We start from the raw sequence: 72,089 nt of genomic DNA on the forward strand, positions 1-72,089 counted from the left end.
GTTTCATTGAAACATCAAAACCAATCTAGTAGCATTGTGCCAGTGACAAATACCAATCGTCATCTGGAAAATTCCGTGCGGCCCACGTTCCGATAAAATTGCATAACCTTCAAATATGCACTGCAGTGTCATGATTGTTTCCATGTTTCTCCAAAGATTTATTGAACGTGTTGCTCAAAATCGCATCTCCGAGAACTGAACTCGAAGAGGGCCTGACTGAGTACCATGTTCAAGAAAACCTGTGGAAAGCATGAGAATATCAAATCTTCTGAAATTTCAGGAGAAAATTCTTTCAAGTTGGAGTAAATTAATGATAAGAGGGGAAGAGATGTAATATGTGAGGTTGGCCCAAGCAAGAAACAACTCACGTATTTCCTCCCCATTGTTTTATGGACCTGGTTCTATGTGGCCAAGCCTGCATATGTAAAAATCCATGCCTTTTAATAAATCTATTTTTGAGATGAATTTCAAGACTTAATTTTTTAGGACATGCAATATCTAACATGGAGATCATGAATATGAAATAATAAATAAAATTGAAAAAGTAAAAATAATAGTCCTAGTAAGAAAACATTTGGACCGTTAGTTTCCATTGTTTTTAGATTGAACACCTACTTGCATCCATCTTGAAGAAGGATGCTTTACACTTTTTGGACCGTATATGTAGAAATGCAGTCTACCCAAATAAAACAATTTTCCATGTTTTATTTTATTTACTTTTTGAATGTTGTTTTATTTGTTGGGATTGTGCAACGATGATTTATCTTTATTAGAAGGAGGTCACATTCACTCATAGCCCTCAGATGCTAAATTGGATGTATTAAGTTGCGTCACAAAATTCAAGAACTTTCTTTTTGAACTTTGAGTCTAGCCAACAATTCACTCAAAACTATTTTTGATTTGAAATCTAATGGACAATAATGATTATGATTTATTTGTACTAAAAATAAATTGAGTCTCTTTTTATCCTTGGCCCTATTTCTTCTTTTTGTTATCTTTTAGGCAAAAAAAAATTATACAAGGCATCAACCTTGAGCAATAAAATAACCTGCACCTTAGAAATCTACAATAAAATGCTTAAGAATTTAAATGATTATATTGACTTTGAGATATAAGGATATAAAAATAAAAAAATTATAGTTTTAAAACTAATGCATCTTATAATATATTATTTAGGCATTTTATTTTCAAGACATTCAAGTGTTTGTAGATGTGTTCAATTGGTACCATCTTTATAACTTTAAATTTTAGATTAAGGGTAAAAATAGATTTATAGGTCATCTTAGATACTTATGACACCAAAAGTGATAAAGTTTGAAGATGCATCTTAATTTGATTTTTTTTTGAAGGTTAAAGAATGCACTCGTTAGATAATATTATTAGGGTGGTCAACCTCCCTAAAATAATTAAGTTAGACCTGAAAGACGACTTGACCCCTTCCCTACATGTACAGTCGGGAGGTACGATCTTGAATCATTGGAGCTTGGATGAACTTGCAGAGATTCTGGCTTTTTCATCTTTGATTTTGGGTTTTTTACATGGTTTGAAATGCATCTAGATGCATCTCTGGTTTTGGGGTTTTAAATGGTTTAAAATGCAAAATAGATTCATCTCTGGTTTTGGGATTTTTACATGGTTTAAAATAGAAAGAAGTGTCTTCCTGAAACTTGGAACTTCGCTCTCTTCGCACCACGCCGCTCAGCCAGACCCCTCTCTGCTCCCTAGCGTTTGCTCATCTCGTTTATTTGTCACCAGTTTATTTCAGCAGCTGCGGCGAAAAAGGTTTGAACCTCCCCTTTTCTCTGCGTAACGCCCCCCTCTCTCTCTAAGGGCTTTTACCCTTTCCTATAGAAAATGTGGATGCCCGCATTCACCGTTTTCAATTCAAGGGATTGCTTGTAACTCGGTTCTGTAATTTTTCTGAATTGATTTAAAATAAAGGCTGATTGATCGTTAGGGTGTGGGGGTAATTTGGTTGGGTTTAATGGAATGTGGTGGTGTTGGTGAAGAAGAAGAAAAAAAGAGTATTGTTGCAGGGGATGCAACTTTTCTCTCTCTTCTCCGATGGCAGCCTCACCACCAAAATGCCGTTTGTCTCTCTTCTCCCATCAACTATCTCCAAGGTGAATCCTTTCTCCTTTCTTTTCTTTTTTTCATTCTTCTCTCTCATATCTCTCTAGATTCCTTTCAGCGATCATTTCTCTCTCTCTCTCTTCGTTTCCCTCACCTGCAACTGCCCCTCTTTCTCTCTATAGGTTTAGATCTGCGGGGAATGTGCAAGGCAGAGGGGACGGGCCGCACCCGCACGCACGAGTGCCCTCACGCACGGAGAGCCCGCATCACGAGACCGCACGAACAAGAGCCCGCACGTACGGAGATCCCGCACCAGTGCCCACACATACAGAGAGCCCGTACAAGTGCCCTCACGCACGGTGAGCCCGCACGAGTGCCCTCACGCACGGAGAGATCGCACAAGTACCCGCACGCACAGAGAGCACGCACGAGTGCCCGCATGCACGGAGAGCTCGTACCACGAACCCGCACGTACGGAGAGCTCGCACGAGTGCCCTCACGCATGGAGAGCTCGCTCGAGTGCCCTCACACATGGAGAGCCCACATGAGTGCCATCACCAACGGAGAGCCCGCACAAGTGCCCTCACGCGCCTAGAGCCCGCAAGAGTGCCCTCACGCACCTAGAGCCCGCACGAGTGCCCTCATGCTCGTAGAGCCCGCACGAGTGCCCTCACGCACCTAGAGCCCGCACGAGTGACCTCACGCATGTAGAGCCCGCACGAGTGCCCTCACGCATGTAGAGCCTGCACAAGTGCCCTCACGCACATAGAGTCCGCACGAGTGCCCTCACGCACATAGAGCCCGCATGAGTGCCCTCACGCATGTAGAGCCCGCACGATTGCTCTCACGAACAATAGAGCCCACACGAGTGCCCTCATGAATTGGGAGCCCGCACGAGTGCCCTCACGAACGGGGAGCCCGCACGAGTGCCCTCACGCATGTAGGGCCCACACAAGTGCCCTCACGAATGGGGAGCCCGCACTAGTGCCCTCACGCATGTAGCGCCTACACGAGTGCCCTCACGAATGGGGAGCTCGCACGAGTGCCCTCATGAACGGGGAGCCCGCACGAGTGCCCTCACCCATGTAGAGCCCGCACGAGTGCCCTCACGCTCATAGAGCCTGCACGAGTACCCTCACGAACGGGAAGCCCGCACGAGTGCCCTCACACATGTCGCGCCTGCACGAGTGCCCTCACGCTCGTAGAGCCCGCACAAGTGCCCTCACGAATGGGGAGCCCGCACGAGTGGCCTCACCAACGGGGAGCCCGCACGAGTGCCCTCATGCTCGTAGAGCCTGCACGAGTGCCCTCACGAAGGGGGAGCCCGCACGAGTGCCCTCATGCTCGTAGAGCCCGCACGAGTGCCCTCACGAAGGGGGAGCCCGCACGAGTACCCTCACAAAGGGGGGAGCCCGCACGAGTGCCCTCACCAACTGGGAGCCCGCACGAGTGCTCTCACGTGCGTTGAGCCCGCACAAGTGCCCTCACGAAGGGGGAGCCCGCACGAGTGCGCTCACGAAGGGGAAGCCCGCACGAGTGCCCTCACGAACGGGGAGCTTGCACGAGTGCCCTCACGAATGGGGAGCCCGCACCAGTGCCCTCACGAACGGGGAGCCTGTACGAGTGCCCTCACGAAAGGAGAGCCCGCACGAGTGCCCTCACGCACGGAGAGCCCGCACGAGTGCCCTCACGCACATAGATCCCGCACGAGTGCCCTCATGCACGTTGAGCCCCGCACGAGTGCCCTCAAGAACGGAGAGCCCGCACGAATTCCCTCATGCACGCTGAGCCCGCACGAGTGCCCTCACGAACGTTGAGCCCGCACGAGTGCCCTCATGCACGCTGAGCCTACACGAGTGCCCTCACGCACGGAGAGCCTGCACGAGTACCCTCACGTTTGTAGAGCCAGCACGAGTGCTCTCATGAATTGGGAGCCCGCACAAGTGCCCTTCGAACGGGGAGCCCGCATGAGTGCCCTCACGCATGTAGATCCCTCACGAGTGCCCTCACGCATGTAGAGCCCTCACGAGTGCCCTCACGAACGGGAAGCCTGCACGAGTGCCTCACGCATGTCGCGCCTGCACGAGTGCCCTCACGCTCGTAGAGCCCGCACGAGTGCCCTCACGAACGGGGAGCCCGCACGAACGGGGAGCCCGCACGAGTGCCCTCACGAAGGGAGAGAGGGCACACACGAGTGCCCTCACGCAGGGAGAGAGGGCACGCACAAGTGCCCTCACGTAGGGAGAGATGGACCGCACGAGTAACCGCATGCAGGGAGAGAGGGCCCGCACGAGTAGCTGCACGTAGGGAGGGCCCGCACGAATACTGCATGCAGGGAGAGCCTGCACGAGTACCACACGCGGGGAGAACCAGCACGAGAAGTGCGTATGCAAGGAGAGCCCGCACGAGTAGCCGCGCATGTAGGGAGTGCCCGCACGAGTAGCTGCATATGCAGGGAGAGCCCGCACGCAAAGGAGAGCATGCAGGAGTGGCTGCACGCACAGAGGGCTCGCGGGAGTGTATGCTCGTACAGAGAGCTCGCACGAAGGGAGAGACCGCACAGAGAGCCCGCACGAAGGGAGAGCCCGCACGAGTGCCTGCACGTACGGAGAGACCGCACGAGTGCCCGCACGCATTGAGCGCCCGTTCGAGTGCCCGCACGCACGGAGAGCCCGTTCGAGTGCCCGCACGTATAGAGAGCCCGCACAACTGCCTGCACGTTCGGAGAAGCGCGTTCGCTAAGAGTAAGCACGCACGCGCGATGAGCCATTGGTGATAGATTTGGTTTTTTTCGTTCAGATAATTTAATAAGTTTATTTTAAAGGCAAGAAAGAAAAAGTAAAAGCGGACCAATGAATCGTCGGCCTGGATCTTCGTGCGATACCTTCGATGGAAAGTCTGAATTGAACCACGTGGAATACCACTCCTTGTGAGTGAGATGCTTTTTACCCAACTCTACTTTACTTTCCTTGTTCCCAATGGACCACATGTTTTGTATGCGTTGAAAATAAATTATCATCATTTCTTTAAGGAAAATGTTTATATAAGGATGCTACCTTACCTTATAATGCACAACTACGGATGCTCTTCAAAAATACATCGACATGCATGAATATGAAAAATAAAAAGATTTTAAGTCTCAAAAATATTTTCTGCACCATCTATTTTCAAAATTTTCATATGTTTGTAAATCTATTTGATTTTAACCATTTTTAAAATTTAAAATTTTATAATTGGATATAAAATGAAGAAGTAGATTTTAATATAATCCTAATAACATTTTACATCAAAATTATATACCATGATAAAATTTAAACGGCCCGTATGCCAACTACACCCTTTCTTTAAAGGAAAAAGTTTATATAAAGTTGTTAAAGTAAAAGTTTATATAAGGTTGCAATCTACCTTGCACCTCAAATATTCATCCAAAAAGATAGTTTTAATGTTGAAATACCCTTTGAATGATCATGAAAGATAAAAGATTTTAAGTCTCAAAAATAGTGCATTTTACAACATATTATCTACACCATCCATTTTCAAGATTTTCATATGTTTATAGATCTACTTGATTTTAACCATTTGTGAAATTGAAATGTTATAATTAGATAAAAATATAGATTTTGAGATAATCGTAACAACATTTTACATCAAAAGTATATACCATGATAAAATTTGAAGGTGAACCCTTCTTTAAAATGCTCTCCAATGGATCATAAGCTCTGGAACCTAGAGGCCAACCTCTAAGAAAAAAGAAAAATTCAAATTTTTGGAGGTCTGAGTGTTGCAGAACTCAAAGTCATCTATGATTCATAGGTAGATCTCAAAATTTCAAATAAAGAAAAATCAGGATCATTTTCCCTCAAGGGACTTAAATGTATAATATGAGGATCCTTACACGCTCATGTGGCAAAACAACTATATCCTAGAATACAGTGGCCCCATTTTGTTCTCTGAACATTCTTTTAGCCCAGCTTCAGGACTTCACCACCTCTGTTACCCGTGATCCACCAGCTCTCTGTTTTGTATGTATTTATTGACTTGAAAAAATCCATTAATATAATCAGATATTAGCAATTCAAAAATGAAATCTATATATAATAGTAAACAAAGCAACAGTCTCATTCAGATTTGAGAAAAAGTCCCTCACTTGGACCGTACCTTCCACCTTCCCCTTCATTCTGATAAAATTTCCTTCACCTTCTTCGCCTTTAGACATGGAGCTCAATAATATGGTTGTTTCCATGTTTCTCCACAGTTTTCTTGAGCCTGTTACTCAACATCACATCTCCGAGAACTAAGTCGAAGAGGACCTGTCTGAATTCCATGTTCAAGAAAGCCTGTGGAAAGCATGAAAACATCAAATCTTCATCAATCTTCTCAACTTTTGAGATAGAATTCTTTCAACAAGGATTAAAAGAATAAAAAGAAAAGGGGATTTAGAAAGGCTGGATTGAGGCCCTTTTATACAGGTTTTGGGGTTGAAATAGCTAACCCCATTCTCACACGCATGACCCGGACTTCTCAACCATTCTGGGGCAGTTTGTAAACTAAAATCACAATCTTTAAGGAGGGATGTCCATTTGGAGTGATTTCCCTTTTCAGTTATGGTGATTAGGGTTTGTTAACCTTAGCCAATGTATCAAACTATTAAACCACTATACTGCACAGGAAAAAGTTCATAGGAGGTGTCAATCTTATATTGTGCAAGTAACCTATACCTAAAAAATCAATTAAAAAAAATGTTTTCATGTTGGAAAATTCTCAAATTGATCTTTTTGACCTCAAGATATATGGACATTAAAAAAAAAAGATTTCAAACCCTTGAAATAGCGTATCTTGTAACAAGTTATCTCAATTGTCCATTTTTTCAAGATTTTCAAACATTTATAGATGTCCTTCATTTGCAATACTGTTAAAATTTCAAATTTTATAATTAGGGTGAAATTAGATTTTTCGGTTGTTGTAAAGTTTTCTACATCGAAACTACATCTTGGGGCAAAGTTTAGAGGTGTTCTTCACTTCTATAGTATAAGGTAGGCACCTTAGATAAACCTCACCCACAAAAAAAATACTATAGTTTTCCCCCCACCTTTTTATTTATTTATTTTATTAACAAAATATCGTACCATGAGAATATGTCCCGCTAGCCAAAGTTTCCATTCATATGATTATCCCAAAAATAAGGTAGAAGTTAAGAAATGAAAGTGGATGTATCAAAAGAAAACATAGAATTATAAGGAATAAAATAATTGTCCCGTTACCTAGTTTTTCATTCATATCATTTTCTTTCCGTTTTTATTTGACCATTATTTCATTCATGAAATCACGCATAAGATAAAGAGAGCGAATTGCTAATGGTAGGTCATCCTCTTCCCACAAACTATTTCACATTATATGAAGTTATTGTTTTCCTCTCTCTCATTCATTAATATGAAGGAGGGTGGGTTTCAATTCACTATAAAGGAAAGCAAACTTGTAGGCCGCTAAACCACCTTGTATCATATGCAAATTAAATTGAACCAACTATGTCTCCAATCCAATCGCTCAAAAGAAAAGTAAAAGAAAGTCTCAATGAAGCATGGTTTTGGGAAAACAAACTCATACCTTTCAATAAAATGTAAAGTTGTACAATTTTAAGGGTATATTTATATAGATGAAGTTTTTGTAAGGTCTAGGTTTTATGTAAACAAAATCAATCCTCACATCAAATCCTCGTCCGGAAAGTACAACAAAAATCTCTATGATGGCTCTAAAATCAATTTCTAACAATGATAATGAAATTCAAAACTCAAAAAATACCATCGATCTTGTGGATCCATAAATAATTTTAGCGCAAAATGGATGGTCTAGATAATTGATTACAATATATACTATTTATAGAGCTCGAAATCCTATTTTTTTCCAAATCATAATGTTCAAGCCAAGATGACCAATGTAAAGGTTTTCTAATGCTTGAATTTCAATTTTTGATAAGTTATGAGCGAGGCTTTACTTATTTTGATAGGGCTGCAGCCCTATCAAACCATTTTCCATTGATAAATTTGAGTTTAGTGTAGGGGCATAGACAAGTTGCATCGGCCCTCATCAGGACTTGACCCAAAACATACATTGTTTTTTTTTTTTTTGACAAATGTTATCAATTAGTATTAATGACTAAAAAAAATCAGTTACATCACACACTCGTTACATCATTCAAAATAGAAAAGGAGACCCAAAACATACATGGGGGACCAGACAGATGACCTACAACCAACCCATGTAATAAAAATATTATATATCGAATAAAATATATATTGGAAATGCGTAATTATGTATATGGGAAGTTAACATAGAGATCCACTTTATTTTTTCAATTAATTTTTTTTTTATACTTTGCGCTTGTTGGATTTTTGTTTTCCCCGGATTGTCTTTTGTTTGTACTTGGTGTACTAAACCGATTTTTTTTTTTTTTTTTTTTCAATGTTAGAATGGGTTTTCCGAGTCCAAATAGTTGAGTTAAAGCTCAAATGATGATGATTATGAGAGTTGAAAATCTAAGGCAAAATGTGCAGAAACCATTATTGCAGAGAAAACGATGAATTTAGTATCTAAAACTGCAAAACCCATCTTTCCAATATAAATTAGACTGGTTTGGCACCTATAGTGTCGAACCCAAATCTCACAAAAAAATTCAACTCTTGTGGGTTGTGCTCCAAAGGACCACCACAGTTTAAATGGTAATTCAATTCAATGGACAACAATCCCATAAATTGAAAGACCATTTAAGCATTAGTGGTCCATTTCACACTTTAAAACTTCTTACGCACCAATGTGCATTTTTAGATCCTGAGGAGGGAAACCTAAGATGCATGACATGCACCCATGGCATAGTTTGTTGCCCGTAATAATCGTGAGCCAAACTCTGGTTCATTGCAATCTTTAGGAAAGTAAAACGAAAAGTAGGAATTTTGAGTAGAAAAGGTTTGAGATTCGATCAGAACTCCCCGAACCAACCTGACTAGGTCTAAGTTAGACTTGTTTGGTTCAAGTCACTTGGACATGGACCCAACCTATAGTGTCACGTATGGTTCGAGTCTAGAAAAAAAAAGAATATTTTTTTGTTTTTTATATTTTATAATATAATATATATATATATATATATATATATATATATATATCATAGAACTGTATACTATGAGATTATTTATCTTTATTACAAAGGGGTAATAATTACTCTTAATCGTCTGTTGTCAAATTGCAATGCTTGGGTGTGTTTTGAAATTCGATAATACTTTTACAAAGTTCTTTTTGGATAATTTAAAAGTGGTATGTTAGTGGGGATTTGGGTCCTTACCTTTTGAGAGATTGAAGTAAGAGACCTCACCATGAAGTTCGGCAATGTTACCGTCAAGGCCTCAGGCCATTCTCAACTTTTACAAAGTTTGCGTCTAATCAATTTGAGGAAGAGGAGGAAAATAATCGTCAATATTTGCTTGTTGTGTAAAAATGACGAGGAGACTGGAGATCATTTGTTCATTCATTGCCAGTTTACTTCGACGTTGTGGATCTGAGCCTTTCACATTATTGGTTTTCAAATGCCTTTACCGGCACATCATTTTGATCTGATAGATCAACTCTCGGATCCTTCTTTGCCTAAAAAGGGGAGACATTGTGATTGTAGAGTAAACATAGAAAGCTTGCCCTTCTAAATATGGCTTCAAAATCCTGGTTGAAAAACACCATAATACGTCTCTCTCATGCTTTCTCTCTCACTAGTGAGATTACGTGTTGCAAATAAAAACGAAATAAGCCCCTATACAAATAATTGCATAATACGTGATGGAAAGTGCATAGATATGCAATAACCGCTCACATACACAATTATATACATACGCAACATGATAATACATTGATTCCTCACATTAATCCAATTCATAGCATGCAAAAGACCATTAATCCCTAACATTATTGCATACGATTATCGATAAAAAGAAAAAAAAATCAGATTCTCTCACTATAATGCTCTTGATTCCATAGTTCATAATAGTGGGCGGATGCCCACCTATAAAATAACAAAAGAGAAAAACAAAGAAAAGATAGAGAGAGACCCATCGTGTGCCTTTGGAGTTGGGATCCTCAACTAAATTGAAGCAGTTAAAGCAACTTTGTTAAGTGAAAAACGTGAAACAAATCGTAAAACTAACAATATTTCCCATCTAGAATTTCTTTCTTTAAAAATAGAGAAAAGGATAATGGAGTGAGTAAAAGAAATCTTTGAGATATTTTTGGCTATGAGATATAGTTTTTTTTAAGGATAACAAACCCACGTTCCCTCTCTCTCTAACTCACCTATAATTTCCAAAATTTTTTAAGGATAACAAACCCACGTTCCCTCTCTCCCTAACTCATCTATAATTTCAAAAAATAGACAAAAAAGAAAGTGTAAAACATCCATCTCAAAGATATATGAGAGTAGGTGTTCAATCTAAAAACAATGGAAACTAACTCTCCAAATTAAAGCTTAAAATTCATCTCAAAAATAGATTTATTAAGAGGCCCACACACTTCTCCATGTTAGAGATTACATGTTCTTAAAAATTAAGGCTTAAAATTCATCTCAAAAATAGATTTATTAAGAGCCCCACACATTTCTCCATGTTAGAGATTACATGTTCTTAAAAACTAAAGCTTAAAATTCATCTCAAAAATAGATTTATTAAGAGGCCCACACATTTTTACATATGCGGCCTTGGCAAAACCCACGTTCGTTCCAAATACTTATTGGGATGTCTCCTTTTCTTCATGTAAATCTCCAAGAATTACTGAGATTCCTTTTCTTTTATTGAAATCTTCTCTTCTCCTTTGGCTATGGTTGAAGGATTTACTTCTTCATGTAAATCTTCAAGAATAATCGAGTTGAAGGTCTCGAGGACCTCGTGTTCCATTGCTCACTATTTATAAAAATAGGACTTCGAATTCATATTTATCCACAGAGACATTATCTTGAAGAGTATTCAACTTCAAAAGTGCTCTTCTATACACACGAGCATATAAATATGACCTCATATTTATACACAGAGAAAGCATGTAAATATGACTTCATATTTATACACAGAGAGAGCATTATCTTTGAGAGCATATAAACAGGACTTCAAAGTTATACAGAGAGAGAGCATTATCTTAGAGGACATATAAATAGGACTTGCAGAATTGATAGTAAAAGAGAGTATTATCTTAGGGAGTATTCGACTTTGAAAAATAGGACGACTACTTCGTATCTAAATGGACAGTACTTATTTGAAAGGATTTTCTCAATTTAAAAGTTTGTGAATTAGATAATAATTATTAGATTATTATTCTTTAAAAGAAAAAATAAAATTTAATTTTGAGTTTTATGACACTCATATCTATCCTAGACGGTCACTATTCAATCTGGAGGCATAGGGTTTTTGTAGTACATACAAAGTTTATTTCAATTTTTTTTTTGTGAGATTATTCTATGGGTTGTCTAGGTTATATCCCAAAAATATCCTAATGTGTGTTTTGCCTAAAAGGAGTAAATTGCCTAAAGGAGAACGGATTAGGAAAATTGTTCAATGAGTTGGGGGACACATTTCTACAGTTGCGTCCCCTGAGGTATAAAGCATACATTTTAAGGATGGACGCAAACAAGTGGTCCATCATGTTAGTTTAGGAGAATCGATATTTTTTCATTGATATAAAAGAGGATAATTATACATGTCAAATGAGATCCCTTGATTGTAGGGATTTACAATTTGAAATAGAAACCATCTAACAAATAATAAAACCGTCTAACACTCCCCCTCAAGTTGGCGGGTGAATGTCGAGAACACCCAACTTGCGAATCAAAAAATTGAATTGGTCTCAGCCAAGAGCTTTAGTGAATATATCAGCAAGCTGCAGTGCTGTTGGAATGTAGGAGGTCCGAAGAACTCCATTTTGGATATTTTCTCGAATGTAGTGACAATCAATCTCAATGTGTTTTGTCCGTTCATGAAACGCAGGATTGACTGCATTGTATAATGCAACTTGATTGTCACAATAGAGAACGACATGTGGTGATTGAGGAGATCCTAATTCATACTGCAGGGAGTGTAACCAGGTGATCTCACAGCTGGCAGTAGCCATAGCTCGGTATTCAGCCTCGGCGGAAGACCGATTAACGGTATGTTGCTTTTTGGTTTTCTAAGATATAAGAGAATGACCAAGAAAAGCACAATATCCAATGGTAGAGCGGCGGGTATCAGGGCAAGTTGCCCAATCAGAGTCACAAAAAACTCGAAGCTGAAGAGGGTTGTCGGAGGGAAAAAATAAACATTATCCTGGTGCAAGTTTTAGGTATCGAACAAGGCATATGGCTGCTTCATAATGCAGCCGCTGCGGTTGACTCATATACCGACGAAGGATATGAACAACATAAATAATGTCAGGTCTAGCTAGAGTTAGATAAATGAGACGACCCACAAAACGACGGTACATGGTGGGATCAGAAAACAGTATGCCATGAGCATGACGCAGTTTGAGATTTTGCTCCATGGGGAGGTGAATAGGTCGGGCACAAAGGAGACTCATTTCTTCAATGATCTCAAGGGTATATTTGCGTTGGGAGATACATAAACCATGTTTAGACCTTGGCACTTCAAGACCAAGGAAATATTTGAGAGGGCCAAGATCTTTCAGGGGGAAGCGACGATATAAGAAGGATTTGAGACTGTATGGCATGTGAATTGGTGCCCATAACAATGATATATCAACACAAACCAAAATGATCATAGAGCCATAACAACGATTGAGAGTGAACAAAAAATAATCCGCTTTAGATTAGGTAAAGCCAACATCAATAAGGGCTGAGGAGAACTTGGCAAACCACTGACAGGATACCTGCTTGAGGCCATAAAAGGATTTATGTAATCGACAAACCCTTGTCTCCCCCTGTGGAGAAAATCTGGGAGGAAGACTCTTATGTACCTCTTCTTCCAAGTCACCGTGAAGAAATGCATTATGCACATCTAATTGGTGCAGGGGCCAATTACGAACTAAAGCAATGGCTAATAAACAACGAATAGTGATCAATTTTGCAATTGGTGCAAAGGTCTCATGGTAGTCCAGTCTTTCACGTTGGGTGTAACCCTTGGCAACAAGGCGTGCTTTGTAGCGTTCAATGGAACCATCAGATCAGTACTTGACTCTATATACCCACTTACATCAAATTGGAGTTTTCCCAAGAGGTAAAACCGTAAGGGTCCAGGTATGATTCTTCTTAAGTGCTTGAAGCTCACATTGCATTGCCTCTTGCTACTTGATGTTTTGCACAGCCTGATAATATGAGGTAAGCTCCTGAAAAGAAGAGACGGCTAAAACAAAACGTTGATGAGAGGAAGACAAGTGTTGATAAGAAATGATATGGGATAAAGGATGATGTGTACCTTTGGTAGAACCAAATCCAGAAGAAGATGTAGAAGTAGCTCGAAGCTTGGCGTGAGATTAGTGAAAGTCTTTCAAATAGGAAGCGCGTTGAGAACGTCAAATAGGTGGTATAGAGATTGGTGTTGGGACAGGGGTGAGTGGGGGGTCATGAGATTGGTCTCGAAGAAGAGAAATAGGGGAACCAGGTAGGGAAGTGATGCGATCAATAGTGTTTGGGGCATCATGTGAATCAAGGGCTGGGGAGTCATCGGGTATTGGTAATGGTAAAATGACAGAGGAATCGTTAGAAGGGATATTTTGAAAAGGGAAAATGTTCTCATAGAATACTACATCACGAGAAGTAAAAATAGAATTGGTGGAAAGGTCAAGAAGACGATAGCCCTTTTGAGCATGGGGATAACCAAGGAAAACATCTATGTGTGCACGAGGGTCGAATTTATCTCGATTTGAAGTAACAAAGGCAACCAAAAACTCGCAAATGGGAGTAAGATGACTGCTTGTTAAATAAGACTTCAAACGAGGATTTATTCGATAATAAAGGTGTTGGTAACCGATTTATTAAATATGTGGCAGTAAGAATGTAATTTCTCCAAAAGGTAAGAGGAAAATTACTTTGAACGCGCAAAGCACGTGCCATTTCAAGTATGTGGTGATGTTTGCGTTCGGCAACACCGTTTTGTTGCGGTGTGTAAATGCAACTATGTTGATGGGTGACCTTTAAAAAAATGTCGAAGAGAACTAGAAAAGAATTCGGAGCCATTATCTGTCCTTATGTGCTTAATAGTACATTTAAAATGAGTATGTACAAATGAAAAAAATATTTTCATAAGGATGAAGTCTCAAATTTGTTTTTCATAAAAAATACCCACATGGAACGAGAAAAATCATCAACAAGAGTGAAAAAATAACGAGCTTCACAATGGGAAGGAGTGGAATAACCTCCCCAAATATCACAATGAATAAAATCAAAATATGTAGTGGATGAAATAGAACTCGAAATGAAAGGTAATCTTGTTTGTTTAGCTAAGGGTCAAATATCACAATGACTAGGAGAGAAAACAGTGATCCCATCAACAGTCTTAGCTAACACATTCAAACGAGTAAAATTCACATATCATGAGAAAATGTTATTGAACAGGGATAGAATATAGTAAGTTTGTTGATAGAAAGTAAATTGAATCCAAAAGAAGGAACACACAATACTTGATGTAAGTAGAGTGTATGTGTTAAAAAGACAGAACCAAAGTGAGTTTTGAAGCAAATAAGCCATTTGGAAGTTTGACAGGTGCTATGTGAGAAACATGTGTAGATGAATGGAACAAAGATGTGTCAAAAATCATATGATCAGAAGCACCTGTGTCTACAATCCAAGTATGCAGAGGAATGGAAGATGGAGAGGATGTGGAGTTACTTGCAAAGTTGACCATTGGTTTTGCATTACCTTCAGTCAGCATAGAAAGCAAGCGACGATATTGATCCTGTATAAATTGTGGGCTACTTTGACTTGAATTTGCATCAATGGTGTTTTTCGCTTGTATTGTAGGTTTAAAAGATGTCCCTTTGCCCGATTGGTGCAATTGATGGCCCGGTGGATAGCCATGAAGACCATAACATGTGTCAATGGTGTGGCTTACGTAGCCACAAAGATCACATTTGGGCCGCTGTTTGCGATGACCTTTCGTTTTGTCTGTATTGTTAAAAAGACGTTGGGGCTGGCTGTTTGTAGTAGGTGTAGCAAAATTGACTACAAATGCAACTGCATCTTCTGAAGGAGTTGTTTTCGTAGCCATTTGCTACTGCTTTTCTTCCTAAAGAAGAAGAGAATAAGCTCTATTGATATTAGGAAGAGGGTCCATGAAAGGATCTGGCCTCGAATTGGATGATATAAACTCATGGAGTCCCATGAGAAATTGAATTAATCTTAGTCATGCAAGGCCTTAGAAGACCCGCAAGAACAGTGTGGAAGAGGGGTATAAGAAGCAATTTCTTCCCAAAGAGATTTAAGTTTGATGTAATAAGCTAAAATTGTGGAAGAATATTGAGAAATAAGTGCAAAGTCCCATCGTAACTTGAAGAGACGAGGTGCATTGCTTTGATAAAAGCGATCTTTTAGGTCATCCCATATGCCTTGAGCAGTGATTTTATAAGAAATACTATTAGCAATATCTTTATTGACGAAATTTTGGATCCGAGATCAAACCGTGTCATTGCATCTTTTTCATAAAAGATGATTAGAAGAATAGATAGGAGGTATGATTAAAGAACCATCCACAAAGGAGAGCTTATTTTTGGCACTCAAAGCAGTGGTCATAGCTCGACTCCATTGTGGATAATTCTCACCGTCAAGGATGTGAGAGACAATAATATTTTCAGGATTGTCATTGTTGGTCAAATGAAAAGGGCTAGTGAAATCAATAACAAACGAAAAAAAAGTATTACCATTGGTCATAATGTTCCCATCAAGGATGACATTGGTTGTGTCGTTAGAAAGAGGAAGTATTTGGTTGTCCATAGCAATAGCAACGAATAGGGAAATTTGACGGAACTGAGTCAATAGATTACAAGTAGCCGAAATATCAAATGTTTTCTGATGTGACGATGACATCACCAGAATAACAAGTGTTTCCGGTCCTTCTCATAGGACCTTCTTGCTTTTATTATTGGAGACTTCAACTTCTCACATGGAGGCACGTTCACGACAAAAGACAGGCGCAGGAGAATTTAGAGAGAGAAGGAGAGGAAGAGACATGGCACAAAGGCACTCCAAATTTCTATAGAGGCACTCCAAAACTCCAATAAAACCCTACTTTATCTTTTCTCGACGCTGCTCTAAATCTCAGATAGAGGAAGGGTTGAAGAAGATGAACAAGAATAAGAAGCTGATGAAGAAACTCGCCAAAAAATACCACGCCTTTCTTGCATCATAAACAGTCATCAAGCAAAACCCAAAGCTTTTGGGTCTTGATCTCAAGCAGGCAAGGAAGTTTCCCACTCTGACTGGAGGCAAAGGTGAATGAGACAAAAGCCATTGTCAAATTCCAACTTAAGAAGGTTCTCTGCATGGGGTTTGCTGTTGGCAATTGTGTAATGGAGGAGAAGCAGGTGATTGGATTCTCCCAAAAAAACTGTTTTTCCTTATGAAATGGCACAAGATGCAAAACTCAGTTTATAATGTTTCTCTTGCACCAAGCAATACATCTGTTTGAGGAAAAGCTTCGCTCCAGCCCAAATGCACTCTGCATTCTGAAAAGAAGATAGACGCTATAATGTTGGGCGGCTGTTTCTAGAGAGAGAGAGTGGGAGAGAGAGGGGCATGTTTGTCCATCACACACAAGTACGCAGAGAATAAAACAATAGGGAAAGGCAATTATTGATCTCTTTCATAAAGGGAAAGAAAAACAAATATTAGAAGTTGCAGAGTTTAACAAAAAAACAGCGTGGAAGAATGATACAAGAAGATAGAGAACACGCAGAGACGTATCCTTATTTGTTGGCTTCATATATTGTCGTCTATGGAGGATTGGGCATGTACGTGACTTGCAGATGGACGAAGCTCAGGAAAACAAAGGCTAGGGTTAGGTTTTGCAAGATAGGCTTAGAATCGCTCTGATACCATGTTAGTTTAGGAGAATCGATATTTTTTTCATTGATTCAAAAGAAGATAATTATATATGCCAAATGAGATCCCTTGATTATAGGGATTTACAATTTGAAATAGAAACCATCTAACAAATAATAAAACCGTCGGACAAATCTAAAAACAATAACAATTAACGGTTCAAATATGTTTTTTATAAAACTATTATTTTAAAATTTATTTATTTTTCAGAATCATGATCTCCAATCTATATTTTAGATTATATGCTTTTAAAAATCGGTTAACAAATCCATCTCAAAAATCGATTTTAAATAAGGGACTCATTTCTTCATGGATTTAGAAGCCGTTTTCGAGTATAATATACTCCCACGAAAGTAGAAAATATTTTCGCATGATTCTAAATATAGCTTCAAAAACCCTATCAAAAAACACTCCCTAGCGTGAACTAAAATTTCGCCTAGATTTACATGGCATTACAAATTCCGTCCCAATTCTTTATCTGTGGAGTTTGGAGACTCTGAACAAAAGCTCTCTCTCTAGGGATTATGCTTTCTCTCTCTAGGGATTACGTGTGTTGCATATAGAGATGAAACAAGAGACAAATATAAATAATCGCATAAAAATCAGATTATTTTGACAATAGAATGCTCTAATAGTGATTCTCTCACTATAATACTCTCGATTCCATGGTTCATAATAGTGAACGGATGCCCGTCTATAAAAATAACAAAAGAGAGAAACAAAGAAAGAAAGAGAGCGACCCGTCGTGAACCTTTGGAGTTGGGGGTTCCTCAACTAAATTGAAGCTGTTGAAACAATTTTGTTAAATGAAAAACCTGAAACAAATCATAAAACTAACAATAGATCATTGAATCTTACAGTAATTCACAATATCTAAGTAATAAAAAAATATAAAAGGTGGGACAAATAGAAGCCAAGGAGAAGGTGAAGAGGGGGAGAGAAAAAGAAAGATGTAGAGAAAGACACCATGAAGGGGAGAGAAGGGAATATGCTTTTGCTATAAGATATGGATATGCACTAGTTTTGTATAACCTGGAATTTCCTTAAAAATAAAACATGTTTTGTTTCTCGCCCTACCTCACGCCCCTTTGTCAATGGATTATAATCTCATAAATATGGGAGCCATAAGATCCTTAACCTTTTTTTTTTTTTGATTTAATAAATATGGGAGCAAAGATCTTTATCTATCTTCCTCTCTCTTCTTTTAAGCGCACTCTCTCTTCCCTTATGGTTTATTTACTTTTTTATGTTGGATTTAACGCTCATGTTAATAATCTCTTATATTCTCTCTTCCTTTATGGTTTATTTACTTTTTTACGTTGGATTTAACGCTCATGCTAATAATCTCATAAATATAAGAGTAATGAAATCTTTAGTCGGATTTAATGCTCATGCTAATAATCCCATAAATATAAAAGTAATGAGATTTTTATTTATTTTGTTGATATGATAAATATGGGAACAATATAAGATAAGAATCGCCCTCTTCATTAATGTCTCTTTTTCTTTTTGTACCTTTTTTATCTCTATTCTCTATCTCTATACCCTTTTTATCTCTCTTCCCTTAAAAAGGTAGGAATGTGTCCTGCAAGAGAGTATATATATAAGTAATGATCTTATGAGACCTCCCACACCCACGTATGTAAGACTCAAAATGATCACCATTAAATTTGACACAAATATCTAAAAAAGTTATCACATGTAGAACTCCAAATGATCACTATTAAATTTGATACAAATATCTAGAAAGGTTATCCCATGGGTATGAGACTGAACTTTTCTAGAAATCGGTATCAAATTTAATGGTAATCTTTATAAATATAGAAAAATCGTCTCACATGTCGGTTCCCAGTTAAAAAACTACTAAGATTTTAAAAAACGGCTGAAAACTATTAAGATTTCAAAAAACTGCCATCTTTGTCTATATATTCTCTCTCCGTACTCTCTCTTGATATATACCATCTTTTTCTATTGATTCTCTCTCCATGTACTCTCTCGTTCTCTCCACTTTTCTCTCCCTTCAATAATGCTTCCCTATAGTATAATCCCAAATATGGGAGTCCTTATTTATTTATTTTTTGTTGATATGGTAAATTTGGGAGCAATGGTGTCCTTATATTATTTTGGTGATGTAGTAAGTATCTCCCTCTATCTCTTCCCTTATTTATTTAATTTTGAAGTTGAATTTAATACTCATGCTAATAATCCCATAAATATGGGAGGGATGAGATCTTTATCTATTTTTTTTGTATAGTAAATATAAGGGCAAAGTACCATACTGCAAGTATCTCCGTCTTCGTTAATCTCGTTGTCTCGTGTACTCTCTTTCCCTACCCTCGCTATCTCTCTTCCCAAAGTAGGAATATCTCCTACAACTTCTATGGAAAAAGTAGGAATATCTTTCTTCCCTTAAAAGTAAGAATGTATCCACCCCTTAATTCTGATTTTAATAATGTAGTATAGATATTATATATACATATTAACGTGCCTCCTTTCCATTCAGGTCTAAGCGTTATCTTTGATCTACAAAGGGGGTTTCTTCATGGGGAACTCTTATTTCACCCATTTCTATTGGTCTCTCTCCATGTCACCCAATTCAAAACCACATTCTCTCTCTAGCAGGTTCAATCAATCTGAAACCCCCACTTCATGGTCTCTCTCATGATGCCTCGGATCGAGATATGTCTCTGAGTGGGTGTTCAATGGAAGAGATCATGTAAAAAGTTTTTTGTGAAGTACCCAAAACAAGCACATTACATTGAGTAAATTTTGTGGATGACATTCTTTTGGATAGCAAAAAGGTTTATGGATGCAATAAAAGAAAATTGCAAAGTTTTTTCAATTCAATATAAAAGATTTTAAGTTTTCTGATGAGAAAATTTTTAAATTATGCATCCAAACCGGCCCTTAGACAGTTGCACGTCTACCTTGTTATATAAAGATGGCAATTGTTTTACTTTCAATGTGGAACATTGTGACTACGTACAGGTTATATTGTTGAAATTCTTGAGGAGCAATTATGCGCGACCCAACAAAAGATGACATCTTTGATTCATCCCTCAGTCTCAAAGATCACCATTTAAAAAAGGGTTACAATGATGGATTTGAAGATGAAAAAAATCTTAGGAGAGCAAGAAGGACAAAAAGATGTGAGCTTGATGTTAGGGTTTGAAATTGTTGAAGATTTGGCGTCTTACCGGGGATGTGTTAATGTATTTGAAATTGGGGTTTTACCGGGGATGTATTAATATATCCAATTTTGGAAACAGATGAAATTATGGCTTCCCTGAGATTGAAATTTAGATTTATTGCATCAATCAATCCATATAGAGTACGATGGGCGCCCCAAATCATCTTAAGGCAATACCATTGGATTTTGATGCCATTGGTTTCAGGTCATCATCTTGGTGATCAATATTGTCGCATCTGTTTTGGTCTTATATTCTGTTTGAGGGGTTGCTTTGCAGCTTGTATCAGAATTGGTGCATATTATACGTGAAATGTCATTCTTGACTTTTACTTACGATTATTAGTTTTTATTGTCAATAGATCATGCCTGTGAGACAATAGTTGAAGCTTTTCCATTAGGAATTTGATTTTGTTAGGTGGTTATGTGATCTAATTTATAAGGTCATTTTTGCTTTGGTCATTGTATTTTATCAAAAATATTCTCAATAAAACAAAATGATAAAAAAGCCTCTAAAAGTTTCATGGGTATTTTGATCATTGTATTTTTATCGACTTTTAATGTTTTCTTAAGTGCAGCCCATTGAGATGATCGCACGTATCAAATTTTCATATTTGTATAACTTGTAGAAAAATTTAAAACTAAAATACTATGAGGTGTCGGACCTAAATCAAACAATAAGTGGCTCACTTGAATGGGGGGAAGTACATATTTTCTATACAGTATGGGAAGTATAAAAACCTTTCCCTAAACAAATATTGTAAAGTACCTTGTAGTGCAGAAAGCGCAATTGATGATTCCACTTTAGGTATTCAAACACACCCTTAAATTGTTTCAGCTTACATAATGCGGTAAAATAAAATGGCAAATACTAAGGGTGTGTTTGAATACCTAAAGAAAGTAGAAATTGGACAATACACAACACACAAATCAGGTAAATAATTTGTATTTCAACTAGTACATCCAAATGCGCAGGTATAGTGATATATTTTGGGAAGGTATAAATAAAGCTGTCTACTTTTTACACTAACATAAAGCATGAAAATAATACCATGTGTTTCAGCTAGTACTTCTTTCCATGCATTTTCTTTGGGCTTTCCTGAATGCTCCCAAATAAGTATTTCCTACTCATGCATCAATGTACCTTTCTTATACAACCTACCTTAACATGGCTTAAGTATTTCATACTCCTGCATCAATATACCTTTCTTATACAACCTATCAATGTACCTTTCTTATACAACCTACCTTAATATGGCTTAGGTATTTCATACTCCTGCATCAATATACCTTTCTTATACAACCTACCTTACTTTCCTGCTTCCAGCAAAGGTTTCCCCTTGCAGGCTATGTATGCTTTCAAAATAGGAAATATGCAAGGGCTTCATGTACTTAGCTGGACAGTGAGGGTAACTGAAGGCTGCAGAACAACATCCAAGGTTCAATGCACACCACAAACCTACTTAAAAAGAATACATAAAGCTGAAGAAATTTGCATAGCCATGTAGTGAATACATCATACAATAGTGCATTATTTACTGATATGAACCTAATTGTTTACAAGATATATGATACGGTCATACATTAAGATATTTAAGCACATACATTACGGTCAGCTCTTCCCCCTCCCCCCCCCCCCCCACCCCCAAAAAAAAAAAAAAAAGGTTTATACGATAACAATGTACTATATATGTTTACATATATAATTAAATAATAAACACAATGAATGTCAAGCTGAAACTTAATTTTTAACCAAAAAAAAAAAAAAGTTTGTAAGTAAAAACAAAAAAGCAAAGCAACAGCAGAAGAGGATGGGGAAGAAAGTGAGACAAGAACTAAAAAATAATACATAAAATTGAAGAAATTTGCATATCCCGTAGTGAATACATCATACAATAGTGTATTATTTATGGATATTAAAGCTAATTTTTTACAGGATATATGATACTGTCATACATTAAGATATTTAAGCATATACATTAAGATACTGTCAGCCCTTCTCCCTCCACCTAAAAAAAATGTTTATAGGATAACAATGTACTAAATCATCATCATCATTTTAGCCTTTTACCAATTAATCAGGGTCTCGGCTATAACAATGTACTACATATGTTTGTAAAATTAAATAATAAACAAAATGAATGTCAAGAATTAAAATTAATTTTTAACAAGAAAGAACTGGTTAAAAGTCAAAACAAAAAAGCAAAGCAACAGCAGAAGAGGAAGGGGAAGGAAGTGAAACAAGAATAAAAAATGGCAAATAGGTATCAATGCGTAAAAGCAGATTGACCTTATATTCTTAAAAATATTGAAAAGGGTGTAGGGTAGTTAAATGTTTGAGCAAACCTGCCCTTGTGAGAGCGATCCTTAAAAATGTTTTTGCTAAATGATGTTGTGATAGAGAATATTAAATTGCATTTCCTCTAGTTTCTATAGCCATTTGAAATGAGAGCAGACTCGAGTGAGCTTTTGGCCACGAGACACAGGTCTTAAAGTCTTTGTAAACGGTAGGGTGTGATAAAAAAGTTGATGGTTTAATCATCATCATCAAAGCCTATTCCCAACTAATTGGGTTGGCCACACGAATCTTGGTCCGCCATTGTGCTCTCTATTAAGAGTCATACCGTCGGTAAGGCCATAAGTCCCCATATCTTTTCTTACTACTTTCAGCCATATCCTTTTTGGACCTACTCTTGGCCTTTTTTGAGCCTTCCACTTAAACTAACTCGCACCTCCTAAAGTGCTTTTACTAGGTCTATGCCATAAATGGCCTATCCACCAAGTCTACTTTCTCTCATCTTATCGTCTATTGGTACCACACGTAAATTCTCCCAAATGTATTCAACTTCTTGTCTTGCCACTCATCCATGTCAACATCCTCATCTCTGCTAACTTATTCTATGGGTAATGTTGTTTTTTAACCTCCTAACATTTCGCCCCATAAAGTAAATGTGGTCTCATAGCTGTCTTATAAAACTTGCCATTCAGCTTCATTGGTATTCGGCGATTACGTAAAACTCCAGTTGCACATTTCCATTTATCCCACCCAGCTCTAATTTTATGTGCGACATCTTCCTTAATCTCTCCATTTTCTTAAATTAGCGACCCAAGACGTCGAAAGTACACTCTTTTTTGTTTTTTTTTGGCCATCAATCTTAACTACTTCCTCATCTCTACTCCTATAATTACTAAACTTGCATTCCACCTACTCTGTCTTTGTCTGACTAATTTTAAAACCTTTAGATTCTAGAGCACTCCTTCAAAGTTCTAACTTTGTATTGATGCCGTTTCGGGTCCCAACGATCAAAATAATGTCATCAGCGAGCAACACACACTATGATACCTCGTCTTGTATGGGCTCAATGGTGACCCCTGATGTAGATCTATTGTCGCGAACACTCACTCGTCTTTCCACTAATTGTTCGTACACTAGTTTGTGTTCCCTCGTACATATCTCTCACCAAATCTATATAGTGTCTAAAGACTCCTTTCTTTTCCAACACCCACCAAATGAAATATCTAAATAATCAATCGTAAGCTTATCTATATCAATAAAGACCATATGGAGGTCTTTTCCCTTCACCCTAAACTTCTCAATCAGATGCCTAAATAAGAAAATAACATCAATTGTTGACTTCTTTGGCATAAAAATGAATTGGTTTATTGAGACACTCTTTTCATGCCTTAGTCGTTGCTCAATCACTCTCTCCCTCAGCTTCATAGTGTGTCTCATAAGTTTGATCCCTTGATAGTTCGCACAATTCCGTATGTCTCATTTGTTCTTGTATATACGCACCACAATACTTTTCTTCCATTCGTTTGCCATTTTCTTTGTTTTCAACACCTTGATGAACAACATGGTCGGTCAACTAGTCAGTACCAATCTCCCCCATGCACTTCCAAAGCCCTATCAAAATACTATCAAATTCGAAGGCATTTCGTATTGTCCTCCTTTTCAAAGCTTCTTTTACTTCCAATATCCTAATCCTACGAATGTATCTATGAACTTTGCCCAAATTTATGCCAATGGCTCCTTCTGCCGTAATGTTCCCATTGTGTTCATCATTTAATAATTTTTGAAAATAAACTCTCCGCCTTTCGTTGACCTCTTCAGCCTTCACTAGGCCCCTTTGATCCTCACTCTTAATGCAGCTAATACGGTCTAAATCCCTATACTTTTTCTCTCTCATTTTTTACTAATTTGAAGACATCTTTTTCACCTTTTCTTGTTCCCAGTTTACTATATAGATTATCATAAGTTTAGCTTTACTATTTGTTTAGCATTTTTCTTAGCTTTTTTGTATCTTTCTAAGTTTTGATTATTTCAATTACATTGTCAAGTTTTATAACATGATTGTTTTTCGTTAATGGCCTTTTAATGCTCCACAACCAAGTTTCTTTATCGGAGTTTCTTTTCCCTCTAGATTCTCCTAAAGCTTCTTTTGCCACTTTCTTAATATAGTCAACCATCTCATCCCCATAATATTGACCTGATGTTCAAAGTTCTATTTTCTTTCTTTAACTAATTTATCCCTAAATAAGTCTATAATCCCATTTTTTAAATTCTACGACCTAGTTCTTGGACACCTATTAATTTCACCCTTCTCTTCCATGTCTTTATGCAGACGTCCGTAACCATGAGCCTATGTTCGATAATCACACTCTCTCCTAGGATAACCTTACAATTTTTACATGATGATTGATCTATCTTCTTAACTAGGAGGAAGTCTATCTCTGGCTTTTGTGTGATCCACTTTTATAAGTTATTAAATGTTCATCTTGTTTTTTAAGTAAGTGTTCGCTATTGCTAGGTCGTAGGCCATAGCAAAATCTAGAATAGCCTCACCATCTCATTCCCATATCCCCTATGTACCCCTTCATATCTTCTATTATCCTTCTGTACATGTCTATTTATGTCCCCTCCTAAAAAGTCCTCTCTCCATTTGGTATGTCTTACTCTAGTCCATCCATGCCCTCCCAAAATTGTTTCTTCTAGTCCTACTTGTGGTGCATAAAAACTAATTACGTTAATTATCTCTTCTTCTAATACAAGTTTAATTAATACGAGTCTATCACTTACTTTCTTGACATTAACTGCTTTATCTTCTAAATCTTTGTTTACTATTATGCTTACACCATTTCTATTATTAACTTTTCTTGTGTACCAAAGTTTATACCAACCTATTTACTTAACATTTTCTCTAAGAGAGGTGAGGACCTTAAAATTTCTCTGAACTTGTCCTAGATTTAGGTAAAAGGGGTGGGTTGTGTTATGTAGGAAGCCAACATAAAACTTTGCCAAAATTTCTCATGAATCCGGAATATAAGAATAACAGACTGATGGGTTGATAACTCTTTGAAATGAAAAGTATGCAGTAAGCAGGGGGAACCACTTGCCTTGTAAGGTATGTAATCAAAATAGAAGATACATGATACTAAATACAACTAGCTGAGCAAAGGTGATGAAAAAAAGTGTGGGTTTCCTTTCGTATGAAAGATGCAAAATGAAGCACCGTAACCTTAAATCTCTATTTATGTGCTTCCACACCTGTTTCTCAAATTTGATACTCACTAGATCACCCAAAGCTTATCCTCAACTTCTCTCTGAGATAAGCAGACAAAAATTTCAAAGTTACACCAAAACTCACTCAAACAATGTATGATGGTCTTAAGGAACACATCTACAATGCTTCTCAGAGCCTCAAGTCATAGATATTGGTTCGAGGCACCCATGGAACCAAAAAAATCGAGGGTGAGGCCCGACTTATTGAAACTTTGAAATTAAGGAGGGTATTGTAGCTCAGAATTCACCACAAGTAATAATAGCAAAGGTTTATATCCCACCACTACTTTCACCAGCAATAACAGTGCACAAGGCATCATTAATGGATCTTGTGTGACTGTTATTTTAACTAGTGGTGGCCAAATTATATCATCATCATCATCTGAGCGTTATTCCAACTATTTGGGGTTGGCTATATAACATTGGTTCATGATTCATGAAACGATGTGGCCAACTTTTATCCTTGCTGCCCACCTAACACAACCCTCCTCCTTTCTCTACGGTGGAGTTGCTGCCCAATTATATAAATGCCATAAAGAGAAATGAAAGCCTGCTCTGGTTGGGTCACCAAAAATGGAGCTCCACCCAAAAACCACATTTTAAGAGCAGGGGCACCAAGAACAATTTTAAATTCCCTTAGAATCAGTTGATCTCAAGTTTGATTTAGTTTGGAGCTCCAAAAAGCGCAATCTACTCGATCTATCATCCACTGAAATGGAAGGCCCATAAATGATATTGAAACCACAGTAGATTTGAGGCCTTTGAGGGGCTCAAACTCAAACTCTTCTTTTTATTACTATTATTATTATTATTATTATTATTATTATTATTATTATTTATGCATATGTTTTTGGGGTGTGAGAGAAATGCTCTGAAAAATTTTATGGGCACTTCCTCACCTAAAATGTGGTTTTCAAGGTGGGTGGAGCACCAATTTTGGTGAACTGGCCAGAACACCTACTATTTCTTTTATATATAATATATCAAAACTTCAACACTTATATGCTAGCTATATCAAAAACCGACATGCTATTCGGTATAAGAATGTGCCGAAGGCTCGACAATTGTCAAATGCCATCACAGTAACCCAGGTAAACTGTTGAGTAACAATGATTGACAGTTGTGAATAGATTTATTTATGTACGTGGGTTAACTGCACGAGCAGAACAGAGCTTGGACATGTTTGAGCTCAGTTTGGAAGGGTAGAGGACTACTTTAGCTAGGCTTGACCTTGAACCATCCAGCTTGGGCTTAGCTTAACTAACAGGGGATAGGCTTCAACTAGGCATGGCTTACCTTGGATTGACTCTTTTACTTAAACAAGACCATAAACAAGTGAAGTCAAGCCATAAACAAGCTGGAGACAAGCCCATAAACAAGCAAATGAAGAATAATTAAATTAAATTTGAGCTGGGGTCAATAAAATATAGTGGAGCACTGCTAGCAAAGTCCCATGGCACCAAATTAAATTTGAGCTGAGGTCAATAAAATATAATAATAGAACACTGCTAGAAAAGTCCCATGGTACCAAAATATGCACGTGTTACATGAGCCAAATGACCCTGGTCAACCTAGGAGCAGGATCAATTTGGAGCGTCTTTCAACTTCCAAATCAATCTTTTTTGGGCCATATGATCCCTACAAATGAACCAAAACGATTTGAGAGATTTGGATCAAACAAATTCCCCAAACACTGGATTTTGGAGGTGTGACATTCTAAATTTCCACTTACTACACAACCTATAGAGTAGAAAGACTAGCTACTCCAAAGATGACCACTCAATTGATGAGGCCCAATGGAAACCTCTTAGTCCCTACATGCAAATATACAACTGTATACGAACTTATGCACCGGCACATCCTAATCTGGCAACATGGAACTGAACTACAAATACGTATACTAGTTAATAAGCATTGTGAGAATGTGTTTTGTGCTTTAGTAGGAAGAAGAAGAAGAAGACGAAGAAGATGGAGTTTCCTATGATGAGGCCCAATGGTAAATCATTAGCATGCTTTTCTTCTACAAAATCAATAGCATGCTTTGACTTTCCCCTATTAAAGATATCGATCAATCAACTCACTTCCCAGTACAATAGTCCCAACTAGAAACCAAAAATATACTTTATAAAACATGATACGAGTGTGCAAAGCTGGAGCAGGCTCCAAAAGTCAACTAAGGTTCTATTACTAAGGACCAAAGCAAAATAACATTAGAACTTAGATAACATAATAACCAAACAAAATCAAATTCCTAAAGGAAAAACGAAACTGCTAAAGGAAAAACGTAAACTACTGTCCAATAAGTATGATCTATTGACAATAAAAATTAACAGTCATAAGTAAAAGGCAGGAACTAACAAGGAGATGACACTTCACCTATAAAATCCACCAATTCCTTTACAAGCTGCAAATCAAGACACCAAACAGAATATGGGACCAAAATGGATGCAACAATATTGATTGCCAAGATGATGACCTGAAACCAGTGGCATCAAAATCCAATTGTATTGCCTTCAGATGATTTAGGGTATCCATTATACTCTATATGGACTGACAATGATGATGCAATAATCCTAAATTTCAATCTTAGGGAAGCCATAATTTCATCGATATGTTCATCCTCTGGTTCCAAAATTGGATACTTGTCTAACAATTCCTCCATTTGTTTCATATTTTTGCAAACCCTGGAAGAAAACACGTCAGGATTTATTCTGGTTGCAGCATTCCATACATTAACGCATCCCCAGTAAAACCCTAATTCTTCACCAGTTTCAAACCCTAACTTCAAGCCCACATCTTTCCCTTCTTGCTTTCCTAAGATTTTGCCATCTTCAAATCCCTCATTGTAACCCTCCTTTAAATGGTCATCTTCGAGACTAAGGGATGAATCAAAGATGTCGTCTGTTGCAGGGTCCCCCATAATAGCTACTCGAGAAATTCGACAATATGACCTGTACACAGTCAGAGTGTTCCACATTGAAAGCAAAACAATTGCCATCTTTATACAATCAGAAACCAGACTCAACGTAATAATATCCTATTGAACATACATATTAGTAGCATTCCCAAATGTTGAAACTTATCATAAATAAATTAAACAAATAGGAAGCTTATAAATGTTAACACAATAATACTTAACTTGATGTTACCTGTATTCATTCACTAAACAAAATTGATGTACAGAAATATATTGTTTTCATTTACAAGTATACTTCATGTGGTGCTTGTTTCAATGTTTTAAAAAACAGACCGCCTGGCACCTAGGCGCCCGCCTAGACAAAAAATCAGCACACCTAAACCCAAGCGGCCCTACACTGGCGGATGTAGCTGGGCGGGCGCCCACGCGCTGGCCGCCTACACGGGCCGATGTACCTGGGCCGGCGCCCAGCGCCTTAAGGCCTTTTTCATTTTTTTAAATCGCCCAAAAGGGCAAGGGGGGTCATTTTGACCTCCTAAGTTGTATAAAAACGTTAAGTGGTTTATTTTAACCGCCAAAGTGAAAACAAAAAAAAAAAAATTAATATATGAAAACCCCCGAAGTTTAAAAAACTACAGAGCGCCCGAGTTCTGGGCGCCTGCCTAGGTGCCAGGGAAGCCACCTCGAGGCTGCCTAGCGTTTTTTGAAACCTTGACTTTCTATATCCAATATAATATCATCAACTAACACCTTTTCTTGTGTTTGACATTAATGTTTAGCTTTCACTGTATGAATTCTATAGTTCAGAAGCATCTGATATTATCCAGACCCTTTCTTCACCATGATATGCGCAGAAATCATGGTTTCTAATTCAAATGATGGTTATTTAGCATCAAATATACATCGCATGATTTTCACATAGCAACAAACAATTAACTAATCTCATATAAGTAAACACAAATCACAAAAGAAATGCAACTATGTGTAGCTTAGTGAACCAGAAAGGAAGAATAAAAGGAAGCCTAACTCATCCTCATAAATGCTCATCAGTCATGAACAAAAACAACAAAACTCATGAAACTCTTGTAAAGGAAGATGACTTGCTAAGAATGCAAAAATAACTCTAGGCCAAATGCAATCCACACAATCCACAAGGCCAAATTCTCATTAAACAACACCCAAATCATACAATTAGATGAAGAAACATCAAATTCTTGAAGGAACTGAACAACACAATATCTAATGAAGAAACACTCTCAAATCCACCAAAACAGACCTAAAAACCTCTTAAAAACCACCAATAGAGAGAGAGGGAGAGAGAGAGAGAGAGAGAGAGAGAGAGATGCCCCAATAGTAATGAAAGAAGTACCCGTTAAGTTGAGATAGGGAGAGCAGCGGTAACCAGCTGATGCACAGAAGAGGTAGAGAGTACGCTATAAGAGGCAAATCCTTGACGAGTGAAGCAAAGGATGGCCTTGTCTCACAGCGAGAGAGAGAGAGAGAGAGAGAGAGAGAGAGAGAGAGAGAGAGAGAGAGAGAGAGAGAGAGGGAGGGAAAGGGTGATAAACTTTGCCATACATCCCAAACAGTAATTAACGTAAAATTTATAATAATGCTAAAATATTTCTTACTTATGCATGCGGGAGTATACTATCTATTTGCTCCTTTGGGTATATAATACATGTTATGAATATTAATTAGATTTCAAATTTTGGGATGTAATCACAATAGCATATAAACTAATCTCAATAAAAAAAAAAAATTTGGATTCTAGAAACAAACTTTCTATGCATTAGAGAAAAGGTAACGCCTCAAGATTGAATAGAGACCGCCCAATTTTTGAAGGGCTAGATCTAAGTGTTGCAAAACTCAAAATTCAAATTTTTTCTTTTGAAAATACCCATCTAGTGATTCTTATGTGGTTTTCCAATTTTCAGACTAAAATAATTTCCTAAATAGGCTTTTTATGAAAGGAAGTAGATGCACAGTATGCTCCCGTGGGAGGATAGTATACATATCCTAATTTTGTCACATATAGAAATGACTGGTGTTCTTTGTTGCTACTTCGGTGGTAATACTACAGCCAATAAGGCTGAATTGTCTGCTCTGCTGTATGGTTTAAAGGTGTTAAAAAAGAGATTTTCAGGAGTGTGGTGCGTTGTGGAAGGGGATTCTCTCAATGTGATAAATTGGTGCAAGAGGTTAGGCTTCCTTGGTCACTCGGATCACTTAGGATGGACATCACGGGTTTATTATCTTGCTTGTGGGTTGATTTCTATCATTTTTATAGGTAGGGCAATCATGTAGCTGATTTCTTAACAAAACAGGGAGTGAATGGCTCCCAGAGGGTAGTTAGTGATTCTCTGCCTTGGTAATTGTAATGATTTTTACTATAATCAATAAAAATTATGATTTTGTCCCCAAAAAAAAAGACTGCGACCCGATAAATCATCTAATTGTATAGTGTTACAGAGAGTGGTTCTTTAAGTGGGTACTTAGAAACGACATTGCTGAGAAAGGGAAAGAGCTGACTCTGTATGAGGGATTGGGATATGACATTTTAGATGGAGTTTGAAACTTGGTTTTGATCGACCATGCTCTCTCATGGCGCGTTTAATTTTTGGAAGCGATAGCTTCTAAAACTATCTATTAGACATGTAGCATTTCCTTGTTTGATAAGGAAGTGCTATACAGAAACCCCCAGTATCCTCCTATGTTGAAAATAAGAAAAATATGCAAAAATACCATTTGCTTTTAATACAAGGAGGTCACAATTATTCATACCATCAGTTTTTAAATTGGGTGGTAGGAAATGTGCTATTGACTAGAATACTGTAGAACCCACAATTTCCAGTTATTTGGAAGTCCCCATCAACAAACAGAAACCCTAAGCCTACAAACTGAACCAACAAAGATTTTAACAAATGCTCCAAAAAATCACAGCAGTAATTAAACAAATTAGGCAATAAAATATTACAGTTCCTAATTTGGTCTTGATGCTGGGTGCAATAGAAGTGCTCAAATAAAAGGTATCTCACGTGGTAACCTGAATCTTTTGGAATTTCTTTAAATTTTTGCAGGGGTTCCTAGAAAATATATGAACCAGGAAATTAAAAAAAATAAAGCAGTATAGCATTTTTTAGTGTTTATATCTATCCAATTACGGGTGTTAGCTAAAATTTCCGAAAGTTCAATAACTATTGTATCATCTGTGAAATGGATAACAAATCCTAAATTGAACAATCAAGTAATTGGAAGCTTCTCTGCCTAAAATGTGCACTTTCTGCTTCTATCAAATCCATAGAAAATCTCAACTTGAACGATCAAACTATTGAAATTAGGGCTTTGGAGGCCCATGGAACAAGGTTAGGGTTTGCATATATTTAGAGCAATCAAACCATTTGAAATTAGGGCTTTGGAGGTACGTGAAACAGGGTAAGGATTTGCATATATATTGAGCGCACAGGCACAAAGAGAAAGATTCCCTATTTTCATCACTATTCTTGCATCTAAAAAGGTCAAAAGAAAAGAAAAAGAAATACCTGAATCTCTCAGTTCTCTCTTTCTAGTCTTCTTTGCGGTCTCCTTGAGTTTGATTGATCTCTCTATCTGCTCTGGCCTTGTGACTTCTTGATGGTGCTTTTCAACTCTCCATTTTCTCTCTCTAAGCCGTTTGCTCCTCTTCTCTCTCAAGTCCATTTGTTCTCTTTCCTCCCAGACGATATTTTAAAAGGGAAAGGTTCTGTGCTTCCCCTGAAGTTCTATCCTCCCCCTACCATTCAAGAGAGCCGCTCACCATTTGATCTTAGATCTCACGTGTTAAAGTATTCTATTTTTAATGTTTTTAGACAAAAGTATTTTATTTTTAATTTTTTTAAGACAAATTGTATGAATTTGAAATTGGGTGCTTGCTATCTTCTCATTGAAACGCATTTATAAAAAATATTAAAAATAATTTTTTGATAAAATATAATGATCAAAATACCTCTTAAAACTTTCAAAAGTATTTTGGTCATTTTATTTTATTGAAATATTTTTTTTTATATTTTTTTCGCTAGTGCGAGTTTAATAGAGATATGGACGTCCAAAATTTAGTGTCATAATAGTTTATAGAAAAAAATTAAAAATAAAAAAGTGTAGAGATATGACATTGTGATTGGAACAATCTTAACCCTCCATTCAGAATGGACAGTTGGATAAAGCTTGGATAAAGGGGAGGGTAGAACTTCTGTATTGTAGGGGGAGTATAGAAAGGCTTGCCCTATTTTAAAACTAGAAATGATATTTTTTTAATATATATATATGTATAATATTTAACATGGAGAGTATTAATATGTAAAAATAAATAAATTTTAAAAACTAGAAACGATAATTTTTGGAACAAATATTGAGCCGTTTATTTTACTTTTTCTTTGAAGGACTATTATTTAGATGACCTAGTTTTGGTGGACGGTGTAGATCTCCAAGCCCGCATAATAACAGGTGTGGGCTTGGACGTACCAAACAATTTTCCCTGTTTAAAATACGTTTTATCCAAAGCATAGTTAGCAAGTCTATGTTTAAAGTTCTTCCTTATAATTTTATTTCTTCACTAACTTAATATTATTGAATTTTAGTTTAAATATAAATATAGTAATAGTTCGAGTACATCAAGAATCTTGATTTAATAAAAAATTCTATCAAAAATTTCACGAATGGGTACCCTTAAAAAAAGTATAGGGAAAAATAGAAGCAATATATTTTTTTTAAAAAAAAAATCAAAACAATTGTATATCTAAAAGTAATAAGTGGTATTTGAAGAAGAGTAATCCAATGAATTTTTTTTTTCTTTTTCTTTAAACCCATAACGTCCTTATAAAGGGAAAGAGAGAGAGATATTCAATGATACTAAAAATTTAAGTAGCTAGGAATTCAATACGAGATTCGAATTTGCATAAGAATTTTGTTGCTTTTTTTATGCATAGAGAAGTTTGATTAATTTCATATATATATATATATATATATATATTTCATTGGTTTATGGAACATAACATTTTGGATTGACCACTATTTTATATATTTGAATCTTTATCTTTTCTTTTATTTGCAATCCTATATTTGGGTATTAAGCTTTTAACATAGGTTTTATGTACTAGAGGAAAATACTTAAATAGCCCCTCTCTCTCATTCATATATATATATATATATATATATATATATATATATATATATATATATATATATATATATATATATATATATATATATATATATATATATATATATATATATATATATATATATATATATATTCTCTATATATTTGAACATTTTCTCTCTCTCTCTCATATATTAAATAGTCCCTCTCTTCCTAACTTCCTTTCTCCATGAAAATGACAAATAACCTAGATCAAGTCTTATACTAATGATGAAAATTATTGTTTAAAAAAAGATACGTCTATTGCAGAAGAAAGTTTAGCATGAGAGTTTATTCTAAAAAAAAGTCTATTCAATGGCTTATTTTTTCTTTGCAATTAACCATAGATAGGTCAATGCACATTATCTTTACTAAGGTACCATTTTTATGATCTTACTACCAAGATTATCCTTAAAATGAATTTATTGGAATCTAAAAAGGTATGCGTTTTATTTACACGCAAAATTTTGGTGACAAAGATTGAAGCTTCCTCCTCCTTAGTCTGCATTAAATAAAATCAATGAAAATAAAAAGAGGGTCGGGGTTCAGTCAAATTATGAGTAGGAGTGGCAATGGGTCGGGTCTGGTTAGACCTGGACCTAGACCCAGACCCGAAAGTATTCGGGTCCAACTTTTGGACCCAGACCCGACCCTTCAGGTCACAAAATTGGACCATACCCATATTCGCCAGGTCCCGGGGTCTATCCCGTTGGGTCTCAGGTCCATTACCACCCTTAGTATGAGTTTTTTTTTGTTTTGCCATTTTTTTACAATCATATACCTGTATTATTGGCAACAAGGTCACAATCACCCGCCATTAGATTTCAAGCCATCTAATTTATCATTTAATAGCTAACAAGCCGTTTAATTTGTCATTTAATAGCTAAAGATGACTACGAGACTTATTGTATACGATCTTTAATACATCCAAACTTATAGGAATCGAAATTCAATGGTTCTTAGACTATTTGAAACTTATGACATCCTCTACAACTTATAATTTAATTTGGCCCAGTTTGGATTAATTTTATATGTATTATTTTGTTTGGATTCAAAAGGGTTAGTTTTAACGTTTCTGGCAGGTATATTGGTGTACATGATAGTTTTTTTAATCCAGTAGGCTTGAAGGGGCCTGAGATGACTAAGGTTGGTGTTGTAGAAGATTGACTCCTAAAGTTTCTGTTTAAGCACTGAGGAATTCCTTTATCAAAACATCATCATCATCATCTATGTCTTATTCCAATTGTTTGGGGTCGGTTACATGAATTAGGTTCCTCTATTCTTCTCGACCAAGGATCATAAGTTACCATATCTTTTCTTATGACTTCAATATATGTCCTTTTGGGGCCTTCATCTTGTTTTTTTAGAACTTTCAACCCGAATCAAATCACAACTCCTTTGTATTAGATCTGTGCTGCATATCTGGTGCAAATAATATTAGGGTTATTTTAATTTTTAATTGTTTTTTTGTTCATCTCTTCAGGAATAGAGTGCGCATGGATAATTAAGTGGGCATGAATTTATCAAATTTATCTTGTCCATATTAATCAATTGGATTGGGTTAGTTTAGGAGTATAAATAGATAATGTTAAATTAGGGGAGCTAGTTTAGGAATATAAAATGATAAGGTTATATAAAAAGTAGTGTTTAGGATTTGGATAAAAGGGGATGGTATGTGAAGTTAAGGGAAGAGAGAGAAAATAGGGAAGAAGAGATAAAATAGAAAAAGTGCAGAGAGAGTTTTTCTTGATAATGTTTATCTTATTTTTTAGCATATGGAGGTTTCCCTTCATTATAAAGGAAGTTGATAAGTTAATAAATTTGGTCTCGTGAAGAGATTTTTGGGTGGATTCCCTTGCAGATATTGAGAGAGGGTATATTCTGTCAACCTTGGGGTGAATTCCCGTGCAGACCTTGAGAGAGAGTATATTCTCTCAACCTTTTATTTTTATTTTTTTTTGGTTTTATTTTAGTTAAAACAGAACAAGTTAGATCCAAATAAGTTAATCTACAGAGACCAAAGATCGTTGGGAACAAGCTTGGGATCGTTGGGAATGAGCTATAGAAAAGTTTTCTAACATCCTAGAGGATGTTCGAACTAAAATACGTGAGAAGAAACAAGAGATGCAGCTGTTGGAGAACAATATTTCTCGTGAAGAAGAAATGCAACAGTTGGAGAACAATCTTCCTCATGAAGAAGAAATTAACAAACTAGATCTGCCTTGTTCTATGGAGAAGCCAGATCCACCACGTCCTATTGAACGACCACGAGATTTTGACATTAAAATCTGTCTCCCAAAATTTCATGGTCAAGCGTGCTCATCAATTGAACTTGGTGTTTTTTTGGGGCTATACCTATTTCTGGTTGGGAATAATCAACCCAAGCTTGTATTCAACAATTACTCTTGGAACATAGTTGCAGGCATCAGTCTTGAAGAAAAAGTATCGAGCCTCATGGTGGGACTTCATCACTAACTTTTGAGCTCGAGGTCGAGCTTCTCCCAACCAGAGGAGAATGGTGCAAATAATATTAGGGTTATTTTAATTTTTAATTATTTTTTTGTTTATCTCTTCAGGAATAGGTTGTGCATGGATAATTAGGTGGGCATGAATTTATCGAATTTATCTTGTGCATTTTGATCAATTGGATTGGGTTAGTTTAGGAGTATAAATAGATAATGTTAGATTAGGGAAGCTAGTTTAGGAATGTAAAAGGATAAGGTTAAATAAGAAGTAGTTTTCAGCCTTTGGATAAAAAGGGATGTTACGTGAAGTTAAGGGATGAGAGAGAAAATAGGAAAGAAGAAATAAAATAGGAAAAGTGTAGAGATAGTTTTTCTTGTTACTGTTTATCTTATTTTTTAGTCTATTTAAAGGAAGGTTTCCCTTCATTGTAAAGGAAGTTGATGAGTTAATAAAATTTGGTCTCGTGAAGAAGTTTTTGGGTGGATTCCCTTGGAGACCTTGAGAGAGGGTATATTCTCTCAACTTTGGGGTGAATTCCCTTACAGACCTTGAGAGAGGGTATATTCTCTCAACTATTTATTTTTATTTTTTATGGTATTATTTTTTTACATCAATATGGCCAGCCCATCTAAGTTTACTTTATCTCATCTTATCGCCTTTTCGAAGCCACACATAAGTTCACTTATACGTATTCATTATGAATTCTATCATTTATTGTCTTGGCACTCATTCATATCAACATCGTTGTCTTAGCTACATTCTTCTAATGGATATGTTATTTCTTAACCGCCTACCATTTTGCCCATGAAGCATGGTTGGTTTTAGTGCCATCATATAGAACTTCCCCTTTAGTCTCAATGGTATTCGGTGATCATATAAAACTTTGGATGCACATCTCCACTTCGCCCATTTATTTTTAATTTTATTTGGAACATCTTCCCAATTCTCTCCATTCTCTTAGATTATTGATCCTAGATATTAGAACAATATCTTCTAGGTATTTATTGACCATCAATCTTAACTACTTTCTTGTTTCTATTCCTCTAATTACTAAACTTGCATTCCATATATTCTATCTTAGTTCAGTTAATTTTAAAACTTGTAGATTCTAGAGCATCCCTCAAACTTTTTAACTTTGCGTTAACGCTACCTCTAATTTCATGGGTCAAAAATTTGTTATTCGAAATAACATATACCATAATACCTCATTATGTAGATTCTCGGTTAACTCATCCATAACCAAATCAAAGAGATATGGGCCTATTGTTGACCCTTAGTGTAAGCTCATTGTCACTGAGAACTCACTTGTGTCTCCATTAGTTGTTTGCATACTAATTAGTGCTTATATATCTCTTACTATGCCAATATATCATCTGGTAACTTCTTTCTTTTCCAATACTCTCCAAATTAAATCTCTAAGTACTCTATTATATGCTTTCTCTAAATTGATAAAGACCATATGGAGGCGTTTTTCCTTCGTCTTAAACTTCTCAATTAGTTACCTATGTACGTAAATGGTAAAATTCTAAATTCTCCCATCATGGTTTGTTTATTATTTTTGTATTTTCAAATCATACCAGTTCACATGTGTTAAGAACATACTTTTGACTGCCGTATATAATAATTTTCACCAAAGTATCTACTCTTTACACTTTTTTTTTTTTTACTTCATACCCTGGGTGAGAGTATAAGAAGATTTTGGTTGGGCTAGCAAAATATGGTCCAAATTCAATCCCTACTAATACGTGAATTAAACTTTATAATAGTAGTAGGCATCAGAACTAGCCATACCTTTTGTATGCTTTTGCCTCTTGACATGGAATCACATGTCTTCAACATGTTAACATTTTGAAATAATGTGATTTTATTATGATAGGTCATCATATTTTTTATGTTTTTTTTCTCTTGTGTTATAGCCTTTTAATTCTCTCTCTCCACAAAACTTCCAATTAATTTACAAGGCCAAATTCAAAAACCAAAAACGTTCGGAGAAGTTTGGCTAGTAACCTAAAAGGCTTGATGACTAAATGAGGTACATTGGAGGAGAAATTATGTTGGAGGCATTGGAGGAGATTGAAGAGGTAAATTAATTTAAATGATTTTTCATTAGTACCATACTTATCTTGTATAAGTTTTTATTTTGAATTTGTTGTGTAATTTATTAACCTGTGTAATTTTAATCTTTATTTTCTGTACATTAGAAGAGAATCTAAAGTTAGTTAGGGTCTACATTGAAAGAACCATTTTTTTTTTTTTTTCTTGCATTACGTTATTCGGTGATAATTGGTTTATATGCTATTGCTTAGGTGTGTGGTCATATGTTTGAGCTTTGAAAATTCATATTTTTAGTAATTTTATTGTGGTGGCTTAGCGAAAGGATAATCTTTTAGAGGATAAAATTTGAAAGATGGCATTAATTGTTGTTTCCCAGTACTTATTTGTTAGTTTTTAATTTAAAATTGAAATTAATTTTATATATTCTTTGTATCCCTATTTATTGAATTTTAAATTGAAATTATTATCGTTCTCTATCTCTATTTATTTTTTATTTTTTTGTTTTAAATTGAAATTAACTTTATATCTTCATTTTACCCTATAATGCATTTGATAAATGTGCAAAGTACATACATAAAATGATCTCTTATGGGGGGTTTAAAGATTTTTTAATTGTCAAAGTCACTTTTTAGTTCAACGTTGTCAATTATAACTAGAAATTTCTAGTAAATTGACACATTGTTTTTCTTATTGAATCATTAATAATATGAGATTATAATAATACAATTTCTAAGGTTCACATTGATATTTTCCATTCCAATTTTTTTGGAGCTTTTGGTGAATTTATCTAGTTTTTAGACTTCGGATAGATATTTCCCACTAAGAAAAACTTTTTGGAGAGATCAATCCCATGATGGAATCTCATTTCTATATACTCATATAATGGGTTGTTATAATTATAAAAATACAGGAAAGAGGAAGACCTTGGCTTTCTAATATTCATATGCTATCTTTTTTATTTGTGCCAATTTATATATAGATTTAGGAATCCCACTGACACAGAGATTAAGGAAACATAATCGAACTTGAAAAGTGAGAGGAAAGGAAGGCTTATAAATAAGATTTGAGGCTACCTCCCTCAAAAATATCCTCTCTCTCTAGATATCCTCTCTCAGAGCTAGTCTAAATATCCTCTATCAGAGCTAGTCTAAATAGATATCATTCTTTTTGTTTTAGTTTCTCTCTTTATAATAATTTTCCTAAATTAGATACATGAAACTATCAACTATAAATAAAAATATTTCATAAAATATTTTTAAATAGAAATAATTGTGCATCTCTATTTTATTCTAATGAGTTCATAGTGCTCTCAACCTTGTGCATTCCATGGCACTTGATTCAAGGGTTCAAGGTCTATTGTTTTAGTTATTTGTGTGGCACCTAGTGGCTCTTGCTTAGGATTGTTTTTCTCACTCTGGATTTTATCTCAAGTTATTTTATGAACATTGCTATCCCTTAAATATGATTGTTATTTTCACTTTAGATTATCTTATCTATACCTTTGTTTCGCAAAACTAGGTTATACATTTCTGAGTATACAAATTCAATATACGTAAAACCTGGTTTAGAAAGAACGGTTTTGGTGGGTTCAGAATAAAACCAGTATCCAATCCTCTATCTCACCCATCTAAATGTAAAAACCAAGTTTCCATTCATTTTATTATTTGTTGATTACATATTGGTAACTCTCTATTTAACATTATTTATTAGAACATTTTTTATTTATGTCTCTCTTTAGAATGTTTTCCAATAAATAATTAAAATTTGACCATAAAAATTTTCTACAAAATAACATCTATGGGCAATTTTTGATTTATGTCTCTCTCTAAAATGTTTTCAAACATATTGCCTATTTGAAATGATTTAGATCTTATTTTGTTGAACATTTTTATGGTCAAATGATTTATGTCTCTCTATAGAATGTTTTCAAACATATTGCCTATTTGAATAAAATTGTTTGGGCATTTTTGTCGCAGACATGATTTCTATACGTCAGTCAATTCATGTACTCAAATGTGTTCTCTCTCCAAAATCTACTTTAGAGATAGAATTTGCATTTTAGGGAATGAAAATCTCTACCATAATGTATAGGAATTTGGAAAAAATAAAATAAAAATATTTTTTTTAATACAACTTTGACACTGTGCCCTTTAGGGTGTGTGTTTGATAGGTGCAAGTTTTTGGGAGTGGGAGTTTAATGTCTCATTTCCATGTTTGATATTATTGTGTGGAAGTTATAAAGTGGAAGGACAACATTCCACATGGCTCTTTTTAATCATCAAAATGAGTTCATTTTTGGAAGACCTTCCTTCCACAAAAAATGATGGAAGAGCACTCTTTCATAATTGATAAAAGAGTCCCTCCCACTACCAAAAACTCCATGTGATGCCCTTAAAGTTTTTTGGGATGACCTTCTTTTAACATCCATCAATAAGCGTCAAGGATGCTATTGTAGAGCTGCATCCTTTGGCGCATGTAGTACTTTTTATTATTATTATAATATCATTTTGTTAGTATTAATATAATATTATAATATTTCTAAATGTTATAATAAAATACATAATATTTCAATATTAACATAATATTTCAATATAACATAATATCACATTATATTAAGATAATAACTTCATATTGTATTAACAATATAATGATATTATATATTATTATTATTCTAATAATAGGGTGTGGTTTGTATAAGGTATCCTCCTTATGTTGTAGAAGTTAGATGCATCTCTAAATTTTGTCTAGAGATGTACTTTTGGCGTCCGAAAAGTTATAATAAAAATATTTTTTATCTCTATTTATGAAATTTAAAATTGTTAAAATAATACAAATTGAACACTTTAAAATATTAAAAATAGATGGTCCATATAATTTATCATAAGATATACTATTTTTAAAACTTTAATTTTTTTGTCTTCATATCCATTCGAGATGATCAAATTGTAGGGTTTTCCAGCATCGTCACTCTCTCTTTTAAAAGATTTTTGAGGTGCGCCTACGATTGTAAACGTTGACACTTTATATACACAACAGTAATAATAATATGACTATTATAGCTATAGAATAATATCATTATATTATAATACTTATAACATCATAATGCTACGAGAAAGGAGAAGATGAGTGGGAAAGAAGGCCGGCGTGAACCCAAATGCAAACAACTGGTTTTACCAAAAGCTGGATCATCCTCATTCCAATTATTATTTTTTTGAATAAGCAAAGGCTAGATATAAGAGGTTAAGGATTTTGATTTTTTTGATAAACACATAATAAATATTTGCCGAAAAGGTCCGAAAGGACCAACAAAGCTCTTACATCAACAGTGCTCTTTGTTCGTACCAAGGGTTCATAGTGTTTATTTCCTCCTCATTTTGGCCTCTTTTAATAATCTTAGTAACTTCATGCACGCCATGCAACATGCTGCACCAATTGTTCGTATGGATTGGAAATATGTTTTACTTTACATTTTAATATAATTTTTTAAAGGAATGTATACAATGAGACCATTCACCATTGATATAATGAAGTTACAATTATTTATAACCATCCGATGTGAAATTTGATATATTTGATGTTTAACAAAGTTCAAAAAAAATTCTTTTGAAGTTTGTACATAGTCAATAGAATAAATGCAATCATCCAATTTCAATTTCAATGGGCAAAATTAATTGTGACTACCTTATACAAAAAGTAAACGGTCTCAATATAAATTTTTCTATTTTTAAATAGTGTTTTGTGTATTTTTTTTCTAATTAAATTTGACAAGTCTGATCTGAATGATTTAAAAAGTACCCAATAAAATATTATTACATGACAGTACCATTGATAAAAGTAAAGGGTACAACAAGTAGATTTCATTTTTTGTCATGATGTTCCGGTAGCACAAAAGTTTATTACTTATTTATTATCGAAAATTAAGAATAACCCCGTGTCTGATGCACCGGCAGTGTGACAATGAACCACTGCATATGTTGGAAAATGTTGAATAGGTCCTGCATGTGTCAATACTTCGGAAAATGCTGAATAGGTGCTGCCTATGTCGGAAAATGTTGAAGAGGTGGCAGACTACTTTACTTTGAATAAAAAAAATGAGTGACGCACAAAATAGGTGAAGCAATGTCACAATTTTTTTAATAGGTGGAAAATGGTGAAGAGAAAAATGAGTGAAACAATGTCACAATTTTTTTAATAAGCGGAAAATAGTAATGAGATGGTAGAGCGACTACTCTACGAATACTACAAACAATCATTTTTTAGAGTATACTAAAGAGATAGCTCTATGTCCCAACATTGTACCAGTGTACTCTATGCTGTATCATCAGCATTTTATATATCATCATCAGCATTTTATATATCTTTTTAGTAGAGTGTATTTTATATATCTTTTTAGTAGAGCGTCAATTTTGCAACGTTGCTGAGTTGATCCAAGAACACTCCCTCATGCACCTAATGGAAGGGGCAACCAACAAAATTTCAAACTTTGCAATGAAAGGCGCAACCAGATTTTGAACTTGATTATGTATTTATTTTCTTCATTTTTGGTTTAGTGGGAAAATTTTAAATATATTTGTAATTCTAATTTCACCATCTTGCATATTAATAAGTCCCTTTTCGTATTTAGTCGAAAATATATATTTAACAACCATTAATAAAATAAAATATTGTGTATCTTTTAATACTAACTAAAATTCGGTTAGTTATACTTCAACCCAAATACTAACCTCTTCTGGTTGCTATACTTCTAACCCATTAGAAAAACTCACCTAAATATAGATAAAATGGGGTTTCTCTGATAAAGGATCTGACATATTAAGACATAGCAAAATCCCACCAAAATATAAATAAGGTGGGGTTTTCCCAGAAGAATCTCACCAATCAAGAGATTTTCACATACTCGTTTGAGCATCAATCATTTTCGTTATCATCTTCCATCCATTATTCTCCCCCATAGAGAAACCAAGTAACATCTCCAAGCATGCGTTTTCTATTTGGTTCCTACATGGGTTTATCAATATAATCCCTTCCTATACGGGTTTATCAATATAATCCCTAATGGATTTCTGTGACATTATGGGAAATTGAAACAAATTTCTATTTGGTTCCTACATGGTTTTTATAAAACATGTTTATCAATATAATCCCAAATGGATTTCTGCCACATTATGGGGAATTTTCATTGAAACAAATGGTGGAATATATATTTAAATGTTCCATACCTCAAATTTTCATTGAAATGGTGGAATATTTATTGAAATGATCACTATACCTCAAATTAATGGGTTAGTTAAATTGACATTTTCTTAATAAAGCTGTAAAATTATACAACTCCTTACATTTAAGTGCCTTCCCAATAATTTTATAAAATATTCCTAAATTGCTTTTGCTTTGAGTTCATAACTCAAAGAAGAGGACGTTTTTTGATTATTTAACTCACATATAGCACGTGCTTCCTCTGGGTTTCAAACCTAGAACACACTTTTTTATTAAAAATCTTGCTTCGGGTTTGAAACCTAGAACAAGGAGAGCATTTGATAATCTGGTTATACTTAAAGCCACTACAGCCAAAAGAAGTAAGTAACTTTGCTTGATTCCTAGTTCATCTTTTTCACTGGAAAACATATTTTGGATTGTGAATCTAGACGAGTAGGGTTATTTAGAGCATTTGGTTTATATAACTTCAACAACTGTATTACAAAAGTACCATCTCCTACTCAAGTTTCATACCCGAGCACACAGGCAATTTGGGCATATTCTAACATAGTTGCCGATATGCCTAGTAGAAATGAGTTTTAACCTCCTCAATTATTCAACCAAATTATTTTTCGAGGTGGTTTGATCATTTCAATGAATCTCCCCTTTTAACAAAGCCAAAAACAAAAATCTTATAGTCGTATATGTAATATTAGGAGGAAAAAGTTTTGGTGAGTTTGTATTAAGTAGATGTTTGGTACACATGAGTAGGTGTGGGAGTTGTTTCATTCCCTTATATGATTAGATATGTGAGTTTTTTTACACTAATTTGTTCCAATGCATTTTTTTTAAACCAATTGGCAGCTAATCATATAAAAGAGTTTTTTCGCATTAAAATATTTTCACAAAAATATTTCAAACGTCCAAATGTGACCTAAGTGTTATCTTGCTCCAAAATCTATCTTTATTAGATTGTGCATTCAAAATTTAGTAGTTGATAATCTCGAGATAGAAAAAGTGAAATTTAAACTTTGAAAAAGATCAGAGAACTAAAATAACCACCCTAAAAACAAAGATTAAAATCATCAATCTTTAAGATTCACAACTTTATTTTTCCTAGAATCATGATCATTGTAGTCAAGATTATTGATCTATTAAATTTCAGATCCAAAGTCGAGATAGTTTGAAAGGAGTCGCATTTGAATAAAATGAGCCTAGTGAAGCACCAAAACTGCAAGTTGAAATTACTCACTAAAAACTAACCCTATAGTACTGGAGAAACGCTTTTACTTTTGCATTAATATGTTGCCTTGCTAGCGGAAACCCATCATACACTCCTCACCATGGGGTTCCGAAAACTATTCATATTTGGGTGCAGTTTGAATACGGATGCATCCGTAGGTGTAGAGGTAAGGTTCACCTTCAAATTTTATCATGGTATGTAATTTTATGTAAAATGTTTTTAGGATTATCTCAAAATCTATTTTTATATCTAATTATAAAATTTTAAAATGGTTAAAATCAAGTAGATCTATAAACATATGAAAATCTTGAAAATGGACGGTGTAGATAATATGTTGTAAAATACACTATTTTTTGAGACTTAAAATCTTTTTATTTTTCATAGTCATACATCTCGATGTCGAGATGATCAATCAAAAGGTTTTTCAACATTAAAACTACCTTTGCCGATGGATTTTTGGGGGGCATCTGTAGTTCTACATTATAAGGGAGCATCCTTATATAAACTTTTTCCTTCGTATTTTAGATGCGAAGGAGTTTACGTATGGAGAAGTGTTTGGTGCATCGAGTCCCACATATTTTATTGTGTGGGACCTAGGGCAGAGAATTTACCTGGTTTGGATCTAAAATTTGAATTTTGGATCCCTGGATCTAAACTGGGTCCAAGATTTGGATTTGATAGGTCGGATCCCGATCTGAAATTTAGATCCAAAGTGTAATTTGGATCGAACCTAGGTACATGTAGATTCGATCTATATCCAACCCAATTATTAATGGAAAAAGTTTATATAAGGTTGCAACCTTAAAATATAGAATTACAGATGCAACTACAAAATCCTTCGAAAAATGATATTTAAAAAAAAAAATAAAATAAAATAAAATAAAAAAAAAAAAAATATATATATATATATATATATATATATATATATATATATATATATATATATATATATATAAAGATGCTAGGGTGAACCCACTAGCTCACAGGAAAAAATGAGCCCAGCAGCCCAGATTGAATCTGGGCCGATCTAACGATCACGGATGCCTTATAGGAGAAAATGAATAGTGATTTCTCCTATGCTCATCACCGTCCAAAGTTCATCACACGGTTACGATTGTCAGGTAGTGTTTCAATTTTTTTATTTTTTTTTATAAATCAAAATGATCTGAAATTTTGAGCCTGTGTACATCTTAGTGAGACGTAGCTAATAAAAATATGAAAAACATATTTCAAAAAATATAAATTAACCAAAATACCCCCGTAAACTTTCAGGGGTATTTTGATCAATTTATATTTTACGAATTATTATTATTTTTATATTTTTATTAGATTATCCTATTTTTTATGAACACACTTTCCAAATTTCAGATTATTCCGGTTTGTAAAAAACAAATGAAAAATGAAACACTACCAAAACAATTGTGACCGTGCGATGAACTTAGACGGTGATGAGCATAAGTGAAGTCAGTATTCGTTTTCGCCTATATGTGTTGCATATTGTTTTCCATATATATATATATATATATATATATATATATATATATATATATATATATATATATATATATATATATATATATATATATATATATATATATATATATATATATATATATATATATATAGCTCACTAGCTCATATGAAAATATCGAGATTAACCCACTAGCTCATATGAACATATGAGTTTATATGAGCCCAATGACTTATATTGAATTTAGGCCAATTGATCGGCACGACTTTATTTCATATTTTAATTTTAATATTTTTTTCTACAAATCCAAATAAATTAAAATTTTATGCTTGTGTTCTTAAAAAATAGGATAATTTAATAAAAATATCAAAAAAATAACTTACAATAAATAAATTATCCAAAATACCCCTAAAAATTTCATGGGTATTTTAGTCAATTTATTTTTCGTGAATCATGTTTTTATATTTTTATTAGATGCGTCTCACTAAGATATATATATACACTCTAAATTTCAGGTCATTTTAATTTGTAGAAGACAAATGAAAAATAAAAAATGAAATACTACTAGACAATCATGACCGTGCGATGAACTTTGGATGGTGATTAGGGTAGGTGAAATCATTGTTCATTTTCACCTATAGGCGTTGGGAAGACTTATATATATATATATATATATATATATATATATATATATATATATATATATATATGGAAAAAGTTTATATAAGGATGCAACCTTATGATATAGAACTACGGATGCACATAAAAAATCTATTGTAAAAGGTAGTTTTTAATGTTGAAAAACCCTTTGATTGATCATCTTAACAATGAGATGTATGACCATGAAAAATAAAAAGATTTTAAGTCTCAGAAATAATGCATTTTACAACACATTATCTATACCGTTCATTTTCAAGATTTTCATATATTTATAGATCTACTTGATTTTAACCAGTTTTGAACTTTAAAATTTTATAGTTGGATATAAAAATAGATTTTGAGATAATCCTAAGAACATTTTACATCAAAATTATATACCATGATAAAAATTGAAGGTATACCTTATCTCTACAGCTACGGATGCATCCGTATCCCCACTGCACCCCATATATATATATATATATATATATATATATATATATATATATATATAATGTAATAAATATTAAATGGGGAATGATTTTATTCAACATTTGTATAATAGTATAATGCAACTATCTTCAAAAACCATATTAGAGACATTTGTTTGACATGGATTTTTAAATGTACACTCTTTTCATTATGAAAAATAATCACTAAAAAAAAAAAAAATGAAAATATGCTATAGAAGGTTTTCATTCTAGCCCAATTAATATAAGCCATCCATTTTATTCAGATGGTTAGATATAGGCTTCAAAATGATTTTTTTATTCCCAAAATTTTTATATAGCGTTATCATCATTAGATTAATGATGCTAAAAAAAAAAGTGATTTCGAATTTGTTAAGGCCTAGATCTTGAAATTCACTAAATGGATGGTCGAGATTCACTGTTGGATGGGTAATAATTTTGACCATATCTAGGGTGCAAATTGATTTTTTTTTTTTTTCATAGGATTGATTATGAGGATGAAGAGAATGTGTGTAAAACATTTGGGGTCATACAAATGCTAAAAATATGGTTTTCTAGATGTGTGGTTGCATTATACTACTATACAATCATTGCCTTTAGATCATTTTCGATATTAAATATAGCATTTAATATATAACTAAAATATTATACAATATATATTATGTGAATATATGTAAATATTATATTATGGAAGCATCTACAAAACACCTATAGGTGAAGTTCTACAATACTTCACCTACACCTCATCACCATCAAAAGTTCATCACACGGTCACAATTGTCCGGCAGTATTTAAATTGTTATAATTATAAGTACGGTAGAACTTCATCTATAGGTGTTTTGTAGTGTTTTCCTTATATTATATATATATAATGTATAATAAACATATATATGTTTATTATATACAAACAAATTACATTATGAAAAAATATATAAATATATATTATAAAAATATAAATTAAACATATAATATGATATAATGTAATTTCCCAGATATTATTTATTATATAATATTATATAACATAGTATAATACAAAATATTATATTTTTATACAAAATATTATTTGTATATTATAATTATTAATTATATATTAAATATATTATTTAATATATAAATAAAATATTATATAATATATATTATATTGTAAATAGTGAATTTTGTTTGTGTGAGTGAAAATAAAAACACGGGAAATGTTTCCCCACATTATTATACTATTTCACGGTAAAACAATTTTACCATGAGATTTATTGGCATATGCATTACGCACCAAACAAGTATATGAAACATAATTTTTTACGTGAAAATCTTTTTCAGAAAACATTTTCACAAGAACCAAACATGCCCTTAGTAAACCAAATAAGTACATTTTCATCAAAAGAAAAAAAAAGAAAAAAAGAAAAAACAATCTATTTTGGGTAGATCAGCGAAAATACAAATGGAAACTTAGATCAACAGCTGATGTTCAAGTGGTGCTATCAACACGACCTCAACCCCATTTCATATCCATATAGATAATTGAGATTGGGAGGATGAATTAGAATGTGAAGTCAAATTAATAGACAGTGAACATTCAGACAAGAGACAAGTTCTCACTATTTACATATTTTATATTAAATAATAAAAAACTATAATTCAGTACCAATGTTTTTGTACACAAAAAAACTAGAAAACTAGATTTAAAAAAATTTTAGTGGTTTTTTTTTAAGACCGAATTCAGGTGATCTGGCCGATTCTCCAATCCGAATTGTCGATATGACAATTAAATCTGGTTTTTCAGATTGACGATCTGGATCACCTACCCAATTTTTAAAACTTGGGAGTATAGCATCCCATCCAATGAGAAATTGTAGCCTAGATGCATGGTATATTGTATAGGGTACCCTTCCCATCTGTGATGGATAATTGAGGGGTCCTAGAGCTCTATAAATGGACATTGGCGACATTCCAGCCGAGATACAGCCATTCTCCTAATTCATCATGACAGTTAGATGAAGGAATAAACACCATCTACCTGCACAAAAAAGTTACCTGCATGGTACACCTTCCATTTGAATATCAAAAATAGAAATCCATAGATAACCCTCACAAAATCAGCCTTAAGTTCAATCAAAGTTGAGTCTTTTTTAGAGTGAAAATCAGATTCTTTAGAACATGGTCTTTGCTAAAATCTCATGGCCATTCCTAGCATTTTTTGAGTCAATGAAATTCCATAGAGATTTTCCAACTTTATGTTGTCCCAGAAACAAGCTTTGGGGCAGCTTTTTAAGGGACCATTTGCCGTTCATGTTGTTCCTTTTAGTGACACTTTAAAACCACTGTAGCAGTCAGGGACATCACTCAATCCTACTATTATCCAAAATGTATATCAGTATCCAAAATGGGGGTAATTTTTTAAAGAACAATTATTTCATGCTGGCTGACCCGCATTTCTACAATATGCGGTCCAAAGGTATAAAACATCCATATTAAAGATGGATCCAAATAGGTGGTCCATCTAAAAACAATTATAACTAATGGTATTTTCTTAATATAATTATTATTTCCAATTTTTAAAATTTAATTATTTTTTCATATTCATGATATCCATGTTAAAGATTATACATTCTCAAAAAATTAGGACCAATTATATTTAAAATGTATATTTATTGCCAACCCTGTATTTGTACATGTGCGGGCATGGCCTCATGGTAACCGTATCCTTTTTTAAATGGATTTCCTTTATCAATTTTTTTTCATATTTCAATAAATTCCAAACGGAGACGCTCCATACTGTATGGGGACAAGGGTTAAGAACTTCAGTCGTCTAAAGCCATAATAGAAACATGAATTAAGCTTAACTTAAAATTTTTCCTCATTTAGGAATTAAACTTAATTGTAATCTAATGTGAGTTGCTTAGTCATTAATATGAGAAATATGAGAATATATAGAATGAATCCATCTCTCTTCACTTAGAAAGAGTTCCATTAATTCACTTTAGAAATATAGTTTTCATAAAGATAGATTACATTTACGTAGACTTCACCACGAGCAATAAATAACTTGATCAACCAAGATGAATGAAATGGCAGCAAAATAGTACTATACAAGATGGCAGCAATTAATAGAAAACCTTTCAAAAATTATAAATAACATTTTTTGACAATTTCAAAATAGTAAATCCTCACTAAAATATGGCAACAATTAATAGAACAATTAAATTAACATACAAGATGGGGAAAAACCTCCAAAGAGTTCAACAGTTCAAAGAAAAGAAACCAAACCAAACAAGAGGCACGTATTTGTTACAACAAAGGTTATTTTATTGAGTAGTTTAGTAGTAGGAATCACACAAACTTGAGATGTAACATTGCAAATGTTAACTATAACCATTCAAGCTCAATTCATTAGAACAAAGGTCGAGACTTACACAAGCGGCACACCCAACTGTTCTATGAACTTAATCATTAGAACAAAAAATACTAAATGATCAATGAGTAACCCCACCATAGTGAGTACCTAAAGTTTCCCTTCCTTGTCATCTTGCAAGTGAATAGGGTTGGTCGATCATTGAAATGCAGTAGACATCATCATCAGTCACCCTTTTGCCTAACTGGCCACTCTTTATATCATATCCTATATGTAAGTCCCAGCTACATGAACTCCTCAAAACTAACTCTTTTGTAACATGCATGCCCAAAAATATTATGTCACCAATCCAAATATCCGATACAATGAAAATCCTTGAACCCCAACCTTAGTTGCTCCAAATTGTTGAAATCCAACTACTTCAAATCGGTTTTCATGACATACACTCACTTATTCTCTAATCCAAATGTATGCTTGTGCTGGCACATCTCTTGTTACTTGTATTAGACAGAGCTCACCATCCCTCTCTTAGATTTATAATAGCAGTCATCCACAAGCCTTAATGGACTATGAATTTTCTTTCTTTTTTTTGGATAGTTCAACATTATGAATTAAAATTGAGATGTTACATTGCTAACAACCCCAATAGGTGACAAGATGAGAAAAAGTAGACTCTGGTGGCTAAGCATGTGAAGCGTAGGCCTAGTATAACACTTGTTAGGAGGTGCAAGTTAGTTCAAATACGCTAAAAAATGAGATGTGTGTTGGTTCAAGTATGCTAAAAGAGAGCCATGGTTAGGCCCAAAAGGGTATTATTGAAAGCTATGGGGACTTTTGGCCTCGCTGAGGGTATACCCTTGATAGATCGGAATGGCAGACTAACCAATCCCAAATAGATCGAAAAGGGCTCTAATGATATAGATGTAACGTTGCTAATATCAACTGTTAACAACTCAAACCTAAGCCCTACTCCTAGTGGAATATGGACCGTTCCGCATTCCTCTATCTCCATGTCAAAACATGCTCGAAAACGTCTTTCTTTCTATCTAAAAGACCTCCATAGCAATTGGTGTTAACGAAAACTGACATCGATAGCACATAGAGTTCAAGTTTTGTTAGATTTCATGGTGACCTCAATCTCTCCATTGATGAATCAAATATGTAATAGGCGCTAGAAAAAGCATCATCCCAATAAATGGAATAACACAGGGACTTTACCAATATCTTGAAGTTCTGCATAATGAGCTCAAAGAAAAATACAAAGTAATGCACTTGAAGTGGTGTACTTTGTGGAATGAAATTCTTACGCATTAGGGAATTTTCACTGGTAAAGCAACAACCATTGTCCAGATCGAGATCTGAAATGCAGCGCACAATGCCACTATTCCCAACAACCCATCTTATATCTTGATCCTTGGACTCTATTTTGTCATAGGAAGAGGGATTGATAATTTCCTGAACATATGCACTAACTATTTGGGGATCATCATCTACATAATGGACAAAGATAAAGAAATACCTCCAAGTCGAGATTGGTAGTTCATAGAAAAGTAGTGAGAGGAGAATAACAATTCCCATGATTTACACACCGCCTTGAATATAAAGATGGACTTTACAAGCCATGCAACAAGGATTTATTCTTCATATCATCTGAAAGGTTGCAAAACTTAGAACTCATTTATCTCTTTATGAAAGAAGGGAGGAGTCCACCTATTCCAAGAGTTTTGAAGAAATTAAGTATGAAGAGAGATAAAGAGTGAAAGGTGAGAGAGAAGAAGTAACGACAAAGAGAGGAGAAGAGACGTGAGGAGAAGAGAGCAATTTGTCAGTGTTTGCTAGGGTTTAGCAGAGATGACTGATCTCCTTCTAGAATTTATAAAGGTGAAATTCTTTCATCGCTCTTTTGTTTGGGCAATTATTCATTCATCCTCCATCCCCACTCCCGCCATAGCAATTGGTCCTAATGCAAACTGACATTGATGGCTCATAGAGTTCAAATTTTGTTAGATTTCATGGTGACCTCCATCTCTCCATTGATGAATCAAATATGTAATATGCGTTAGAAAAAGCATCATCCCAATAAATAGAATAACACAGGGACTTTACCAATATCTTGAAGTTCTGCATAATGGGGTCAAAGAAAAATGTAAAGTAATACACTTGAAGTGGTGTTCATTGTGTAATGAAATTCTTTCACACTAGGGCATTTCCAATGGCAAAGCAACAACCATTATCCATATCTAGATCTGAAATGCAGCACACAATGCCATTATTCTCAGCTACGCATCTTATATCTTGATCCTTGGACTCCATTTTGTCATAGGACGAGGGATTGATAATTCCATGAGCATCTGCACTAACCATTTGGGGATCTTCGTCTACATAATGGACAAAGATAGAGAAATACCTCAAAGTCGAGATTGGTAGTTCATAAAAATGTAGTGAGACGAGAATAACATTTCCTATGATTTATATACAGCCTTGAATATAAAGATGAACGTCACATGCCATGTAACAAGGATCTGTTCTTCATATTATCTGGAAGGTTGCAAAACTTAAAACTCATTTCTTTCTATGAAACAATGGAGGAGTCCACTTGTTCCAAGAGTTTTAAAGAGATTAAGTATGAAGAGAGATAACTACTGGAAGGTGAGAGAGAATGAGTATTGGCAAAGTGAGGAGAAGAGATGTGAGGAGAAGAGAGCGATTTGTCAGTGTTTTCTAGGGTTTAGGAGAGATGATTGATCTGTCTAGAGTTTATAAAGTTTCATCACCTTTTTATTTTGGATTTTATAATAGCAGTCATCCACAAGCCTTAATGGACTATGAATTTTCTTTTCTTTTTTTGAATAGTTCAACTGCAGGAATTAAAATTGAGATGTCACATTGCTAACAACCCCAATAGGTGACAAGATGAGAAAAAGTAGACTTTGGTGGCTGAGCATGTGAAACGTAGGCCCATTATAACACTTGTTAGGATGTGGAAGTTAGTTCAAGTACACTAAAAAATGAGGTGTGAGTTGGTTCAAGTATGCTAAAAGAGGGCCACAGTTAGGCCCAAAAGGGTATTATTGAAAGCTATGGGGACTTATGGCGTCGTTGAGGTGTACCCTTGATAGATCGGAATGGCAGACTAACCAATCCCAAATAGTTGGAAATTGGCTCTAATGATAGGGATGTAACATTGCAAAGATCAACTGGTAACAACTCAAACCCAAGCCCTACTTCTAGTGGAATATGGACCATTCTGCATTCTTCCATCTCCATGTCAAAACATGCTCGAAAACATCTTTTTTTCTATCTAAAAGACCTCCATAGCAATGCCCATGCAAACTGACATCAATATATCATATAGTTCAAGTTTTGTTAGATTTTATGGTGACCTCCATCTCTCCATAGATGAATTAAATATGTAACAGGCGCTAGAAAAACCATCATCCCAATAAATGGAATAACACAAGGACTTTACCAATATCTTGAAGTTCTGAATAATGGGGTAAAAAAAAACTACAAAGTAATGCACTTGAAGTGGTGTTCTTTGTGGAATGAAATTCTTTCGCATTAGGGCATTTCCAATAGCAAAACAACAACTATTGTCCAGATCTAGATTTGAAATGCAACACACAATGCCATTATCCCCAACTACCCAACTTATATCTTGATCCTTGGACTCCATTTTGTCATAGGATGAGGAATTGATAATTTCATGATTATATGCACTAACTATTTGGAATCATCATCTACATAATGGACAAAGATAAAAAAATACCTCAAAGTCGAGATTGGTAATTCATAGAAAAGTAGTGAGAGGAGAATAACATTTCTCATGATTTACATACCGCCTCGAATATAAAGATGGATTTCACAAGCCATGCAACAAAGAGCTGTTCTTCATATCATCTAGAAGGTTGCAAAACTTAGAACTCATTTCTCTCTCTATGAAAGAAGGGAGGAGTCCACTTGTTCAAAGAGTTTTGAAGAGATTAAGTATAAAGATAGTTAAACAGTGGAAGGTGAGAGAGAATGAGTAATGGAAAAGCGAGGACAAGAGAAGTGAAGAAAAGAGAGCAATTTGTTAGTGTTTGCTAGGGTTTAGAAGAGATGACTAATCTCTCTCTAGGGTTTATAAGGGTAAAATTCTTTCATTGTCATTTTTTTGTTAAGTATTCATGCGTCCCCATCCCCACTCCCCCCATAGCAATTGGTGCCAATGCAAACTGACATCGATAGCTTATAGAGTTTAAGTTTTGTTAGATTTCATGGTAACCTCCATCTCTCCATTGATGAATCAAATATGTAACAACGCTAGAAAAAAAATCACCCCAATAAATGGAATAACACAAGGACTTTACCAATATAAGTATTCATTCATCCCCCATCCTTACTCCCCACTCCCCCCAACCCCCCACCTTGAATATAAAGTAGTGAGAACAGAATAACATTTCTCATGATTTACATACCGCCTTGAATATAAAGATGGACTTCACAAGCAGTACAACAAGCATCTGTTCTTCATATCATTTAGAAGGTTGCAAAACTTAGAACTCATTTCTTTCTCTATGAAAGAAGGGAGGAGTCCACTTGTTCTAAGAGTTTTGATGAGATTAAATATGAAGAGAGATAAAGAGTAGGTGAGAGACAAGGAGTAATGGCAAAGTGAGGAAAAGAAAGGTGATGAGAAAAGAACAATTTGTCAGTATTTGCTAGGGTTTAGCAGAGATAACTAATCTCTTTCTAGGGTTATAAAGGTGAAATTCTTCATCACTCGATTTATAAAGGTGAAATTCTTTCTTCGCCTTTTTTTTTGGGTAAGTATTCATTCATCCCCCATCCCCACTCCCCCCCACCTCCCACCTTGAATATAAAGTAGTGAGAAGAGAATAACATTTCCCATAATTTACATACTGCTTTGAATGTAAAGATGGACTTCGCAGGCCATGCAACAAGGATATGTTCTTCATATTATCTGGAAGGTTGCCAAACTTAGAACTCATTTCTCTTTCTAGGAAAGAAAGGAGGAGTCCACTTGTTCCAAGAGTTTTGAAGAGAATAAGCACGCAGAGATATAAAGAGTAGAAGGTGAGAGAGAAGGAGTAATGACAAGCATGGAGAAAGACAGGTGAGGAAAAGAGAGTAATGTGTCAGTGTTATTTAGAGTTTAGCAAAGATGACCGATCTCTCTCTAGGGTTTATAAAGGTGAAATTCTTTCATCACCTTTTTTATTGGGTAAGTATTATTATAGGAAGTTGGGGAAGCGACAAGCATTTCTACATGCCACTTCCTTCTTAAATGGGATGACAACATCTTCCCACTATTGAGACTATGAAGAGGAATCTCATGAGAACTTGTGTAAAGATCAATTCCCAAATTGCATTCAATTGCCAATGTTTCATCTAATACTCCTTCAATATTCAACAGAAGGTGATTTAGTGAAAGACTACAAAAATAATATTCAAGGATTGAAATGTCATTTTTTATCTAAACTCAGTTATGAACAGGCCTCTATATAAAAGTCTTAATTAATGAAGGCTTCCATATGGGATAGGCATCATAAGAGGCCTTCCTTTGAAGTTCTTCCTTCAAGAAATGGAAAGCAGCATCAATTTTATGAAACACGAAATAGACAGGGTAACTCATGTGGTCTACATGCACCCGGTGGTGAGGTGATTAGAGTAAGAGACCATGGTTTATAAGGGTGGAAAGGGAAGGGGGATTGCTGATAGAACGACTATTTAAAAGAGGAGGCTCTAAAATTGTATAGACTCATAACCAAACAATATTAGGGTCTTGTGGAATTAGCAATATGAAGGAGTAGAAAACCTATACTTTTATAGAATCAACAATGTACAAGAACTAGGAAGATAACCTAAAATTTTATATGGTCCTCACAAAATGAAATTAGGTATTTCTTGCAAAATCATCACCATAAAAAATCAAGGATTCCTTGCAGAATCACAAATATAAGATTATGAGGTATTAACACCCCATTGTTAGAGTACACCACCTAAGTTTAAAGAAGTCATTGTTTATTCAAGTTTTGAACTTCATTTGCTAGTCTTGGGCCCAATACATGCATTTATAGCATTTGATATTCCTAACAATGTCTGGAACTCTAAGCAATCATATACTTTCCACCTAAACAATATCATCATATTCGCTTCGGCACGATCTTCATTATAGATACAAAAGGGGAGCACTTCCGTTCTTCAAAAGAATCGAGGGACGTCTTCAAGTGTATTTTAAAACTACAAAAAAGAAGAAGAAATGAAACAGATGCATAACTTGGCATTTTGTAACTTTTTTTTACATAGAGGCATATCTTATAATTTTATGAAAATCATGAGTTGTGGTTTTTAAATTTCATATACTTCATGGTTGCTTATATGTATACAAGGGGTACTTTTGAGAATTTTACTGATGTATTCATTATAGGGTAGCGATGATTCGCTTCGCTTCAATTTAGGACCTAAAGGAGAAGAGTTTGGCCTTTTGGAAGAAGAGAAGAGAATATGGTATCTATCATTGCACCTAAATCATGCTTTAAAAGTTATGGTATTAGGTGACCTTTAATAATTAGTGAACCAGAAATCCTATTACAGAAAAGAAAACTAAGCACTAGAAATCAAACAAGAAAAGTAATAAAAAAAAGAGAAATAAATATGGAATACCCTTTTGGAAGCTAGAGAAAATAAATAATCATACCTAGAACTAGTCAATAAATTCCTTATCAAGGTTCCAACTATGATTTGCTCAAAAGCCTTGACCAAATCTATACAACGTAAAGGCATAGATCTTGCAGGGATCTACGCAACGAATTTTGGAATATGAAAATTTATAACTTCTAACAATCTACAACACATGCTTTTTAACTGGCAAATAAAGAAACCAAACGTAAAACTAGTCACCAAATTCATTATTAGGGTTCTGACCATGATTAGTTCAAAAGCGTTAATTGAGGAGAATCCATATAAAGTACAAGGCATAGATCTTGAGGAAATTTTCAAGACAAAAATCCTTGTGAAAAGTTGTACCTTCTAAAAGTATACTACAACATAAACCTTATAACTACATTTTATTGATGTACATTTTTTTTTTCTTCATTTATGAATTAAACTTAACTGTAAACTAATGTGAGTTACTTCGTTATTAATATTAGAAATGTGAGGATATATTGAATCATTCCCCCTCCACATAGGAAAGGTTCCATTAATTCACTTCAGAAGCATAGTTTCCATAAAGATAGAATACATTTACGTAAACCTCACCATGAGCAATAACAAACTTGATCGACCAACCGTGATGAATCACATATATAGAATTGCATAATCAACATAAACTATAAAATTTAACAAATAACATTTTTTTAATACTTCAAAATAGTCAATCCTCACTAAAATATGGCAGAAATTAATAGAACAATTAAATTAACATGCAAGATGGGCAAAAACCTCCAAAGAATCCAACATTTCAAAGAAAACCAAACCAAACAAAAGGCACGTAGTTGTTATAACAAAAGTTTTTTTTTATTGAGTAGTTCAGCAGTAGGAATCGTACAAACTTGAGATGTAGCGTTGCAAATGTCAACTATTAACCATTCAAGCCCAAGCCCAAATCCAATTCGTTACAACAAAGGTTGAGACTTACACAAGAGACACACCCAATTATTCAATGAACTTAATCACTAGAACGAAAAATATTAAGAGAGTAATGAGTAACCCCACCATAGTGGCTACATAAAGTTTCCCTTCCTTTTCATCATACAATTGAATAGGGTTGGTTGATCATTGAAATGCACCAGCCATCAGCAGAAATGATCCTTTTGCCTAACTGCCCACTCTTTTATCATATTCTATAGATAAGTCCCAGCTACATGAACTCCTCAAAAGTACCTCTTTTGTAACCCAAAAATAGTGTGTCACTAATCCAAAGATCTGATACAATGCTAATCCTCGAACCCCAGTCCTAGTTGCTCCAAATTGTTCAAACGCAACTGTTTCAAATCAACTTTCATCACCTGCACCCACATATTCCCACATATTCTCTAATCCAAATATGTGCTCATGCTTGTGCTTGCGCTTGCACATCTCTTGTTACTTATATCAAACAAGCCCACTATACCTCTCTTGGATTTTGTAAGATGAAAAAAAGTAGACTTAGGTGGCTAGGCATGTGCAGTGTAGACCCAGTACAACATTTATTAGGAGGTGCGAGTTGGTTCAAGTAGGCTAAAAAGGGATCAACGGTAGGCCCAAAACGACATTGTTGGAAGTAGGTAGAAAAGCTATGGGGTCTTATGGCCTTATTGAGGGAATGGTTCTTGATAAAACTGAAAAGCAGACTAATTGACCCCAAGTAGTTGGAAAAATGCTTAAATGATGATGATGTAACATTGTTAACATCAAACAAATCAAGCCTAAGCCCGATTCCTAGTGGAATATGGATTGTTGTGCATTCTTTTCTCCCCATGTCAAAACATGTTAGAAAATACCTTTTTTTTTTTGTCTAAAAAAGCTCCATATCAATTAGTGCCAATGCAACATGTACATAGAAAAGCAGTGAGAGGAGAATAACCTTTCCCTTGATTTAAATACCACCTTCAATCTATAGATGGACTTCACAGGCAGTGTAGCAAGATCCGTTATTCATATCATATCATATGGAAAGTTGCAAAACCTAGAACCCATTTCTCTCTCTCTCTGAAGGGAGGAGTCAAAGAGAGTGGGAGGCAGAGAAGAATGAGCAATGGCAAAGTGAGGAGAAGAGGCAATTTGCCAAGATGTGAAAGACCTAGGGTTTATAGAGATCTCTTAGGGTTTATAAAGATGAAATTTATTCATTGCATTTTTTTTTTTGGTAAGTACCCATTCATCCTTTTTTTTCCTTTTTGGGTAAGTACTCATTCATCCCCTTTTTTTTCTTGGGTAAGAATTTATTCATGCCTTTCTTTTTTTTAAGGTAAGTATTCATTCATTCCTCAAATGCCAACTATTCTCTATGGGAAAAGTTTTTGTAGAGCCTAGGCTCTAAACAATCAAATTAGAGCCTACCTCAAAAATTTCACTAGAAGAAGTTGTTTTGATACCCAAATATCATCAAATTGATCATCTCGACATCAAATTGGATGGACATGAGAAAAACATGAATTTCAAGTTTTGGAAATAGTGCATCTTGTAATGCATTTTTTGACCATCAATTTTAAAAATTTTCAAGTTTTAAGTCTATTACAAAATTTTCAGTAGTGAAACCATATTTCTCGACACTATTTGAAGGTGGGCGCTAATTTGATTGTTTAGAGCCTCGGCTCTATACAAAACGCACCCATTCTCTATATGGTGACACTCTTACCTTGAATAATTGCGGCCATTTATTTATGCAAAAAATTTGCATGGGACAACACGACGTGTACGCGAAGAGCTTATCCACGTGTAAACCTAGGTCATCGGGTTATATGGATGGTTGGCTAAGATGGTCTCACTTATAATATCATGTCAAAATATTTTAATTTTTAATTTTTTGGTGTGATTTGCTTTACTTGTAACATTAAACATTTAAAGTAATGTTTGCGGCCATTTAGGGTAATGTCAACTACTTTCTGTATTGTAAAGCTCTGATCTTGAATAATTGTGATCATTTATTTATGTGACAGCTTTGCATGGGGCGACACCCACGTGTACGCGAAGTGGCATATCCACCTTGCCAAGCCACATGAAACAAATTCCCGTAAGTCCACTGGAAGATTATTGCTAACTGCCTTAATTGAGAAGAAAAAATATTTGGATAAAGACCTTCCTTAGTGATATCATCATGACTCTCGACGTCATGTGTGGTGGCAATACGAAACCAAATACGACGAGTAGTGGAGTCCTGAGCTAAGCCTTCGCTATACCTTGGAAATCTTAATGCCATAATCCCTTTCAAATCCTCCAAGCCATTATCCTTCTACAATAATTCTTGCTAAGAAGAATGCCCATGTTGTGGCAATTCCATCACCCAGCTGTATGGATGGACAGCTGAGATGCTCTCACTCATAATATTATGCCAAAATATTATTTATTTTTAATTTTTGGGTGTGGTTTGCTTATTGATGCAATCTTAAACAATCCAAGTAATGTGCATCTTCAAACTTTGTCATGAGAGGTAATTTTGTTTCTAGAAATTTTTAAAGATGGTACGAAAATCTATTTTTTGCTCTAATTATAAAATTTTAAACTCCAAAAATATTTCATATCAAGATGATATATAAACATATAAAAATCTTGAAAATGGATAGTCCAGATAATGTATTACTAGATGTATTGTTTTTAGGACTTCAAATCTCTTTTGTTTTTTCTATATGTATACATCTTGATGTTGAGATGATCCATTAGATAATTTATCAACATTAAACAATCCTTTTTCTTAAGGATTTTAGATGTGCACCTTAATTATATATTTTAAGGTGTCAACCTTATCTAAAAATTTTCTCTTTTTTTACAAAATTTTTTTGATGACATGTGGGGTATCCTCTCACCTTAAATGTGTTGAAATTATAAAAGTATAATTAAATAAATGACCAAAAAGTCCCCTCGGTAACATTAAATGAAAAGAGACCATTTGCATAAAGTGGTTACAACTAATATTGACCATTGGTTGTGAAATTGAGTGATTGCATTTATTCTATTGACCAAGCTCAAAATTCAAAATATTTTTCAAACTTTGTATGACACCCAAACTATCAAGCATCACATCGGATGGTTATAAGTAATTATGACCTCCTTGTATAACAGGTGAATGGTCTCAAACCCTTTCAATAATAATAATGAATAAGTCTATAATATTATTAATATAATAAAATAAATAAAGAAAATATGACTTTCTCTACCTATTTTTGGTTAAAAGAGTCAGAATAGTTTCTTAAAAGAACTCAACAATTCAAAGAATATAAGGATGTTTGTGGAAATTAGTCATAAACCATTTTGATAGATTGAAATATTTAATATAATAAATTTTATTCGAAAGAACCAAAAAATTAGTTCATGAGTGAAATTTAAAAGCCTTAAAAGATCATAACTTAGCAGTTTAAAAAACCTTTAAAATATATTTTACTATCTAACATTATAAATAGAAAGCAAAGCACGAAAATATGTGAGAAGAAAAAACGAATGGATATAACTATTAATAAAATTGAGAATCCATAATTAGAAACTACAAATTAGTCATAAATCATTTTTAAGCATTATTTTTTGCACTTAGAAACATAATTTCAAAAAAACAAATGGCTTCCTTTTATGCTGTCAGCATAATGATCTTCAATTAATTGAAAATTTGTAAAATTAAAAATAACATAAATCATAAATTTCTATGACGCACAAAAAATCATAAATTAAAAATTAAGAAGATAAAAAATAGGTATCATAGTTTAAAACATCTAAATATTTCTTCATCGAATACAAAATTGTCATAAATAATTTAAAAAATAAAATGAAAACATAGGAAAAACTTTTCTGAATTAATTTTGAAATATTTAATTTACTAAATTTAAAGAACATTATTAATTACTTAACATATAGTTTGCTCTAAGAAATTTTGAAAATGTTGCACAAAAATCATGTCATTCAAGCACAACATCGATAATCACAATTAATATAAAGAATCAAGATGGTGCAGATTAAGTATAAGAGTGTACTTCTCTGTACTATGTATTATTATTAGATGCAAATAAACTTTATATAAGTTCAACCTCTTAAAATGTACACCTTAAAATGTACAATCAAGGTGCAACTCAAACAGCCCTAAAAAAAGGTAGTTTGAGTTTAGAAAATCATCTCATTAATCATTTGAATATTGAGATGTATGGATATGAAAAAAAAGAAGAAAGTTTCAAGTCCCAATTATAGTGCATATTACAATACATAATCTAGAACATCCATCTTCAAGATTTTCATACATTTATAGATCTTCTTGACCTGAACAATTATTTGAGTTTTAAAATTTATAATTAGATATTTAGATTAAATTTATTGAGTATAATTATCATTGAGACAGTTGAATGATAAAGTTTGAAAAGCTTAAAGGAAAAAAATCTCACGCTTTATCGGTGAATACAAAAGCTTTTTCAGTTTCTGTAAATGTTCGAATTTTTAGAGATCCTATCTCTTATGGGGGTTTTGTAATTCTAGCCTTTTTTTCTACACATTTCCCTCGTTGTTAAGGTTTCTTTGATTGTTTCTTCGCATTTATTAAGATTTACTTAACATGTTTTTTTATAGAAAAAAACATTAAACCCTTTCTGACATCTCTTTGTGGGGAAATAATCTAATGCAACGGTTGCATAGCAGTATAATGCAACCACACCTCTAGAAAACTATTTTTTTGGCATTTGTATGATCTCAAATTTTACACACACATTTTATTCATCTTTATAATCAATCCTATGAAAAACAAACTTCAATTTACACCTTAGATATTGTGAAAATTACTACCCATTCAACAATGAATCTCGACCATCTATTTGGTGAATTTCAAGATCTAGGTCTTAACAAATTCCAAATCATTTTTTTATTTTTTAGCGTTATTAATCTAATGATGATAATGCTATATAAAAATTTTAGGAATAAAAAAATACTTATGAGGCCTATATTTAACCATCTCAATAAAATGGACGGCTTATATTAATTGGGCTAGAATGAAAACTTTCTAGAGCATTTTTTCAAATTTTTCTTTTTTGTGATTGATCTTCCAAATAAAAGGAGTGTACATTTAAAAATTGTATCAAACAAATGTCTCTAACATGATTTTTGACGATAGTTGCATTATACTAATATACAATCGTTGCATTAAATCATTCCCCATCTTCGTGGCAAAATATATTGCAGGACTTGTTTAGATATTCGTGTTGGCATAGAGTATAGGTAATTTCTTCAGTTGCTCCATTATTAATAGCGATAAATTTGAGGTCTTGTTATGCGTGAAGTTTATACAAGCATCTTCCATGTACTGTAGAACTAAGGTGCACCTCTAAATTTTGCCTAGAGATGAATAAATTTTATGTTGGCTTGAAATCTCTTTTCATCCCTAGTTGTGAAATTCAAAATGTCAAAAAAAGTACAGATTGAACAGATCTATAAACACTTAAAAAATCTTCTAAATAGATAGTCTGAATATTTTGTTACAAGATGTATTATTTTTAGGACTTGAAATTCTTTTTTTCTTCGTATTTATATACCTCAAAGTCGAGATGGTCAGTTGTAGGTTTTCCCAACATTAGATTATTCACTTCTAAAGGACTTTTGAGGTAGACCTTATTTCAATTGGATAAGGTTTACACCTTAAATAAATTTTTTCCTTTGTCAATACCCTTGCAAAGTATGAATATTTTATTTTACATGTATTTTGAAATATAATGAAATCACACTTCTAGAAAACTATGTTTGTGGTATTTGTACGACCTAAAATTTTGTACATACACTCTCTTCATCTCAATAATCATTCTAAAAATAAATAAAAATAATTTGTACCTTATATGGTCAAAATAAGTCCCCTCTAACAATGAATCTAAACCATCAATTTGATGAATTTCAAGATCTTGGCCTTTATGAATTCAAAATCAATTTTTTCGTTTTAACATTGTTAATCAACTAATAATAAATTTATCTAAAAATTTTGGAAGAAAAAAGATCCTTCTAAGGCCTATATCTAAATATCTCCCCAAAATGGATGGCATATGTTAATTGGGCTAAAAACACTTTCTAGGTTGTGTTTTCAATTTTTTATTTGTGATTGTTCATGAGAATCTAAATAGTATATATTTTAAAATTTGGATCAAACAAATGGCCCTAGCATAGTTTTTGAAAAATATTTTACTATATTATTATACAACCATTGCATGAAATCACTTCCTATTAAGTCATATGGAGAACTTATTCCTAGTTGTGCACATTATGAACATTTATTCAATTCTACATATGTTAAATTGTACTTACGTCGTGATCACATTATTCAAATAGAAAGGGACCCTATTACTAGAAAGAACATGATGGGCTTTTAGTGTATCAGGTGGGGTGGGCACTTGTCATTAGGGAAAAATGAAAATTATATAAGAGAGATGCATGTTACTTTAAAAAATAGTGAATTTAGGGATACTAGAGAGAATGTAAGGCCGGTGATATTAAGAGCACATTTGGTTTGCGAGAAAATATTTTTTGAGAAATGTTTTCATGTGAAAAAATTCATTACGTTGTTAAGTGTGGGAATATTTTCACACCACTTAGCCGCTAATTGGTGTGAAAAGATGCATTGAAATCAATTAATGCGAAATCTCACACCTAACACATGATGAAATTCTTTTACGTGAAATATTTTATGCAAAACAAATGTGCCTAAATGACAAGGAGTTTAAGGCGAATATGATATTAAGATCTATTTCACACCAATTAGTTGTCAATTAGTGTGAAAAGACGCAATGAAACCAATTGGTGTGAAAATCCCACACCTACCTAAGGGAATTTTTTTACGTGAAATATTTTATGCAAAACAAATGTGCCCTAAATGATAAGGGGTTTAGGGTGAATATGATATTAAGATCTATTTTCAAGAGCACATGCAAAAGTCGTCGCCATAATGCCACATTTAATGTTCTGTTCTTACTTGGATAACATTCGAAATGGGAGAAGTCCACCATGAGTTCCTCTGTTGTGAGTCCCTTGACTTGAATCTAGAATGTAAAACACATCTTAAATTGTTAACAACAATAGATCCATCTTTTCACAACTCTAAAAAGATTCAATAAATATCATTTTTAAAGTTAATTTTTTGATAAAATTATAGATACTCCCTAATTTGTACCCTCGAGGTATTCCCTCAACACTTTTGATGCCACACTATTAACCAAATAGTGTTTTTGTTTTTGCAACCCACCTCAAGTACAAAAATTGACTCTTTTTTATACCAAAATATCCTCTTTTTTGCCACAGTTCCCACTTTCTCTCTAAGTCCGTTGCGCTGGACCGACACTTGTACAGAGCCTATCCAACACATTTTTTGTACATGACCGGCTCTATATTCAACTTGTGCCGGTCTGACACATTTTTTAGCCGGATTGGCACAACTTGTACAAAGCTGAACAGACACATTTTTTGTGCTAGATCCACTCTATATTCAACTTATGTTGGTCTGATACAAGTCGGTCTGACATTATGCCAGACCAAGACATGTTGGGCATCGTGTTTTGGAAACATAGGTTAAAATGAGGTATTTTTAACCAAATAAATTAACTTTTTTACTTAGAATGGTTGCAAAAAAAAATAGTGTAAAGGTTAGTAGCGTGGTATAAAAAACACAGGAGAAGAGGATGCCTAGGAAGTACAAATTAGGGGGTTTCTATAAATTTATTTATTCATATTCATAGTCAATATGGTCGAGATTATCAAGGCCGATTGACAATAAAATGGATTTTGGAGGGAAGATGTAGGTAAACAGTGAATAGGCGGCCACCCTTAAAGAATAATGGATTAACGTTAAAAATCCTATTTCTTAATATTGAAAATAATCCCAATGAATATTAGGGTCCTTTGTGTTCTCTTGTTAGTTTTCTTTTTGACAGAAAACTTGTCGGAAGCGAGTCTTGCCCTTGCAGTGTCGGACCATATTATTGCAGAGAAGTCAGTCCTCCTGTACTTTATATCAAACTAACTTCTCAAAAGAATTTCAAATGGGTTTTGGTACTTCAAGTATTGGAGGCATTTTGAGGAAAAAAAAAAAAAATTGATAGCAAAAAAGGACTTCACTCAAAGATATGAACTATTAGAACTATTTTTAATTCAAAAATAATTTTTACACAATAATTACCCAAAAATAATAATTTTTTTTTTTTATCATTATTTAAGAAATCCAAAAGAGCAAGAAATAGAAAATGAAAATTGTTTCATGCGGGCTGGATCACATTTCTACAGTATGCGGTCCAGAGATATAAAGCATCCATCTTAAAGATGGTTACAAATAGGTAGTCCATCTAAAAACAAGTGTAACTAACGGTTAATATAATTATTATTTATAGTTTTCAATTATTTTTTTTATTTTCATGATGCCATGTTAAAGATTATATGTTCATTAACAATTACTATCAAATTATATCTAAAAATTATATTTATTGCCAAGCCCGCATTTCTACAATATGCGGGCTGGCCGCATAGAAACCGTGCCTAATAGAAAAAGGCAGTGTTTGCTGAGTCAGACGACTCACATGTAGATGTGCGATCCCCCACAAAAACCGTCTTTAAGATGGATTTTGGATCCAAAATTTTGAGATTTATTGATCTCAATTCTCATTGTGCTTTTGAATTTGAAAATTTTAATTCTTAAAAAAAAAAAAAAAAAAATTTAATTTATTTTTCCACCATTTATTTTGAGGTATAGTGGAAGCACCATTCCCATCTGTAAGATTGATGTTGGATGTATGAGGAGACGCAAAGGTTTTGTTTCCATAATAAGAGAGACAGAAAGAAAGAGCCTCAGAGCATATAATCTTTTAGCTTCTTATTTTCAAGGAAAAATTTTACATAAGGGATCAACCTTATATCATTGAAGTAAAGTGCACCTTAAAGATCCTCTAGAAGAGAGTCTTCTCATGATGGAGTTTCAATTTTTTTAAATAATACATTTTATAACAAGTTATGAGATCGTATATTTTCAACATTTTCAGGTGCCTATAGATCCATTTGATGTGTTATATCTATCTATACTACATTATTAAGCAAGAGTTGACGGGTGGACACATATCGTGAAAATAAGAAGAGGCCCTAATTCTATAAAGATTGTACGATACATTCTCATCTTGGAGAGCATGATTATGGACCTATTTTAGGAGGGAGAGGGAGAGTATTCACCCTATTTTAGTATAAGAAAATAATATTGAGAGAGAGAGAGAGAGAAAGAGAGAGAGAGAGAGAGAGAGAAATATGCTTATCATAGTTAAGAGAAGGGGTAGAGAGAATCACATGGATAGGTAGCTTTCCATTTTTTCTCTACTATATTATTAAGACAAAGTTAAAGGATAGATATATGTGGCGAAGATAAGAAGGAGCATTATTTCTATAACGATTGTAGGATACATTCTCACTTTAAAAAGACTGCTTTTTATGAGGGAGAGGGATATAGAATGCCTCTATTTTAATACAAGAAACTAATATTTGAGAGAGAGAAATATATTTACTATATTTAAGAGAAGGGAGAGAGAGGAAAAGTTATGGGGATAGATAGCTTCCCATTTATAGGGTAGAGAGAGAAACCCAGGGTATCTAAATCCCTATCTTTAAGGGTGAGAAAGACTTGGAGAGGATATTGGGAGAGAAAGTTCATCAGGGAGAGAGATAGAGAGAGAAAAAATAGAAAATATCAAAGAAGAAAATAGACTTAAGGGAGAGAGAGAAGTATGTGAGAAGGAGATGGAGAGAAAATCAAGGAGATATATCATTGAAGATTTGTCTAAGATCATTGAAGATTTGTTTGGGTGAACATCTATGGGTTCTTTCTAATTTTAAATGAACATGACACATTCTTTTATCTTATGTATCATTGAATATAGGATATTACTTTCAGAGCATACGAGTGTACATAAAGAAGAAAACCCATGCGTAGGGTAAATTTAAGAATTTTTTTTCTAAAATTTCCATTTGTGTCATCCAAGGGAATAAATAATTTTTTTTTTATTACATATTAAACTTATGGGGCAAGTAGCTTTGCTTTTCATTGTATGTAAATTGTGAAGTATGGACGGAGATAAGAATCCAAGAATTCTAGAGACCAAGCGTCGATCACCCATATATGTAAAGTAGATTTATATAGGGTTTAACTATTTCCTTTAGCATCATTCGTTGATATTTTTTACTTCGTTCATTAATTAATTATTTTACATTATTTGAATACGGTATGTATAAGTTTTTCTATAAATTTTTTTTTTTTTCTTTTTTGTATTAATTTTTATTGTTCTCTATGTTCATATTGTTGTAATGAGAAAAGATCAAGTCCGCCCACTGGCTGATGGAATGATATAAATCCAAAGGCCCAGATAAAATCTCAACCAATCTGATGGTCGTCCATTCTTCTCATCAAGGTACACCTAATAAAAATATTTAAAAATTCATTCATAAAAATAAATTGACCAATGTACTCCTATAATTTTAAGGGTATTTTGATCAATTTTATTTTTTATAAATTTTTTTTTTAATATTTTTATTAGGTTCCCTTATTTTTCAAGAGTAAACCATCAAAATTTGAAACTGTTTGGAATTGTAAAAATAATAATATTAAAATTCAAATACGAAATGCAATCATGATCATTATATCTGTTCATATTCAATCCAGGCAGTTGGGTATTTACTATAGCTGGCAGCTAGTGGGTTGACCTCAGACCCTATGTCTTGTAATTATAATATTTTTTTGTAAAATTACTCTCTCTAGTCTTTGAATCTCAATGAACATATTCATCTTTTGAGGTAAGTTGTCATATTTTTCATTAAATTTTCAAATAATACTCCTTCCATATGCATAGTAGAACAAGCATTAGAGTGAGATTGTTCTACTTGAAGGTATGTAGTTATTTTATTTGAATTTCACAATCACCTACTCTATATATATTTTTGGTTCACAATCTTATTGTGAGAATCATTTTCTTTAGAGTACCTGATATGACATCTCATAATTGCTAATAAATTTCATGTTCCAAAAATTTTATATGTTATTTTTGAAATTTTAATGTAATGAAAATTGTGTACTTTTTATTTGATGCTTGATGTTGTTATCACATGTAAAAATCTTCTAAACTAATATACTTTTAGATAACATATATAAGTACTAATGTTTCATCAACAACTAGAGTTGAGAATTTACCCCGACTCGACCCAAGACCCAATGGCCTGACCCCAGTCCGGATCTAGGTATGGTTCCAAGATTTGGACCTGGCAGGTCGAGTTGGGTCCAAATCTTGGACCCAAATAGTAAATCGGGTCAGGTTCGAGTAAATAATTGAGAAACTTCAATGGCTGGTTTTAAAAAGGTTGAAAGAAATAATAATTAAGAAAAACAACTTTTGCACTTTTTACCATCTAACGTCAAACGATTGCCTAGTAGATATCTTTGGTCATTGAACATTTGATCACTCTTCGACAATTAATTTTAAATTTTATGTTAATTCAACTAGTTATATATAAAGCGAGCGGAGCACCCATCTTATTATCATGCCTAGTGTCTTCTTTTTTTTCTTTATTACATTTTTGACATTTCAATTTTTGTCTCTATCTCTATTTTAATTTACTATCTTTCCCTATCTCTTTCCTACATCTCTTCTCTATTTCTTTCTTCCTCCTACATGCATAGAAAGACATAAATATGCTTTTTTTAGTATGATGTTTATATGTAACTCATTTTCAGTATGATGTCTTTCTATTTGATTTACTCTCACTACATCTCATATTTCTCTCCCCTCTCTATTTAATTTACTCTCTCCCCTTATTTTTGTCTTATGTAACACATAATTAATGTCTTTCCATATTATAACTGCCTCCTTAAATCTCTCTAGTAACCTCTCTCCTTTCTCACTTATCTCTCTCTCAATCTCTCTCTCCCTATTTCTCTTTAAGAAAAACATTTTCTCTCATGTAGTCTCTCTTCTCTCTTATTCATCTCTATATACTTAAATCTCTCTCTCAATCTCTCCCTTGGTAAATATCTCTTATTTATTTATATTACTCTCTCTTCTAGTTTTCTCTTGCCTATTTTCTAAATAGATTATGTCTTGTTTGATCTCTCTATTGAGAAGTATTATTTTGGAAAAATATCTCCATATCTTCTATTTTTAAGTTTCATTTTTTGATGAACCCAAAGTTTTATTTTGATGAACTCAAAGATTCAAAAGATATCTTCTAACCCCTTGGTCACTTTAAAGCTATTTTTTAACCTAAACAAATAAGATAAAGACATACTCTTTTTAAATCCAATCATTTCTCTCTCTTCACCTATAAACCCAAAACTTCTCTCTTTCTCTCTCTTCCAAGGTCTCTCTCTCCTCTTGTCAAACTTACAAAAATGCATTTTTTTTAACCCTTCTCTCTCTTCCCGTTCTTTCTCTTCCCATCTCTCAAGGCCCTCTCTCTCTCTCTCTCTGTATTCCCCTATTTTTTCTCTCCCAATCGTCTCTCTCTTTCTTTCTGTATTCTACTATTTTTTCTCTCTGAGTCCTCTCTCTCTTTCTGTATTCTCCATTTTTTTTATGTCGGTCTCTTACGCTCTCTCTTCATGTGCCCTCTTCCTGATCTCTCTCACCCCATCTTCAAACCCCCCTCTCTCTCTTCTCTTATATTTTCCCTTATTTTTTCTCTCTTTATCCTCTCTTTCTTTCTGTATTTCCTATTCTTTTTCTCTCCCCCTGTCTCCCACTCTCTCTTCACACCTAACCCTTTATCTACAAAATAAATATTTAAAATTATATGAAGAACATAGATGGATCACAAAGCTTCAATGGACATAAGTAAATATTGTCAAGAACCAGTATAGATATAGTTCTCAAAAGACATTTTTTGAGCTTTCAAAGGTTCCCAAAACATATATTTTGCACTTTGAGATGGGTGGGTTCACAGTTAAATCGGAGGTTTCATATGGGTTTGCAGCCAAATTGGATTATGTAATTTGTCTATCAAATTGATCCTGGTTGGGTTTTGCAATTTCTCCATCACCGGGAGAGAAAAAGAGTTGGGGGAGTAACAGAGTGAGAGACACGAGGAGAAAAAATGGGGAATTAGAGAGATAGGTTTGGCAAGGAGAGAGAAAATATGGGTGTCGCAGATGGGGAGAGAGAAACACATGAAAGGAAAGAGGAGAAAGGGATGATGGTTTTTAGAAAAGGCATTTTTTTTAGATTTGTTTGACCTAAAAAAGCAAGTTTAAATTAGCTCAGGTTTAGAAGAAATAAAATCTACAATAATAAGGGGTATGGATATATTTTCCCTATTATTTTTTGTTTTTCGGTATAAGTTACTTTTATCTTTTTAGGTAAGGCCCATTAATCATGAATGCTAAAAAAAATGTTGTTTTTTCTTTTATTATTCTTATATTAAATTATGTATCAATTTATTTTCATTACAATTTTTCCCTTTATATGTATTTTAATTATGACTTTTTATATTTTAAATGTATTATGCCTATTCTAACCTTAGATTAGGTTTATAATTATAATATTATATTTTTAACAAAGAATACATGATTAAGTATATA

At 34.2% G+C, this 72,089-nt stretch overlaps 3 long non-coding RNA genes across 4 annotated transcripts; 1 reads left to right on the plus strand and 2 right to left on the minus strand.

Annotated features, from left to right (window-relative positions):
• Positions 1–1,317: 1,317 nt before the first annotated feature.
• Positions 1,318–5,109, plus strand: LOC148779915 (uncharacterized). Its single transcript, XR_016044839.1, has 2 exons — positions 1,318–2,123; positions 2,256–5,109. It is a non-coding gene; the product is annotated as an uncharacterized LOC148779915 (long non-coding RNA).
• Positions 5,110–5,852: 743 nt separating this feature from the next.
• On the minus strand, positions 5,853–6,502 carry LOC110006401 (uncharacterized). Its single transcript, XR_002279342.2, has 2 exons — positions 6,232–6,502; positions 5,853–6,110 (listed from the first exon to the last, which is right to left on the minus strand). It is a non-coding gene; the product is annotated as an uncharacterized LOC110006401 (long non-coding RNA).
• A 14,734-nt stretch (positions 6,503–21,236) lies between these two features.
• LOC110006402 (uncharacterized) lies at positions 21,237–32,482 on the minus strand. 2 transcript variants are annotated; one of them, XR_016044841.1, is made up of 3 exons: positions 32,329–32,482; positions 28,246–28,820; positions 21,237–21,726 (listed from the first exon to the last, which is right to left on the minus strand). It is a non-coding gene; the product is annotated as an uncharacterized LOC110006402 (long non-coding RNA). The 2 variants fall into 2 exon arrangements; XR_016044840.1 differs by lacking the exon at positions 21,237–21,726 and having other exon boundaries at positions 28,160–28,820.
• Positions 32,483–72,089: the final 39,607 nt, after the last annotated feature.

The sequence above is a fragment of the Amborella trichopoda genome, chromosome 11, assembly GCF_054954075.1.
Source record: "Amborella trichopoda isolate Santa Cruz 75 chromosome 11, AtrichopodaSantaCruz75HAP2 v2.0, whole genome shotgun sequence".
Taxonomy (NCBI): domain Eukaryota; kingdom Viridiplantae; phylum Streptophyta; class Magnoliopsida; order Amborellales; family Amborellaceae; genus Amborella; species Amborella trichopoda.